At 33.2% G+C, this 72,089-nt stretch overlaps 1 pseudogene; it reads right to left on the reverse strand.

Annotated features, from left to right (window-relative positions):
- Positions 1-480: 480 nt before the first annotated feature.
- Positions 481-22,351, reverse strand: LOC120128335 (annotated as a pseudogene).
- Between the last annotated feature and the right edge of the window lie 49,738 nt (positions 22,352-72,089).

A 72,089-nucleotide genomic window follows, 5' to 3' on the forward strand; every position in this document is an offset into this window, starting at 1 on the left:
ACACCTCATCTATATATATATATATAGTTCCTTTTAACCAAACAAAAGAGATTAGGTTGAGGGCTCCACAACGCTCTCATGTATCACATGTTGAGATGAAGATGCCATGAACCAACATCATCATCTCCCTGTCATTTCCCTTCTCCACTATCATATCCATTCCCCTTTTGGTTCTCTGTCTGTTCCTTCTTTTACACTCTTGTTTCTTTTCCAACTTGCTTTCTCCTTTCATTGCGCATGTGAGCTTCTCTATTATTGTTCCCCACTGCCTTCATCAATAATGTCGTTTCAGTATCAGGATAGTATGAAAGAACTAAAGATCCATGAAAGATTAACATAAAAGGTTAAAAGGAAGACATGAAGAGAAGAAAAGATAATGCACATATATTATATCAAATCATTAAATCCAGAAAAACAGCCAAAAATCTTAAGGGTATATGGGATTATACTCCTTTTTCTACCATAATCCTTGAAGTTTAACTAAGCTTCTCTCTCATTGTCATCCTTTGGTTTGCTGAAGAACTTGAGCTGATGTCATTCCAACAACTTGACTATGTGTAAACCTTTGTAACTGTATCATGCGCGCGTAACACCCGTCCGGATAATTTTTAAGCAAGTGTGAATGGGATCCTTGCTCTGCAACTTTCCCGTCGTCGATCACTGCAATGACATGAGCGTTTCGGATTGTTGACAACCGATGAGCAACCACGATTGTGGTTTTCCCGGAGGAGGCACGTCTAGAGCCTCTTGGACGGATCTCTCGGACTCGGCATCAAGGGCGCTTGTTGCCTCATCGAGCAGCATAAGCTCTGCCTTCCTCAGGAGAGCCCTTGCGATGGCGATTCTTGTTTTTGTCCCCCAGAGAGTTGAACTCCTCTCTCCCGACAAATGTTTTGTAACCGTCGGGCAATGAGGATATGAACTTGTGGGCATTGGCTAGTGTAGCTGCCTCGATGATTTCGGCCTCAGTTGCCGACTCATGTCCATAGGCAATATTTTCATAGATGGTAGAAGCAAAGAGGCATGGCTCCTGTGGTACAATTGCAATGTGTTTCTCAAGGATTTTAGGTTGTATTTCCTAATGTCCTTTCCGTCGATCATAACACGGCCAGATGATGGCTCGTAGAATCGCTGAATAAGTGCAATGACCGAGCTCTTACCACATCCACTCGGACCAACAAGGCAAGAGTTTTTCCAGCACGGGCACGGAGATTAAGGTCACGGAAGATTGGGACATCAGACGTGAGGGATAAGAAAAGTCAACATGCTTTAGTTCAACTTCCCCACGGAGGCGATTCTGGAACTGTGTGGCATCAGGGTCATCAGGCTCTATCTCAGTTTTACGGTCAAGAAGATCAAAGACGGACCGCATGGCTCGACCTCCCTTGATGAAGTCAGGAGCCAAAGTCAATGTTTCAGCCGCACCATTGCAGAGACCATGAGAACCATAAATACTCGGATTGTCTTCGAAAAATCAGAGATTCCATGCTTCAAGCCAGGAAGCATACCAAAGACCAAGGGCATAAGAAGCATATAGTGAAAACTGAGCTACCCCAAATCCGCTTCCTGCAATTTGTCCCTTCCAGAAACAGCGCTTCAACGGAGTTTGAAGGCTTGACGAGAATAGGCCAACAATTTTGTTCTCCGAATTGAAGGCGGCGACAGTTCTTACATTGGCAATAGCCTCTCCAGCTAGTTGTGTAGCCTTGGCATGAGCAGCTTCTAAATCTCCTGAGAAACCTTTCATAAACATTTTCTGTTGAAAATCAAACAAATTCAGTTAATGACTTGACAGGAATTAGTTTAGTATATAATTCAAATAACTTGAAAACTCTCACATAGAACAACAGTTTTAGAACGAACCTGCAAAACTGTTGCTGCTACAACCACAGGGAAGACTGAAATGAGGACAAGGGCAAGGCGCCACTGCAAAACAAAGCCGCAGTGCAAGCGACTAACATCAGAGCCGTGTTCTGCACAATCACTGAAATGCGGTCTCCTATGGCTGATCGGACATTGTTGGCATCAAGAGCCAGCCTTGCGGAAATCCGAGCGCTCTCGTTTTCCTCTTGATCAAACCATGCAATTTCATTTTTCAGCACCGCAGTCAGCATCTCTCTCTCACTCGTTTCGTGAGATTTTCTCCCACAATATCCCAAAAGGAATGCTGTAGTGTGTTGAAGAGAAGGGCAGCTGATGAAAGTCCAATCAATAAATAGCAGTATTTCCCGATTTCTCTTCTCATGTAAGCGTGGTCGGGTTGTAGTACACACTGAGAACAGCACTTAGAACATATGCAAAGAAAGCACTCAGGGATCCGCAGACGACGGAACCTATAGAACCAACCAGAGCATAAACCCATTCAGGAGAATTCATTTTCGCAAGGCGCCAAAAGGAACTTGCTTGCTCCTTGAAGGCAAGCTTTTCCATTCGGTAATTAGGGTGTGAGGCCTCAAGGGAAAGGCTAAAATCAGAAGTAGAAAAGTCAGAAAGCCTCCGTGAATATGGTGATCGGCCATATGATGAGTTCGGGTTATAATTGGTGAGCTTACAGAGTTCCTGGCACTAGAAGGCCTGCAGATGAACCATTATGACAGATCTCAAATTAACAGGTAGGCCTTTAGGTTTTAAAAATGTCTAAACTGTTTTTCATGATATTAACAAACACATGCTACTTGTTGAAACTACCTTGCACTACTTTTTCTAGCATTGTTAAGGGCAGTTTCGTGTGCCGCTTCTTGCATTCGGATGAGCTTGGAATAGGTACCATTTTCTCCTTTGGAAATGAGCTCATCATGTGTTCCAATTTCAGAAACACTCCCCTGCTGGATTACAGCTACAAGATCAGCCTTACGAATAGTGGAAAGGCGATGGGCTATTACGAGAGTTGTCCTTCCAATCATGAAACGATCAAGAGCCTCTTGAACCAGCTTTTCTGACTCAGAGTCTAGTGCACTAGTTGCTTCGTCCAATAGAAGAATTGCCGGGTTCTTCAACATTGCCCTGGCTATAGCAATTCTCTGCTTCTGCCCACCCGAGAGTTGAAGTCCTCTTTCCCCAACCTGCCATTTCCAAATTATTACCACCAATTGGTTTATTCTTTCATGTCAAATTTGTCCATTTTTGTAACTTATTTTGCATTTTGTCCCATGACAGAATATGAAAACAAATAAAGCATGGAAATTTTATCAGCTTGCAGTTCAATTACATTTCTTTCCCAAGCTCACAGTGGCATTCACATTAACTTATACAAAGCATAATTTCACCATCATTTTAGTTTTAATTAAAGGCATCTTAAATAAATAAAGGGTCTTATGCCTATTTAATAATGCACCAAGAAATAAGATATTTGTAATTTTAAACCAATTCTTACTAAATTAGAACATTCAGAAATTATTGGTTTTTGAGGCCTTGTATATTTTATTGTCCTTTACTCTCTGACGGTCGTCTCTCCCCCCCCCCAAGTAATTTGGTCTTATTCCTGCACATGCATTGCTGACTGAACCATGTTCCCTTCTGATAAATGCATGCATAGCCAAAGATTTCCCTTATTTGACTTGAAAAATTGTACAAAATTAAAATACAAGTTGGGTTCTGTTTGTTGACCAAATGGAACAACCATATGGCATTAAAAAATCAAACCAAATAAGGTCCCTATGGTCAAGATCCATGATTAAATGTCACCTTCCTTAGTGCCTACTTTATTCATTCCCTCACCTTCTCCAACTGCCATAAAGTCAACAGCCCAACCGGTATATTTAATTAAACAATTATATAGTTCAGCATTTAATTAGTTTCATCTTATGATCTTATAGTTTTATGAAGTTTCCAACCATTTTAATGTTTGGAGTGCTGCAGACAGTAGATAATCCTGGTGAAGTATACAGCTTCGTAAAAATTATTAGAACCGATATAGAAATGAACCATACGAGATTAGCTAACCTGAGTTTCGAAACCATCAGGAAGCTTTACGATGAACGAATGTGCGTTGGCCACTCTGGCAGCTTCTTCGATCTCGATTTGGTTCGCATCGGGCCTACCCAGAAGAATGTTTTCTTTAATGGTGGTGGCAAAGAGGGCAGGCTCTTGGCTCACAAGTCCGATTTGTTGCCTCAACCATCTCAGCTTAATGTCTTTATGTCATGCCGTCGAGCAAAACTTCTCCTGCAGAAGAACATTAATTACTGAGATTTCAAACCCTACAAACAATATCTGCAAATACGTGTATCCACATGGACTAAATGAACTCCAACAGCATAGAAACATTTACTTCAAGGGGATAGATTCGATGTGTTTGTTAGAGGTTGAAACTTAAATAGTTTAGTAGGCTACCTGAGGTGGGATCGTAGAATCTCTCAATGAGGAGACGACGGTACTTTTACCCGAACCACTGCTTCCCACCAAAGCTATGGTTTTTCCAGCTGGAACTGTTAGGGAGAAATTGTTAAGGATACTTACATCTAGCCTTGATGGGTATGCAAAATCCACATTTTTCAGTTCAACTAAACCGGTAACGGACTCCAACTCCAAACCAGACTCGCTGTTTTATCGATCCCCGGTTTGTGATCAATTATACGGAAGATTTTCGCCGCTGCCACTTTGGCCTTGGCAAATGCAGACATGCTTGGTGCAGACTGGCCCAAACCCCTAATAATTAAAGAGAGATTTTAGGAAATCAAATACTTTACCAACAAAAAAATGTTGAAAACAGAGTACTTACAATCCACCAATCATAACAGCAAACATGGTGGCAATGGCAAGTCCTCCATTGGTGTAATGATGCCTAACCAGGTAACCTCCATACCAAAGAAGAAGAGCAACAACAAAAGACGACAAAGTAAGTCGCCCCCAATCCCATTCCCTTTGCGAATCCGGTTTTGTAACCGAGCTTTGAGCAACCTTCAATGCCGAAGAGTAGGCTTGTAATGCTCTTGACTCACCAACAAAAGCCATAACAACCCGAATTTGAACCACCGTCTGCGATTAGCAATAACCAGATGAGAAAACAGAGGGAAATCTGGGAATAAAATGATGGAAACTCAAATTTTGCACCCTTTTTTTACCTGTTCTACAATATTTCCTCCTTGAGATAAAGCTTCTTGGCTTTTTGCAGACAGCTTGGCTAATGTGGTGGTATGGATTGCTCCAATCACAGCAATGAGAGGAACCACTGCAATGTGACCAAAGCCAATTGCCATACTGCTGTAAAACCCACCACAAAACCAGACACAAAGGTTGCCATGTAGTGGATGAAATTTCCCAACTGCACAAAACAAAGCCAAATTTTTTAATTTTTACAGAAAAGGAATTTTTTTTTAAAATTATATTTCAGTTTCTTCTTTACCTTCTCGCTAATGGCATCCTGCACCATCACTGCATCAGTGTTGATGGCAAACACAACATCAGATGTTCTAACCTCAGTGTCAAAGTATTGAATGTCTTGATTCAAAGCTGCTTCCAAGTATTTGATCCTCATCTTGTTGTTTGTCGCTCTCCAGTCCACATCCAACAAGATATTTCTGCATAAAAAAATCAGGCTTTAAACAACCCAGAATTGTGAACTAAAACCAGAAGAAGATAACTTTTTTTTCAATGAATTTAATGACCTGCCCATGAAGATGCCCAAATTGCAGCGCCCACCACAAGGAAGTAAAATGCATACTGCAAATCAAGAAAAAGAATAGAAGAAACGTTTACTTTTTTAGTGAAAATTCGTTTAGGGAAAAATGGAGTTTTAAAAAGTAATGACCTTTAAAACTTCTTGCATCATCTTGTCCATGTTGTTAGCATTAGAACCAAAAGAATTGACAAGATCGGCAAAGAAACGGAGGAATATAGGCAAAGAACAGCCGTGTACAAGAGCACCAAGTGAGCCAATTCCCATCAACACATAATCCAAACCATCAGCAAATCTAAAGAGTTCACCAAAACCAACTGAAGGAACATCATCTGATTTCTCTCCTTTCCCACCATTACTACTCCCATCTTTCTTCTTCTCCGAAGAAGAAGAAGAAGAAGCTGCAGAGTTTTCCATTTCTCTTCTTCTCTCTCCTGCACTTCCCTGATGAGCTTGAGCTTCAACTTGAGTTTCCTCCGGTTGTGACACAAGTTCAAGGCCTTGCATTTCGGACCATTTCCATTGCTCGATCGTCTTTGTCTCTTCCGAATCTTGTGACATTTGCAAAATAAAATAAAAATATCTAAGTTTTACGAACTAAAGACTCTCTTCATTATCTCTTTTCCCCCAGTATTTATCTGGCTTTTTCAACTCATTGTTTCCCACTATTTAAACTTTTGCTAATCTGTTTGTTCTTTCTCAGTTTTTACACCTATGTTTTGCTGTTGTTTTAAGACATCATATCAACCATTAGCGGTTGAATGGGATTTTTATTTTCAAAAACATGGAAAGTGACAAAACATGCAAAAGAAAGGGATTTCCAACCGAAAACCAGTGTGTGAATACATAGTGATGGGAGTTTGACCAAAACAGCTTCAAAACTGTGGAGAACAAAAAAGAAAGAAACCCAAATACCAATTAACAGTCCATTAATCTCATGACTGTTAAATTTATTTTCTTTAATGAAGAATTGGCTTATTTATCAAGTAGATTTGCTCAAATATGCCTTGTTCTCGAAGTTGAAACCTTTAAATAATCATTTTAACCTTCCTCTTGTGTGATTTGTGTGCCAATCTCCATTAATCTCGCTGTCCTTTCCTAACCATATGTTAAAAAAACACCACCACTCACATTGTTACATATAAAACCAAGCACCGAAACATCTTTTTGTCAATGATTCACACAAAGTAAAATAAAAATATGTATTTTTCAATGAAAAAGGACGATGGAAATACATATTGGTCCATTTTTAACGAAAGCAGAGTTACTTGTAAATGCACAGTTTTTTTTTTTTTTTTGATAAGTAAAGTTTTTATTTATCCAAAAGGAAGCAGCAAGCTATTACAAAGAACATTCAAACGACTAAATCAAATTCCAAGCAAGACACAACCTCCTATTACATTATCCAATATGTTCACATGACTCCTATACATTTTGATTCTAACTGCCTCTCTAACTCTATCAACAATTTCCTCAGCTGGACGGATCACACCTCTAAAAATCCTGTGATCCGCTCCTCTCAGACAAAATAACAAAACTAGTCCAAGCTAGCTTTAGTATTCGAAAAAGGGATTTACCTTTCAAACTCGATACCAGCCAGTGCAAAGCATCATTCCAGCAGTGAAACACCTGAAGCTGGAGTCCACAAGCTCGCAGAATAGTACCCCAAACCTCCTTTGCATAAGAACAGTCCAAGAAGAGATGATTTCGGGATTTCTGGCCAGCAGCACATAGCCCACATGCATCATCAGTCACCACGCCAAATCTGACTAATCTGTCCCTTGTTGGCAACCTATCAAGAATCACCATCCAAGCTATAATGGAAAATTTAGGAATATGAGCAGTGAACCAAATAAGTACATGACAATCAACCTTGTCTCTCTTTTCTCGAACACTATCCCAAATCCAACCACCTTTGAACTGCACCAAATTAGTAGCAGACCAGAACAGTCTTCTAGCTTCATCCCTTAGCTTTATCAATTTCCTGAGAATCCAGCTAAAATGGAGTTTGCAACCAACATTCCAATAATCCATAGTTTTGAAGCAATAACCTTTGATCCATGCAATCCATAAGGACCCCTCATCAGCAAGAATTTTCCTGACAAGCAAAAGGCAGCAAGCCTTGCTCCAATCTGTTAACTTCCTTAGGCCCAAACCACCTTCAGATTTTAAACAAAAAATCTGACTCCAGCTCACTCTAGCCCCTTTTGCTGGAATATCATTTCCCCTCCAAAAAAACCTCATGCAGAGCTTCTCAATGTCAGTAATAACACCTTTGGGCAAGACAAGTTGTCTACTCCAATAGCCAAAGATGCTAAATAAAATAGATTTAACAAGCTGAAGTCTTCCCCCAAAGCTTAGATGCCTGCTAGACCATTTATCAATCATACTCTTAATTTTAACAAGTAAAGCCGAGCAATCCTTACTTATGAGCTTTCGAGTAACCAAAGGCACTCCTAGGTATCTAACAGGCAACTGGCCAATTTTGAAACCATTAGCTAAATGAATCTGCTACAGGCTATTCTCAGGCACCCCACTAGCAAAAAACTCAGATTTCATAGCATTTAATCTTAAACCAGAGAGTTCATAGAAACTGTCGAGAATGCTCACAACCCCAATAACAGAATCAAGAGATCCATGGCAGAACAGGAGTAAATCATCAGCAAAACAAAGGTGGGTAAGATAAATTTTCTTGCATTTTGGATGGAACTTAAAGACACCATCCTTAGCAGCAACATTCAGCAGGATTGAAAGCACATTCATCACAATAACAAAGAGGTATGGAGACAATGGGTCCCCTTGCCTCACTCCTCTTGCTCCCAAAAAATACCCTACCAAACTACCATTTAAAGAAATAGAATACATAGGAGAAGTCATACATGCTTTGATCCATCCACAAAAAATGGAAGGCAAACCCAAAGCTTCAAGAACATTCAGTAAAAAAAACCCCAGCAAACTGAATCAAAAGCTTTTTGGAGATCTATTTTCAAAGAACATCGAGGAGAAAGATTTTTCCTAGAGTAACCTCTAACAATCTCCTGAGCAAGCAAGGTATTTTCAGCAATATTTCGACCCTTTACAAATGCTGATTGGTTATGAGAAATCATACCAGGGAAATAGACTGCCAGTCTAGTGACTAAAATCCTTGTAATTGTTTTGTAAATAACTGAGCAGCAAGAAATAGGCCTAAAGTCCTTAGCCATACAAGCATTCAAGGATTTAGGCACCAAGGTAATTGTGGTGGCATTAAAAGCAGGCAGGAGTGAAGATGTATGAAAGAAATACCTGATAGCAGCCAGAAAATCTTTACAAACAATCTCCCATGCTACCTTGAAAAACCATGGAGTGTAACCATCTGGCCCTGGGCTTTTATCTTTCCCCTGCCTGAAAAGTGCTTCCTTAATCTCCTTATCTGTGATCTCACCAACAAGGAGTGCATCAGCTCCATCAGGCAAGGAGTAGTTCAACAAAGATTTCAGTCATTCCACATAACAGCCCTTCACGAGAGGGTCAGGAGTGCCAATAAGGCCCTTGAAAAAATTAACCAGCTCAGTAGCCATACCATCAAAAGATTCATGAAACGCCCCATTCTCATCTTTAATAATTCTAATAGTATTCCGTTTTTATTTGATTCAACTCTCTGATGAAAGAATTTAGTATTCAAGTCACCTTCTTGCAACCAGTGAGCTTTTGCTTGTTGCCTATAAAACTCAGATTCTGCAGCTTCCAATTCAATTAATTCTGCCTGAACCACTTCTCTTCAGCCACTCTTCTATGATCAACTTGGCCAAGATTGTGAATCTGGATAGATTCCAGTTCAGCCCTCTTACCAGCCACTCTACCAGAGATGTCAGAGAAAAAGCTCTTGTTAAACTCCCTTAACACAGGTTTGAGCCTTTTCATCTTGCAGAACAGAATTTGCATCGTATTTTCAGTACACTGTTCTTGCCAAGAATCCCTTACCACCCTCAAAAAATTTACATTTGCAGTCCAACAATTAAAAAATTTAAAAGGCTTAGGCCTATGGACTTGAGCACTTCTTTGAGACCAAACTATGCCAAGGCAGTGATCTGAGACTCCCTGAGCTTGAAACTCCACAAATGAGTCAGGGAATTCCAGCAACCATTGAGAATTTATAAGTATTCTGTCCAGTTTTCGAGCCAAATAAGAATTTTCTTGCTTATTTGACCAGGTGAACAGGGGGCCAGAATAAGGATGGTCCTACAACTCCAAATCCACCAAGCATCCTTTAAAATCCTCCATGTCAGAACTGCTATACAATCCCAAAATATCAAAATATGAACTTTCTTGAGCATTGGAAACAACATTGAAATCACCCCCAATAAGCCATGTGAGAGAACCAATGTCAGCTTCAAGATTCTTCAAATGCTCCCAAAGACCCCTCCTAGCCAGTCCATTGTTTCTACCATACACAGCAGTAATAACCATGCTATGACCAACTACATCTCCAACAATAGTAAGGGCCTGATCACAACCTTTTAAGAAAGAAAAAGCCAGCCCTTTCCTCCACAACACCCAAAGCCTGCATCCATCAGAAAAATCATAATTAGCAGCAAAATTCCAATCAACACTCAAAGCTTCAAAAACCTTTGAGAAATTTGCACTTCGAACTCTAGTTTCCATAAAACATGTAACATCAACACATAGAGCCTCCAACCTCCTCATGACTCTTCTTAATTTGAGGCTATTATTGATCCCCCTAACATTACAAAAACTAAATATCATTTGTTAGGTATAGGAGGATCTCTACTAGCAACACCACAACTTACCTCAAGGCCATTAGCCCTATCCAAATGCTCTTTCTTTTTTGTCTTTATTTCATTAAGAAGCATAGCAACTCCCAAGGATGTTGTTCTAGTCTTCCTTGGCCCATCAAGAACACCACCTCCAGCAAGAGTTTCCAATTTGCTAGATGAACCAGTATTATCCTTCTTTTTCCCCCTAGCCTTCCTCTTTTGATTTATGGAATCTTGTAGAGAAGGGAAATCTCCACCATAGTTTGTAGCTTTAGGGATGATTTTATCTCCAGCAGCATCAATCTGACCACCACTAATCGAAACTTTCTCGACAGCTTGTAGAGATTGAGCGTGAAGAACAACACTCCCCATTGACTCGGCCTTACTACCATGACTAGCAGGGTCAGTTGGCAGCTCACCAGAACCAACTTGGTCATCTTTCCCATGACTGTCTGCCACTTCCTTATCCACCTGCAGAGAGGGATCAGTAGGCTCTTGAAGAGCAAAAACAGATACTTCCTCAACAACACCTAATTTCAAACTAGTAGCCCTTTGCATCTCACTACTTGATTGAGTCGTCTGAGTGGCAGAGGAAGAGGGAGCCAAAGGCAAGCTAGAATTACCAACCAATCCCTCTTTACTAGCATTACCAAGAGTACTTGAACTCACATTCTTCCTCCAAAAATGAGTTTCCTTTGTTTCCTTGGTTTTCACAGGGGCTTTTAGCACTTCAACACAACTACTTGCTAAATGGCCAAAAGTGTTACACTGCAAGCAAATCTTAGGAAACCAATGAGCATACACCCTATTTTTTGCAATAGAGCCATCCCTTAAAACTACATGGATCACCTCAGGGATCACTGCCCCAGCTTCAACCTCAACACAAACTTTGGTAAATTCGAGTCTCTCCTTTGAAGAAGTAACAATATCCATATACAATGGATTACCCACATCACTAGCTATATAGCTAAGACCTACTCGAGAAAAAAGCTCCAAAGGAAAATTGTATAATTGAACCCAGACAAGCATGCATTTTAGATCAAAATCAAGTTTCCTCAAGCTCGGTTCCCATTTTCTTAACACAAGAGGCTTGTTTTGAATGTGCCAAGGGCCATTCTCAAGCACCCAGTCTCTCAAATCCGAATTAGATAATGAAAAACATATAGGTTGTGCCCAGCCAAGCTTACCTTAACATGAGAAGCTTTCCCCCAAATAATCTCAGCAATACGCTGCATAGAGCCAAAGTTGGGAGCGTCTCCAATGAACTGCCCAACCATAGCACAATCTCATTCAGCAATTCCCTCATCAAATACAGCGACAGGAGGCTTTACAGTCGAAATACCCTCCAGCACTTCAGGCGGAAAGAACTCTAGGGATTGCTCCTTCGTTCCTCGAAAAAGCTTTCTCCAATCAAGCTCGGAAGACAAAGGTTCCATAAAATTCAAGAAGGAATAGAGAAAACAGATCAGTTGCAACCAAAATCAGGAAGAAAACCCAGCAATCAGCAACGAAGAAGACCAAGATCTGAGTGCCCATTAGACCTGCTATCAAGCGCCCAGAGCAGTTCCATCACTAAAATTCAGCTAATTTTATAAAAATGGAGATGTGTGTTTTTTTTATTTTGTTTTATTGTAAAAAAGTAAAAATAAAAATGGTGATGTGTGTTTTTTTTAATGTTAATATGGTTTTATCTTGTGGTGAGACATTAATAGCATCGTTAATTTTTTTAACGGTGGTGACCAAAACATAACATGAAGTATAATTTAAAAAAAATAAATTATTAAAATAAAATTACGAGAACAATTAACTGACTAATATGACTTTATCTTGTGGTGAGACATTAATAGTATCGTTAAATTTTTAACAATGGTGACCAAAACAAAAAAGAAACATAACATGAAGTATAATTTTAAAAAAAAGATAAATGATTAAAATAAAATTACGAGAATAATTAACCGACTAAATACGTAGTTTACCCAATTATTAATGGTGTCAAAATAAATGAGCTCACTCACCAACCGAACCAATCACTTAATTCAAAATAAAGTGAAATGGAAAGGGACTTTAATGGAAGATTAAGTGGTAAACACTAACTGTTAGTATTAATTAAGTGCAATAATAGTATTTTGTCCACTAAGCAAGATTGGATCAATCTTACAAGACACCTCATTAGTTAAGGAGCAAGGAGTAATCTTGAGGCTTAATAAAAATGGGGTTTAAAGAGTTTAGGTATCCTGACCTGACATGCCTACTTCAATTCAGGTTGGAAGGTCAGTAAGCAATAATAAATTCGAGAATTTTGGACTAAATAATTGTTTCCCAAATCTTAAATTTTGTTTTTAACCTCTAGTCCTCTATTAACCTTGGATATAAAACATGAAACCTAGTACAAATTTTCACCCTAAAATATTAATGGTTGTTGAGGAAAGAAATGAGATGGCTTTCTACGGTTCGATCTCTTTTAATTTGGATAAAAAGTTTTACGGGAGTATTTGTGGAAAAAAAGAGAGAACATATAAATTGAAAAAGATGATTAACGATAGAGAGATTCATAAAATGAAAAATAGTCATTTAATCTTATATTATATCAAAATATTATTTTTGGTTGGAAGTTATAAAATTTTATAATTTTAAAATTAGATAAACAAATAATCCTAAAAATTTGACTAAATTTTTAAGGATAAATAAATAAATTCACTAAAACATTCTTGAAAAAAAAAAGTAAAGTAAAATCCCAAGTTGGAGCTTTAACAATAATTTATCAGATCCAACAACTAAGATCTCATCAATTTCCCACCATTAATTCTTGTCCCTAGAGAGAGAGAAAGAGAGGAGAATTTCATTTGCAGAAATGCACATTATACACTTAATATTATATATCAAACTGAAATTCTTTAAAGGAAAAAAAAAGAAAAAAGAATAGGATTCCACCCAGAAAAATAAAAGGAAAAGAAAACCCAGGTCAGGAAATCATTAACAAATCTGGGGATTCCTCTAAATTTTGTTCTTTATAGAAAATGGCAGCAAACGGACCAATATTTTGAGAAAAAAACTACCATTTGTATTCTCGAATTTTAGCCATTTTCATACTCCTCAGTCAGAGTACTTCCACCTGCCAACGTCGCTGTATTATTTGTATTTGTTTTATCAATGACCTGAATTAACTTTCAATTCGGGTTACATATATTAGCTCACATTTCAAAAGGTATTTTTTTAAAAAAATATTTATGACTTATATATTCTAATTAAATCTAAGTCATTTATTTATTTAAATTTAATAACTATAAATTAGTATAGAATTTATTAATTTTATATAATATAAGTGGATTTTAACTTATATATTAGGAGAAATAAGGGTTACTTTTAAAAAATAAAATATAAAGAAGTGTTATTGTAATTATCCCTATATATGGGATATTATAATATTATGTTATGATAGATCAAATTTTTCACCTTGAACCTAATTCAATCTGACCCACCCTTAAAGGAAACACTCGACCCAGACTTATTAACTTGCATTTTCAAAATAATAATTTAATCATATCATATTATATCATATCATATCAAAACTCATTAAATTTAGATAAAATATACATCCCATATATATATATATATATATATATATATATATATATGGGGGAAGAAAAACAGGGGTTATCTCTCTCTTTTCACGCTTGCTGTACTGGGTATTCTCTGCAAATCCTCATTGGCAAGGTTGTGTAGTTTTAGGCCATTTGTCGACTTCTGGTGCAGTGTTAGGGCAGGCCCACCTTCATAAGGGCAGTTCGGTGAACGAATTTAGCTACAGAAGTTGATCTTGCTACACCTAAAGTCATGGGAAACAATTACTGCTTTATTTTTTTCCTTTTGCAGGAAATGCAACAGAGGGAAATTTTGGTCAATCAAAATTAATTAAGATGCTGCTTTAAGAAGTGACCAGAGTCAGAGTTGGAGAAAAAATAACACTCTCCAACTACTCTATACTGATGATTATACGGTCAATTTAGTATTTATTTTTTATAATTAATGAAAATTTGTTTGAATAAAAATAGATAAATTGAATAAATTCAAATCATTAAACTTCGATATGTCAAAAAAATAAACATTATCTCTTCTAGTTTTGAAAATTAAAGTGTCTTTTAATTTGCTAGGGCCATGAACTACCATGATCCATCTATTCGTCTCAACCTTTATGTTATCCCTCTTAATTTTGGTAGTTGGATCTTAATTTATATATAATTTTCTGCTAATATATATACTACAGCTACATGTAATCAATTTCATGTTCTACCTTTCTCTTCTACAGAATAATTAGTTGTCTTTAGAAAAGAAGATAATGCCGTAATTTTAAAAAAAAAGTTATCGACCCAATATAAATTAATCGTCATGATTTCATACTCTTTGGACTCTAGACAATACTATGAATCAACCGTGTATAGTTAAAGATTTATTAATATTGTGTAAAATTCTTTTTATAATTTTAGGATAGTTTGATTGTATGAAATCAAAGTATGAGATTAACTCCTTGTTTATATATGAAGTGAGAGAACCTTATTGATGTTTAAAAATATCTGACTCAATTAATTTAGCACGTTGATTCATCGATCTGAACCCAAAAAATGGGGGTAGTTCTCTAAAATAATTATCCAGCCTTTGATTTTTCACGGGTATTTGGGCCAAGTTTGAGTTGTGTTTTTATTTTAGGTTTTTCAATATTTTTACCTTAAAATTAATTTTAAATTCCTAAATTCTTTCTAGCTTTGTATTATGTCCTTTAAAGTTTTAAATTTAAAAAAAATATTAATTTATCAATGTGGGGTTCGAATGAAAAAATCACAATCGATATTAATATTTTTAATATTTTCTTTGGGAAATAAACTTTAATACATATATCCTTAAAACTAACTTCAAATCACTAATTTTTGTGTATGATTATGTATTATGAGCTTTTAAACTTTATGTATTTTCTATGTGATTATGTATTATGAGCTTTTAAACTTTATGTATTTTCTATGTGATTATGTATTATGAGCTTTTAAACTTTATGTATTTTCTATGTGATTTTTTAAAAAAGTTTTGGATTTGAAAAAATAAAAAATATATACCTGTGACCCAAAAATATGGGTACTCTAGTTTTACGAGTACCCAAACTTAACGGACCGAGACATGGACCAATAAATATATAACTAGGAAAATCGGGTATCCGAAAATACGGGTATTCAATTTTAAATACTCCAAAGAGAGATATTCTTAGGATCTTATGTGATGGGATGAACTTCTAAAATTTTAAAAGAATGTGAATTTATAAAATTTGAAAGGGTGTAAAAATATATTATTAATATAAATACAAAAAAATGGTTGTCTCTTTTTCCCATATGTATGGAGTAAGGGGGAGGTAAGATAGTAGGCTACCCCCAACACCATGTTGAGAGCAGCTTCCGTAAGAGACCTCCGAATTATGAAATGCCCTCCGTGGGACTCAATCCCACGACCTCAAGGTTAAAAACCTTGTGCTCTACCAACTGAGTTGGATATTATATAAGAATAAGCATTAGTTGGGTTGAGTTAGGTTTTTTTATCGATTGTCGTCTACCATCCTTTCTTGGTTCATCCCTGCTTAAGGGCCACAGATACGTTAAGGGATTTATTAAAAATATGCATGGATATTATTAGATAAGAATAAGTATGAGTTGGGTTGAGTTAGGTTTTTCTATCGATCTGACCCGATCTGAAAAATATATAACATCCACCCAAAACTCAACTTGAACCGAGTTTAGGATAATTTCACCCGACCCAAAATCCAACATGCATTTTAAGATAAAACTCAAACCCGACCCGAAGTAAATATATTTATAATTATAATTTTATTTAATAAAATAAAAATCTAATAAAAAATAATATATAGAAGAATATTATTGTAGTTATATTTAAATATATAAATTATAATTATATTATTTTTTTAGGTCACATCAAATTAAATATTTTATCCTAAATTTGAATTCAAGTTAACCTGAACTTATCTCTAAAAACATGACCCAAAGTCATACTAAAAAACCGACCCAATAAATCACTAATAAGAAAAAAAGGAGGACATGTACTGAGATATTAATAGTTAATATACAATTGGCTAATCGTTTCCATTGCAAAGCGTACTTCACTTTGGAAATCTCTGTTACTTTGCTGTGCTGAGGTTATATATTATTGACGGAAGCACCGGTAGATTCGGATGGATAATACCCATGAATCTTTTACAAAACACCTAAGAAATTATTTTTGTTAAATTAAAATTGCACAACAACCATGGGATGTGATCATTTGATAGGGAATATAATAAAATAAAACATGTAAAATTCCAGGAAGTTCGGTAAAATTTAGGTGTAAAGCAGGTGAGTCGGTGGTCAAACTTCCAATAAAAAAATTACTTACAAAAGAATATTATTATTAATAGGAATTATATATCTAAAATATATTCTATTTTCCATTTAAGTACCTATTTTTTTAAATAAACATATAAAATTATATTTTTAATCAAAATATGTACCTAAAATATTTTTATGTCAAAATAGGTACATAAACTATTCAAACGTTTTCATCTGAGTTCTAAAATAGTTGATATGCACCATTAAATAAAGAATATTTTAGGTACTTGGATGAAAAAATCGAATATTTTATGTGCTTATTTTGACTAAAAAATATTTAAGATATATATTTTGACCAAAAAGATAATTTTATGTACTTATTTTGACCGAAAATGCTATAGGTACTTAAATAAAATAGATAATATACTTTATGTATTTATTTGTTATATAAGTCTTATTAATCTCAATGATTTAATTGGCAGGTAATATACAAAAGTAGAGGGGAGAGACTAATATTTAAATAAAAGGGTAAAATACACAAATAGTCACCTGAATATATTATTAAAAGTTACAAAATGATCACTCAGTTATTCATATATTCCAAACTCACCCTTTTTGTTAAAAAATTAACGATCATATGAGTTGGGCGTTAACTTGTTGACCGAGATATGATAAAAGAGTGTTTAATCAAAAATATTTAAACCAACTACCCATAACTTTCACATTTTGGACCGCAAATGTTAACTTTTCAAATGTACAAGGATTAAAAAATCCCCTTTTAGAAAAGATAAACTAAAATAAACTTTTAATACAATATAGGGACTTATTATGGACTTTAACCAAACCCCACTCATATATAACTCTCAAAAGTGAAGCACGTGATTGACACTATACCATCCCATTGTCTTTACTGTGATTGAGTGTGCATAAATCATTGTTAATTATATTATTATGTTAATCTGTTACAAGTTTATTAAATTATACTGATTAATTTTGATATAATACGAATAATAATCATTATTCAATGCCATGTGAAATCAGAGTTGAATAAGCCATAATTAGTTGTGACCTAAAAGTGTTCAAGATCATTGCACCAAAAAAAAAATGTTCAAAGATTAAATTAATCCAAAGACAATGATAAAATTTTTATTTGCTTAAATTTATTTTTTTATTTAAAATATTATATTAATTAATTTTTTAAAAAATATATATTTGATTTGGGTCAAATCCATATGAATGAAATTAGCTATCTCAAAAGTTATTTGACGAACTACAAAATTAATTATTAAAATATAAGTATTTAATTTATATTAAAACATTGTTTTAAGATATTAATAAAATTTATTATTAAATGTAATTATATTCTTTATGACTAAACATGCGATATATTGATAAGAAACATTATTTTAATTTCGATTGATATTAAATTTTGGGTTGAATCTTAAGTAACACCACCTCCTCCTCCTTATGAAAAATACAATTATATTTATTGACAATAACAAATCTGCATCTTGAAATTTTCCTATTTCATAATTTTAATTTTATTAATATAGGATATTACTATCATTTTGTATAGTTTTGAATAAAATTTAAATATTTAAATTCAAATATACGTTTTTTTATAAATAAATTAACTTAATATTTTCAACATTAAGCGATAAATAATTGTCTACTCACATATTTTACTCAATAACTTTTTAGTATAAATATAATAATATTTTTTTATAGAATATAATATGGTTATGGAAAACATTTAAAGTGTGTTTGGGCTATATTTAAAAAATATATATATATATATAATATGATGAATAGACCCCATCGTTATTATATACAATATCTTTCCCTTGTCTTATTAAAATTGCAATACATCTTTATGACTATATAAATCAAAAGAACAACCCATCAGATTTGGGAGTGAAGTTCCAGCAAACTTGATAATATGATGGACCCTCCCAAACCTATTTTCCATAATTACTTTTATTTCACAGGATTAAATACTTTATAATTTCAGATTGAAGAATTAATATACATGGATGTGGGGTGTACTTATATTTATTTTGTTAATATAAAACATTTGATTCTTTAAATTATTACATACCATACTATTTGTTTAATCAAAAAGCTTTCCACGATCTCGAGCAGCGGAAACCAAGTAAAAGAGATGGTAGGGCACTTGCTAGACATGTGATCCAAAAGTTGAACAAATTTATTTATTTAGTAAATATTAGAGTAGAAGCATGAAACTGTGTGAAATCCAAAATATTTGTGGAATGCAGCCTTTGGACTCTCAATTCCAAGCTAAAACTATGAGTGCCCTTTTATTTGATTACATCTACACATTTTGTCACAAAAAGCAAACTAATTTTTGTTGATTTATAAATCAGTTTTATGGTTAATGACAAAATATAGGTTACGATAACTATATGCAATTTATCTTTTCTGGTTTGGCTAAAGAGTCGTAATCAACTACTTTTATAAAGAATGAAGATGATGAACAATGTAAGAGAAAAGAAGAGAAGAGAGAGATAGAACGAATTCAAGAGATCGGGTCACCTATCCACTGTGTTGGAAGTTTTATATACTGATTCTCAATGTACATGAATGTCAGGTTTAATATCATAATTATTATTTGCAAGTCGATAAAGTGAATCGACAATATCATTATATAATAGAGTTTATTGGTTATGAATTTGATTGCGATCAGATCAACTATGCGAAAGATATAAAATTCTAAAAGTTTGGATAAGAGGAAGCTATTTGGAAGAGGTGTAACATAAAATAAACTATTAAAAATGGAGTAGAAACTAATTTCTCCCAAGTGTTTTGGTAAACAAGTCGAAAATGCCATCAAATTTCACATGGGGAAATAGTTGCATTTAATCACTACCCTACAAAATACCTGCCATTTTTATGGGTTCTAATATAATCCTATCTCAATTGAAATCTACTCTATATCACTTTTATATTACTTTTTCTGCTTTAATGGTTAGATTAGATTAGATTAGCACTCATTTCTTTCTTAGTTTGATTACAGCTAGAATTCATATGCAAAAACCAAAATTGCCCATATACTCTTTCAATCTGTAATCACAGTTAATCATGCCATTTGTTTTCAATCTTTCCAATAATCACACTTTTAGTACTAAAATTTGTCACATATTCATTTGAAAACATTTTTTATGGGTTTGGGTCGAATTTTATTTTGTCACCTTAAAAAACAAAATTCGATTTAAACCCGATTTTTTTAAAAGTTCAACTCAATCGGGTCAGGTTCGGGCATAATGAGCACCAGGAAGTGGGAAATCTTTGCAAGATTTGGGTTTGATGGAGAGATTATACCAATTAATGTGTCTACGAATAAACAAACGACAGCCTACATAAATATTAGTATTTATTTTCTCGAAGAAAATTGATTTACCCGTAAAGGAGAACATTTCTACCCAGTTGTCGATTAAAAATCTAAATATGGTTGTGTGGAAAAGGGACAGCAGGGAGGAAAAAAATGGGTGCAGCTTAGAAACTAGACTCCATAAAAAGTCAAAATCCGATAACCCTACTCCTTTCATTTCATGCAAACAAAGCTTGACTTTCTTGGCTCCGATTTCTAAAATTTAATTAGTGCTTGAAAACATCGCTTAATTTCCTATTAGGGTTCATTTAATTTATTTGAATATCGAATATGATTAGGTTTATTTATGGGTCCCAAATAAAGAGCTAACGATTGAAAAACTTTAATCTTTTGCTCAAATTTTGAAAATGAAAGAGGAAGTTACCCCCAAAATCTTATACGACAAGCATAAGAAAAGCTGTATAAATAAAATTCGACATTTTTATCCAAAACGTGGTAGGTTTCTATATGAAATAAAATTTGTGATCATATTAGATCCAAAAAAAATTCGCCCACTTGCAATCCCTAGTTTCAACCGTTACTTTTTGTAGTAAGTTCTAATTTAGTAGGAAAATGCTCGAATAATGGAATAAACTTTTAGAGGCTGTTAATAAAAAGTCTAACTTTTCAAAATAATCAAATAAGGGTCCATCATATTTTTGATATGCTTAAGTAAGGGTTTAATTTTTTAATACGATTAAATAAGGATGGAATTTTAAAATATGTGGTGTTTGGTAAACAATTTTTTTTTTGAAGAGATTTTAGTTTATTTAAGCATAAATAACTGATTGATAGTCAAACCTTTCAATTTTAGTGTTTGGTAAACACCTTTTTGAAATAGCTGATTGTGCAAAATAAGGTGAAAATTAAAACGTTGGAAAATCCAGCGGTTTGGGAGAGTTGATTGCAAAATAAGATTTAAATGACATATTTGACCTTATTATTTCCATAATTACATCATTGCCATAAAACCACACCATGTTTCTTAAATATTTCTATTTGTTTGTACTCGTTTGGATATGTATGTCTTTCTTGAATATTTATGTAATCTAAATTTATTTTCAATGAAATTGTGTAAAATCAATTTTATGCAACGTCTAATGATGAATTAATGAAATTTTATTTTATTATTCTATTTTTTAGTTGTAGATTCTCAAATATATTTTAGTTAAGAAAATATAGCAAAACATGAAAGTATATTTGTTTGTACTTGTTTGGATATGCATGTCTTTCTTGAATATTTATGTAATCTAAATTTATTTTCAATGAAATTGTGTAAAATCAATTTTATGCAACGTCTAATGATGAATTAATGAAATTTTATTTTATTATTCTATTTTTTAGTTGTAGATTCTCAAATATATTTTAGTTAAGAAAATATAGCAAAACATGAAAGTATATTTGTTTGTACTTGTTTGGATATGCATGTCTTTCTTGAATATTTATGTAATCTAAATTTATTTTCAATGAAATTGTGTAAAATCAATTTTATGCAACGTCTAATGATGAATTAATGAAATTTTATTTTATTATTCTATTTTTTAGTTGTAGATTCTCAAATATATTTTAGTTAAAAAAATATAGCAAAACATGAAAATAAAAAAAAATATAAAGTTGATATTTTATACCAAGTTAATAGTATGTATCAATCTCACTAAAGTATTTTATCTGAATAATTTCACCTCAATAAAGACTAAAGTATTGTAAAATATACATGTGCTTAACAATTAAATGTATCATACATTTATTTGTCATTTTACCCATATAAGCTATCAACTATTAGTTAAATTTACCGAACACTTTTTATATAAACAGTTAATCAAATCAATTTCTCAAATCAGCTAATCAAATCAGTTGATCAAACCATTTACTAGAATTAGCTAAAAAAATCAACTATAAGTTATTTACCAAACACCCCAATATGTTCAAATAAGTGTCTAATAGTGATATTTGTAATTCTTAGTCAAAAGTATTTTATCTGAATAATTTTACTCCAATAAAGACTAAAGTATTGTAAAACATACACACACTTAACAATTAAATATATCATACCCTTATTTTTCATTTTACCCATATCAACTATCGGCTATCATTTAAATTTTATCGAACACTTTTGTATAAACAATTAATCAAATTAATTTCTCAAATCAACTAATCAAATCAGTTGACCAAACCAATTACTAGAATCAACTACCAACTACCAACTATAAGTTATTTACAAACACCCCCAATATGTTCAAATAAGTGTCTAATAGTGAAACATGTTGTTGCATACATTAGGCCTTCATTTAAGCAGTTGAAAAGATTGAGCCTTTAGTTGACCATTTTAAAATATTATCTTTATTTGAACAAATTTGAAATTTGTTAAACCATTGTCTGATTGTTTTAAAAGATTAAACCCTACGTAAGCAACTCTCGTAAGATTAGATTCTTCTTTGAGCATTGAAACCATTTTTTAAAAGGTTTTGTATGGTATTAGATAAACAACGCATGCAAAATGATTAACGGCTTGGGTCTCATTAAAAAATCTCCCTAACTCTAAATAAAATAGATGAAAAATGGTGCACCATACCGTTGTCAAGCTTACAATCAACAATAGAACTGAGCATACCACACTACGCACGGCCAACAAAACCAATCAATTCCAAAGAAAGGAAATACAAGCAGCATCAGACAGAGATCAGCCATAATAAATGACCACCCAAATATCTTAAAAGAAATGCTCCACAGAATTCTCAAGGTATCAGACAAGCCACACTACTGAACACCAACACCACCTATGCCATTTAACTCAATCCTAACGCATAAGCCCCCTTGATTCAGCACTGCCACTATATGAACAAAAGAATATAATCTCCCGCTTGCATCAGAAAGCACACTACACGAACCTGCATCTCACACCTCGAAAATTCTTGAGCTTAAATTAATTTATTTAGTATCAATTTTGATGGACCACAATGTAAGATTTTGAAAACTTAGGACTTGTTCTGTGGGTTTTCATTTAGTTCAGGGACTTGAATTGGAATTTACCTATAGACCTTTGACTTTGGAATTGATATTAAGCAGTGTTATTAAAACCGGACCGGACCGGACCGGCCGGTTGAACCGTAAACCGGTGGCCTGTCCGGTCCGATTAACTCCCAAAACCGGATGAGCACAGAACCGGTAGAACCGGCTGAGAACCGGCAAAACCGAAGTGAAACGGCTGAAAACCGACCAAACCGGTGTGAACCGCCGGTTCTCTTTTTTTTCTTTTAAAAAAAATTAAATCAAACGACGTCATTTGTTAAACGAGCCGAGTCGAACTCGAGTACTGTTGAGCTTGACTCGAACTCGAAAACTTTAAAAGTAAGCTAAACTCGACTAAAAAACTCACGAGCTAAAAATTATCAAGTTCAACTTGAACTCGAAATATAATATTGAAACTTGAACACGAAAAGGCTCGAACTCAAAAAAAATTTAAAAGCTCGATTAAAGCTTGAAATTCGAGCTCAATTGAAGCGAAAGAATAGTTCTCTCTGTGCTCACCAAAAGGCTCCATGATTTTGAATGTCAAATTACCTCTAGTATTTATAGAAGTAAGTTGGGATGTTCTTCTATGTTTCTTAGCCATGTGGGATTGTTTTTTTAAAAAAATTAAACCAAGCGACATCGTTTGTTATGATTTTTTTCAGCCCCAAATTAAACCAAACGCCGGTTGAACCGTGAACCGGTGGCCTGTCCGGTCCGATTAACTCCCAAAACCGGATGAGCACAGAACCGGTAAAGAATTGGTAGAACCGGCTGAGAACCGACAAAACTGAAGTGAACCGGCTGAAAACCGACCAAACCGGTGTGAACTGCCGGTTCTCTTTTTTTCTTTTAAAAAAATTAAATCAAACGACGTCATTTGTTAAACGAGCCGAGTCGAACTCGAGTACTGTTGAGCTTGACTCGAACTCGAAAACTTTAAAAGTAAGCTAAACTCGACTAAAAAACTCACGAGCTAAAAATTATCAAGTTAAACTTGAACTCGAAATATAATATTGAAACTTGAACTCGAAAAGGCTCGAACTCAAAAAAAAAATTAAAAGCTCGATTAAACCCTTCACCTTCTTTCTTTTTATTTTCCTCTTATATTGCTTTTCTTTTGGTTTTTTTCTTTTAAATATTTTACTATCGATTAGAGTTGTCTCGAGCATTTTTGAAGCTTTGACCAAAAACTCAAAAATAAATTCCCATAGAACGAAAGCATGTTCCATTACTTTGAATTATTAATTTAATATTTCATTAATAAACCATAGAAGAATAATCAAACGTTGTGAAAGACATTATTTTTCATTGTTTTGTTAAGAAAACACAATTAAAACAACAATAGACATTTGCAAACTTACAAGATTATCACTTGAAAAATCTCATATCTGAGAATTTGAGCAATTTAACTTTGAAAAACCTTTTTTCGGATGTTGCAATGGTTAATGAATGGTTAAAATTATCATATATATGCAAAACATGAAATTCTAAGATTTTTCTCTAATAGTCTAATTGTAAAACAAATTTCTTTTTCGACTGTAAGACCGTAATTATTATAAACTTTCAAGAGTTTTTTAATTAAATAATTAATAGACAAGGGTAGGAGCAACACAACTTGATTTTTTAGTCAAATTATTTCAAAAAATTAGATTTTCTTCTCAATTCCTTGAGACCTTGCTCTTTAGGAAATTAGCAAATTCAAAAACTCAAAACATCTAATGTTCTTCTTCTTGAATATGAACGAATTAATTTGTGTCTATGGTATGAAGAAGAGTTAAAGAATATTTAATAAATTGAAGAATGTATTGATATTGGAGAAGAAAAGTAAAAAACAAATTAATAAATTAAAGAATGTGATTTGGAAAATAGAGAAAAATATGGTTTTATTTATTTGATATTGAATAATTTAATGAGAAAGTTAGAAAAATTAATAAGTTAGGATGCTCTTCTATGTTTCTTAGCCATGTGAGATTGTTTTGTTCTCATATTTTTACTCTTTAGACTTTTGGGATGCTCTTCTATGTTTCTTAGCCATGTGAGATTGTTTTTTTAAAAAATTAAACCAAATGACATCGTTTGTTATGATTTTTTTCAGCCCCAAATTAAACCAAACGCCGGTTGAACCGTGAACCGGTGGCATGTCCGGTCCGATTAACTCCCAAAACCGGATGAGCACAGAACCGGTAAAGAACCGGTAGAACCGACTGAGAACCGACAAAACTGAAGTGAACCGGCTGAAAACCGACCAAACCGGTGTGAACCGCCGGTTCTCTTTTTTTCTTTTAAAAAAAATTAAATCAAACAACGTCATTTGTTAAACGAGCCGAGTCGAACTCGAGTACTGTTGAGCTTGACTCGAACTCGAAAACTTTAAAAGTAAGCTAAACTCGACTAAAAAATTCACGAGCTAAAAGTTATCAAGTTCAACTTGAACTCGAAATATAATATTGAAACTTGAACTCGAAAAGGCTCGAACTCAAAAAAAATTTAAAAGCTCGATTAAAGCCTGAAATTCGAGCTCAATTAAAGCGAAAGAATAGTTCGCTCTGTGCTCACCAAAAGGCTCCATGATTTTGAATGTCAAATTACCTCTAGTATTTATAGAAGTAAGTTGGGATGCTCTTCTATGTTTCTTAGCCATGTGAGATTGTTTTGTTCTCATATTTTTACTCTTTAGACTTTTGGGATGCTCTTCTATGTTTCTTAGCCGTGTGGGATTGTTTTTTTAAAAAAATTAAACCAAACGACATCGTTTGTTATGATTTTTTCAGCCCCTAATTTATTTTTTATTATAGTTATATAATTATATTTATTATTTAATATGTTTTACCTTAAATATTATGCTGTAGTTGATTTGAATCATTTTGTTTCACTTGATTTTATGTTTTTTAACTTATATATGTTATGACTTGTGATATTTTTATACATTTTAATATTATAAACTTAAAAAAGTGTTATATATATATATATATAATATTGCTTTGAATATTACGTAAAATTAAAAAAAAATATTGTTTTATATAAAATCCGGTTGAACCGCGGTTGAACCAGTGAACCAGTACCTTCATCGGTTCAAGGTCCGGTCTGGTTTTAAAAACATTGATATTAAGAGAGAAAAAATAAAAAAAATATTTGTGGGTCAAGTATTGAACCCGTGTTCTTCGGCAAAACAAGACTAAGTCCTTACTAACTAGCCTAGGTTACAAATAATAATGAAAAATGGTGTTAATATCTGATAGATTAATTTAGATGGATTGGGTATCTCTCTCTCTCTCTCTCTTTCACTCTATCTTTCTCTCTCTCTCTCTCTCTCTCCCCCTCTCCCTCTCTCTCTCCCTCGCACTCCCTCGCTCTCTCTCTCTCTCTCTCACTCTCTCTCTCTCTCTCTCCTTCTCCATCGCTCTCACTCTCTCTCTCTCTATCTCTCTCTCTCTCTCACACACACACACACAAAAATCTAAAATCTTGTTTTCACATTCAAAGTCATCATCCCAAAAGTTTCTAGAAAACTCTGTCATCCCTAAACTTGCCACCGTTAATCCACCATCTCCGATCAATGGTGTCAGTCATTACTGCCACCAGCAGCTCTAGAGTCACCTCACGAGCACAACCTCACCCGTTAGTTACTTAAATTTACTTAAATTGGTCGCTAATCGTATTAAAATTACAAAAGATCATACGAAAATCCATCTTCGTTTTCGACTACACCCCACCCCACCAACAGAAGTGTCATCGCATCCCGATCAAACCTCAGCCGCTAAATCATTGTCAATGTTCATCGTTAGATGTAAAATAGTTAAAGTCCGTTTGAAAAACCCATCTCTGTTCTCGATAGTTGCTCGTCGGTAAATGTCACCGCTAGTGCCAGTAAGAGCGTTATCTTGTTCCAACCAAAACCCTGATGACTGTTCATCGAGACTTTCCATCTATCGTCGTGGAAAGCCCTCGAAATCTTCATCGGGAAATAGTTTCTAGCCATTGTTTTTTAACGTTGGGACTGATTTCAACATTCGTTGGGTACACAACCTTCAAAGTCGAGATCATCATGAAATTTCGATCAAAACCAGACTGGGTTTGGCGCTCCACTGTCGCTCGATCTCCGACTGTCGTTGGGTAAGCTTCCAATATCATTTCCATTGTGTTACTTCGCGTTTGGCTGGATTTTTGGTTTGGATTTTGACTGATTTTGTTGAGTGAATAACCGATGACTAATCGAATGCTTTTCCATGATCATTTCCTCGTCGTATGCGCCACTGCATACTGTCCCTATGCAGGGGCAACTTCTCCCATCGAGATTTCCACAACTGGTCTGAGTCAACTCGAACCAGACTGAGTCAACTAGGACCAAATCTATTAAACTTGAATCGGCCTAAGTCAACCTGAACCGGCCTGACCCATTGACTTTGATCGAACCATTGACTTTGACCTTACCATTGACATGTTCAGAGTTGACTTTGACCTTTGACCAACGTTGATTGTTGACTTTTGACCAAAAAATCATCCCCCCAAAAAGTCCTATTTCATGTTTTTCGACGTCCTATTTCAGAATCTGAAGTTTGTTTTGCCAAATTCGAACATGGTAAGCTATTTTTCTAACATTTTATCTTTCAATTCGATCCGTTTTTTCGTTTAAGTTTTGTTTCTGATGTACTATCTTTTACCATGCTTTTGAGATATTATGGGATGTTGAATTCAAGTTCAAAGGCAATAAAATGGAGTTAAATGATCGATCAATCAGGAATTAAGGTAATACATTATTACTTTTTGCATGCTTTACATAACACGTTGATATTGGTTATTGCATGAATGAATATTACTGGTTAATTATGTGTATTTAATTATTGCTAGGCTTGAATTGAATACGATAAGAAGTTAGTAAATTGTATAAGACTCAGAAAACTTGCATAAGAAATTAGAAAATCGATAAGAAATAATTTCAAGTAAAGTGATTAATTGGTAAAGCAGTTAACTGCAGAATCCTTAAATTTTGATTATTCTCTTTAAAAGTTTTAATACTGAATATACCTTAATAATGAATTACAAAAATACCCTTAAGGTTTAAAAAGATCATGGATTGCCTCTGATAGTGGAATTAACCTAAGAACTACTATTTGTTTCGATAGATCTACTGATTTACCTGTTGAATTCTTGATCTTTTTGGAAAATTCCTGACAATCAATTCTTAACCTTTGAGAAGACACAAGACCTAGAATTTCCAATTCCTGAGCAAACACCCAGAGACTAAATTACCGAAAGTGCCCTTTGCGTCTGAATTGTTTGAAATGATTGAATTATATGAAAAGATATAATCGAATAAAAGGACTGAAATACCCTCAAGTATTTAAATGACCTAAATACACTCAGACCTAGAAATAAGTGGGTGCCATTGGATAAATACTAGAAACATAGATAAACCTAAGTGTTATACTAACCCTTTAGATTTGGAGCACGACCCAAGCACATCGGTCATTCTGGATACTATTACAATATATAAATAAAATAAATACCACCGGAATACATGTTCGTCTCTATAGAACTAATATTTTTTATATAACAAATAAGGACAAAATATTTTTGGATTAAATTGAATTTATTCAAAGTTTTCATCAAAATAATTCAAAGTCCAATCAAAACCTTAAAATAAGTATTTTGTGCAGAAGTTTCAAAACTTCTACAAGAGTTTCAAAACTTTCCAAGGCAGTTTCCCAAAAAGTTTCAATACTTTTCAAGAATTTCGAAACTATCTAAAGAGTTTACAAACTTTCCTTAAAGTTTCGATACTTTGGGTCCAACAGTCAAATTTTTTCAATGGCTCTTTCGAAGAGTTTCGAAACTTTATGTGAAAAAAGTCTTCCAATGGCTCCAAACCTTCCCAAATGGAAAGAAACATCTAGTAACCCATTCTAACATATACAAACGAGTTCAAGTCACTTGAAGAAGGTGACCAACACCTATCCAAGTAATCAAACACAAGAGAAAAACTTTTCATTCTTTATTTCTCTTTCTCTTGTAAATATTTGTGTTTTTGTGAGCTTTAATTTGTAAACACCTTCCTTTTAGAGGTTTTATCGTTTACAATTCTTTTCCTCTGTAAAGGGGTTTTTGGTTCCAGTTTAGCCAAGTGAAAAACTAGAGAGTTGTATAAGTTACTCTTGATCGTTGAAAAAGAAAGAACAAATTAGTGGATTTGTTGGAAAATGCTAAGTGAGGTGCTTAGGTAGTGGATGTAGACTTTATTAAGGAAGTTGAAACACTATAAATCATTGTGCAAATTATCTATCATTTCTCTCCTTACTCATTAAATTTTCAGAAAGACAATTCACCCCTTCTTGGCATATTTCGGTTGATCAATTGAGCTTCATAAATCTTAATAATTGGTATCAAAATGGGTAATACATTGAAGGTATAACAACCTTGTGAAGATCCTTGAAGGCTCCTATCAATTTCCTAAAGCAACTGAGAAGATGGTTTTTTCATCTGGTGCTTACTACATCGAAGATTCTCAACCGGTTAACAAGCCACCCTATTTCAATGGAGCAAATTATTCTTATTGGAAGAATAGGATGATGTTATTCATTCAAGCTACAGATATAGATGCTTGAAGCTCTATCTTTCCGGGTCACTTTACTCTAACTAGAGCTATGGCGAAATGGAGTGAAAGAGATAAGAAAGAGTTCCAACTCAATGTTAAGGCCATGCACATTTTGTTTTATGCATTAGGCCCAGATGATTATGGAAGAGTCTCATCTTATTCAAATGACAAGGAGATATGGGTCAAGCTCCAAGTCACTCATGAATGAATTGATGAAGTGAGGGAAACACAAATCGATATTCTTAATCAATGCTACGAGAATTTCAAGATGAAATTGGATAAAGACATCAAAGTTACGAAAGATAGATTTTCCGTGATTGTCAATGATCTCAAGGGATATGGAGAGATTATCCCTATAGAGAAGCACCTTTGAAAGATGGTATATTCTCTTCCAAAATCTTGGCAATCAAAGAAGAGGACGATCACTGAAGTGAAGAACTTAAAAAACTCTATCACTTGATGAACTTATTGGCTCACTTCTCACTCACAAGATTATAAAAAAAGATGAAGAATATGAAGAAGAGAAGAAACAAGAAAAGAAAGAAAAATGTGTTACCTTGAAATCCTCTACTCAAGATGAAAAAACCACAAGTGAAGAAGAGGATGAAAAAGAAGAAATGGCCAAGTACTTTAAGAAATTCAAATGATTCATGACAACCAAAGAAGACAAGAAGCATGAATCGAACAAGAAGAGAGATCCCCCAATGTGCTTTGAGCGTTAAAGGACAGGACATGTCAAGTATGAATGTCCTCTGCTAACGAAGAAGGGATAAAAAAAAAGGCATTTGTGGTGGCTTGGAGTGATGAAGAAGACTCCGATGATGAAGTATCCAACCTATGTCTCATGACCATTCAAGAAGATTCAATGGTAACTTCCAACTCTTTTGATTCAAATTCTTATTCATTTAAATAGTTACAAGATGCCTATGATGAGTTGTATTTGGAATTTGAGATCATGAATTCTAAATATAAGATATTAGTTTCAAAATTTAAAGTTGAAAAATATTTGATTTTGGAAGTAAAATTTGATTTAGAAAAACAAAATGAAACTTTGAAAAATGATTTAGAGCTTTCAAAAATCAAAATTAATGATTTAGAAAAAGAAAATCTTGATTTGAAAGTTAAGCTTGAAAGCTTAACAAAAGAAAAAAATTAATTTCTAAAATAACTCATTATGTTTAAAAATGGAAAAAAGTTCACATTGCCATTTCCATGGTCATTTGGAACATTCTTGTCCTTTAAAAAAAGGAAAACATTTTAAAATTAGACAAGTATGGGTTCATAAGGGAACAAGGGGCATTGAAACTAACGTTTAAGGATCCAAAGCAGTTTGGATACCAAAATCCACATAAATGTCTCTTGTAGGTATGTGAGAGCAATGGTGATGAAACTGAAGATATTCAAATGCTCTAGACACACTTGAAAAGGAATGAGTAACCTCTAAGCTTAATGTTTTTGTTTTGATTAATTGGTTGCCTATTTGTTGTATGCATGCATGACTTTTGAACTTAAATGATTTTGTGCTGATTTTCTATCTCATGTATGTTAAAAAGTGTTGTGATGAACATTTTCTAAAGTTTTAATGATTTTTTCATAATTGTTTGTTCATCATAATGAATTTTGGTCAAAATTGATTTTAATGCTTTGTTTCTATAAATTTTAATTTTTGACCTTAATTTAAATGTTTGTGCATGTGATTCATTGCAAATGATATTTCTCTAACAATTGATATCAAATTTTCAAATGAATAACATTTTCTGGATAGCTTTATGCACATGCAATTAAATACAACAATTGGTATTGTATAATGTATATTAGACTTGGATATATTGAATTTCATGTGATACTAACTTGTTTATTTGTCTTTGTTGAAATTCAATATTCTTTGAAGTGTCTAAGTTTTTGAGCTATTTTTTTTAATGCATTTGTGGAGGGGGAGCTTTTGATTTTTCAAATGGTTTTAATGTTAAAATTTCTACTTACTCTCCATTGTTATTTTGCACCTTAAAGTTTGAATTATTTTTGATATAACAAAAAGGGGGAGAAGTATATGTCTGAAAAATTCAATTTCAAGAATGAAAAAGGGGAATCTTTAATATTTTTCAAATATTGATCTTTTTTATTAAATGTTTTTCAAAGGGGGAGCTTTTTCAAAAACCATTTTTCAAAGGTTTTGTTATATCAAAAATGGGGATATTGTAGAACTAATACTTTGATATAACAAATAAGGGTAAAATATTTTTGGACTAAATTGAATTTATTCAAAGTTTTCATCAAAATAATTCAAAGTCCAATCAAAACCTTAAAATGAGTATTTTGACAAGAAGTTTCGAAACTTCTACAAGAGTTTCAAAACTTTTCAAGACAGATTCCTAAAAAGTTTCGATACTTTTCAAGAGTTTCGAAACTATCTCAAGAGTTTCGAAACTATCTCAAGAGTTTCAAAACTTTCCTTAAAGTTTCGATACTTTGGCTCCAACGGTCAAATTTTTCCAACGGCTTTTTCGAAGAGTTTCAAAACTTTCCCAGAGTTTCAAAACTTTATGTGCAAAAAGTCTTCAAACGGCTCCAAATCTTCCCAAACGGCTAGAAACGACTAGTAATTCATTCCAACGTATAAAAACAAGTTCAAGACACTTGAAGAAGGTGACCAACACCTATCCAAGCAATCAAACACAAGAGAAAAACTTTTCATTCTTTATTTCTCTTTCTTTTGTAAATATTTTTGTTTTTATGAGCTTTAATTTGTAAACACCTTTTTTTAGAGGTTTTGTTGTTTACAATTCTTTCATTTGTAAAGGGGTATTTTGTTCTATTTTAGCCAAGTGAAAAACTAGAGAGTTGTAAGTATTACTCTTGATCCTTGAAAAAGAAAGAACAAATTAGTGGATTTGTTGAAAAATCCTAAGTGAGGAGCTTAGGTAGTGGATGTCGGCTTCATTGAGGAAGTTGAACCACTATAAATCATTGTGCAAATTGTCTATCATTTCTCTCTTTACTCCCTAAATTTTTAAAAGTCCAATTCACCCCTCTTGGCATATTTCGATTGATCGATCAAGATTCATAAATCTTAACAGTCTCCTTAAGACCTGTTCAATGATGATTCTGAAAGTGATCGGTTCAACTAGTGCAATCAATATTAAGAAGTGAATATTTATTGAGTATATCGATCAAAATGATTAGCAAGTATCACAGTGTTAGGATCTGTTTAGTTCGATTTGACTTGAAATCTTGAGAATATGATGTAAATTCAGAATGCTGCAAATTATCGTTTTACCCTTATTGGGTTAATTTACTAAGAATTCTTCCAAAATCAAAATGTCTAAAATGCCCTTGGGGCTTGAATAATGGAATCATTCCCAATATATTTGAATCTTAAATTATTCTGATGTAAAGGTTTCTGAATACATTTCTGATGCACGTGAATCATAAATGGTGCTGAAGCATCAATTTCTAAACGTTTGATTAAATCTGTTAGTAATCGAAACCTTTTAATAAGGACCTCATTCTTAAAATTCGATCAATTTAAATAAGTTTCATGTTTTTCAATCCTGCTAAATACCAAGAGCCTCTATAAAATAACTGAATCCTCTAGTGTATTCCTTGTATGCTATATGATTATTTTATCTGTTTTGAATTATGGTTGTTTTATCTGTTTGGATATATGAATGGATTATCTAATTGAAATCTTGATTCTTATTTACTAATTGCAAACTATATGATTATTTTATCTGTTTTGCCTGATACATGTTCTTTGGTTACTAACTTTAGTAATAAATATAAATATATCTAACTTATGGCTTCTATACCCAATGTGTATAAGGTAAGTCCTTATGGATACAATTCTTGGGAATTGCATTTCAGTGTAAGGGTGGGCGATATTATTGTGATTTTAAAAATCTATTTTACTAAAATAAACTACCACTGTTTTAAAATTATTTGTACACCGTTCTTCGATACTATTAGAACCCACTAGATTCCCTAACATTTTCTCCTGAATCTATCTCTAAATGTTTTCATCGGACAGTAAGCTTCCCAATTGTTACCTGGAAACTATTTATTGATTTTTTCAACTCATCGCTAGAACCTATAGATGTCTGGTTTATTAAGGAAATTTCATGATTTACCATATATCTGCTTGACCTTTAGCATCATCTGGTAGTTCTATATTATTGAGATTTACCAAAGCTTTCTTGAAATCAACTTCGAAAACAAAACGCCTCGATTGTCCTTCTGTTCAAATCTTCAATAACTTCACTTGCGATGAGAGCTTACCAGTAGTAAAAGCGAATTAACAATCACTCACGACTTCGTTGATACATCCCGCCAATCTTCTTGATAGGACCTTGGCCAAGATTTTATACAAACCACCCACAAGCGATATGGGTCGATAATCATCAATACCTTCTAGATTTTTAATCTTCGGAATTAACGCAATAAACGACTGATTAATGGATTTATCTTTCAGCTTTCCATTAATTTTTTTGAAAAGAACTCAAATTATTTCTGTTTTAATGATGGACCAAAATTTCTTATAAAGTCCAAGTTAAATCTTTCCGGGCCAGGAGCCCACGATCCATCTATCGATTTTATTCTGCCCAAACTTCATTTTCCGAGAAGGAGCCTCAAGTGCATTCTTCGTGGATGGATTCAGTTTTTTGAGTTGAGCCCCGAACCTCTTAACCGAGATAGTATTAACCTCGTTATAACAATCACGATGCAGATTTTCAAATGCCAAGAAAATTTGTTTCGAGTCTACTCTCCCGTCTCCCAACCTTATGGACGATATAGAATTTTATCTACCTCTGATAGCTGCAAAAAGATGGAAAAATTTGGTGTTCCTATCACCATTCTTAAACCATTTCAGCCTTGTTTTTTTGTAACCACTCCCTTTCTTCTCTTCTATACTTCGCTCAGTTTAATATTGAGTGCAAATATAATGGTCGCCTTGCTCTAGATATAAATTAAATTTAAAAATTGAAATGTTTGCTAAAAAAAATTACTTGGGCTATAAATAAATTTTAGGTTTATAATTTCTAAATAATTTTGAGAAGAAGAAGGTTAGTTGAAAATGAAATCAGTCCATAACAAAGGTAGAAAAGAGGATAAAGAAACACACTTTGTATACAGCTGTGGTGACAAGTTTAGGTTGAATGACAAATCACTTTACCATAGTGCACATTGATGCTTTCTTTTTCTTTTCCTTGCAAAAGATGGCATCTGATCTGAGAAAAAAAAAGTTGTTCTGTCCAGAAGCTGCTTATGAAAATTCTGATTCTTTGGTTTGTAAATAAGGGAGGGAATATTTCATACTTCTCCTTGCACTTCAAGCTTTTGAGTTGCTTCTCTTCAATGGCTGCAATTTTTTTTATATAAAATTATAGTCTAAGACAGAAACACGATTTTATGTTATGAGACAAGTTTATAATATTTTAGAAAGAAATGAATTTACAAAATTTTATGAAATAAAAATATATTAACAATAAAAATACGTAAAATATTTAAAATATATAAGATTTTTTTAAGAGGACGACTATTCTTTGATCGATCATTCAATATAGCTAAAACAGGATCTTCTTAGTGGGATACATTAATAATTAGCACTTCCAATAATTCAAAATCTAAACCATAATTATTGTCCAACTATCTCCTCTATAATTCGATTCGAATAAATGAATCGATTTGTCTTTAATGCCTAAAAGTTGATCATATCATATGCAATACAATCCAGCTCAACCAATACATAAAATCATTATTGTACGGCATAATATTTTTGTTTAATTCTATAATGATTCAACGCATGAGTGAACACTTGATTGAGTCGAGTAAAATTTTTTTGAGTTAATTAAGTTGAGTCATATTTTATAACTCAAACTTATTTGATTTTTTTAATCAAGTTGAGTTGTTCCAGTTTCTATTAAAATTTAATTGTAAACATTTATAATATTATAATACTATTGATTCTATATTAAACGGTTTTCTATAACTATATAAGATATAAATATATATATTTGTTCATATTTTTTCATATGCGATATACATATATATTGTTGAGTTGAAAGACTCAATTGGAACTTGAAAACCAATCAACTAATTACTAAAATTTTTGATCTATTCAAATTCTATTTTATAACTCAAACTTTAACTAAAATTTTATCAAGTTGAATTTATTAAATTACGATTCAAGTCAAGTCAAGGTTTTTTTTTTTTTGAATTGATTCTAATTTTACACGTCCCTAAAAGCTAACTGGTGCTTATTGATTAATTATTATTTTAATTTATATTTGAATTTAATATATTATTTTTATAATACATATATATGTTAAGTAATGCATTATGGATGGGATGGGGTGAAGTTGGAACCAATTAGGAAATCTCTTTGAAAAGTCGTGTGATTATTTAAAACTGGTATCCTTAAAGCAAACCAACAAAAAGTTAAATTAATTAAATGTTATAATGAATAATTGAAAAAACAAACCATTTCATAATATTTAATAAGTAGTAGTGGCTTCCACAAAAACTTAAGATGGTTGAAGCAACCATATTTAAAGGGATTGAAAACGTTCATCTCACATGCTTTAACGTGTTAAATCAATCTTTGCAAATCTTAATTGATTACTTTTGGGATATATTTCAATTTTTGTAGAGCACTTATTTTGTTGAGAAGTTTCTTACGTAACAGCCAACTGTACATCAGTACATGCAAATATTTTTGCTTTTCTTCTTCCTACTAATACAGCCTGTTTTAACCTATATAATACACAGGGCATGTGTTTTTTCAGAAAGACTTGTTAGGGTAAACAACACTAGTGGTTCCTCATGTTTTTGGCCTGTTTGATTTTGGTACTGAACCATTAACTCTTGTTGTTTTATTGATGTGACACGTTAGTAAAAATGATTAAATTTTAAATTGATCCGTGAATTTTATATAGAATATTAGTTCAATCATCATAGGTTGCTATCATCGGTCACTGTCAACCGCTGTAAATTTTAACACAAGGAAAGCTCAGTTAGACCTTTACTTGCCCTTTCCGTGTTGTTCATAATTCTCTGGTGGATAACCAACCAAACAAAGTGTTTCACACGTTGAGGGTCGTCATACTTCCAGGCAATATTTGCTTATTTTCAATAATATTTTATATAGAATATCGCAACATGATGAGTATTTTAAATCAATAATATTTGCTTGTTAAATCTTTGATCTTATGAATTTATTGTTGTTGATTTAATTGTGTTATGCTTATTTTCGTACAAGATCTTACTTTCCAGAATTAACAGTGAAAAGGGCGCATTCTGCATTTTATTTTATTATTTGGTCTCGACTAGAGACATGGTCACGACTCTGGGCATGTCACGGTCTAACGTGATAGTTTTTAGAAGGTCCAATCATCAGTAGTTTTCTAGAAGATCTAGTCAGCACCTTCTGGAAGATAGAGGGGCAGAGATATCTTAGGAGATTTATTTTCAATTTTAAAGTTTGAATTTGAAAAAACATTTGGAATTATCTTTAGGAATATTTTTCTTTTAATTTATATGTTTATCTCTAGGATTTTAGAGGCTATAAATACCTTATTGGGATAAGTCAAAACACACAATTCATATTTCACTCTTCTTCTTATTTCTAGTTTTATAAAGTTTTTTTTTATTTTCAAGTTTTTATTTTTATTTTATTTTAAGTTTTATTTTTAAACATGCTAAGTATGACTTTTGTCATGCTTAGCTAATTTTCTCATAAGCCAAGGGCTAAAACTCAATTCCAACGTGAGAATTGAAAAGTACTGTATAACTTCGTAATATCTCTCTCAATCTCTGCGCTTATTTCCAAAATCAAAACAGTTTCAAAATCAAAGATTGACTTGGGTCAAGATATTGTTGCGATTAAATGCGTGGGAGGAAATATCGGCTTATTGAAAGCACATTTGGCTTTATGGGAACATACTTGGCGAGATTGCCTTGCTAAGAGGGAATTAATATCGAAATTAGTAGTTATTAAAACAACAATACGAGTCGGTCTTAACGAACTTAAACGGTTATTGATCTACGATAATTGATGTTGATCAGATCAATTTCTGAAGTTGGAATCAAATATTACCTTGCTAAGAGGGAATTGATATCGAAATTAGTAGTTATTGAAACAACAATACGAGTCGGTCTTAGCGAACTTAAACGGTTATTGATCTACGATAATTTATGTTGATCAGATCAATTTCTGAAGTTAGAATCAAATATTACCTTGAGTATTCTGTATACAAAGTAGAGTCACGAGGATTGCCCTTGTAGACAAAGTAACCGACGTGAATCCCAAAGGAAAAATCTAATTCGATGATCCGAAGGAAATTGAGTCAAAGCGAGGCTTGGGGCTATTTTTACCATATTTATTATCAACTTTACATTCTCTTTTTTCTTTATTTTTACTTTAAATTATTTTTTCTTATTTAATCCTTTTTATCAAAACCCCTTTTATCTACTGCATATTGCCTGGTCAAGGCAATTCAAATAGAAATTCGGGAATTTTCTAAGTCCCTGTGGATAGACCCTTACTTCTCTTTACTACGTATTTCTTTCTTATATATTATTGAGAAGAAGGAATTTATTTTGACATCAAAACAACAATTGTTAAATTAGCGCCGTTGCCGAGGACTTTGATGAAGTTACAAATTTTTGTTTGCTTTTGATTTATGACCAGGACAAACCCGAATGAATTAGTGGAGTACGATCTAAAAATTGAAGCCAGAGCTCGCAAGCACAGATGCTTCAGGAAAGAAAGAGTCAACAATTAAATCCAGAATTGAATTCAGAATCAAGTTCAAGCGAATCCGTTAATACATAACCAAACCCGATGGCTGATCCTACTATCAGAGAGTTAGTTTCAACTCTTACTGAACACTAGCCTTTGTGCATTGATTTTCCCCAAGGTGAAACTCCATACCAGTTAAAAACTGGCCTTATTCATCTCATCTCTACCTTCCGTGGATTACCAAATGATAATCCGCATAAATATCTCACAGAATTTCACATGGTATGCTCTAGCATGAGACCATAGGGAGTAACTGAGGCCCAAATCAAACTTAGAGCTTCTCATTTTTCTTAGCATATTCGGCTAATGAATAGTTATATTATTTACCTCCAAATTCTATTACTACATGGGCTCAAATGACTCGCCTTTTTCTTGACAGGTTTTCCCTGCGGCGAAAATAAGCTAGTTACGAAAAAGAATACTTGGAATCAAACAACTTGATGGAGAGTCACTCTATGACTAATGGGGAGAGATTTAAAAAGTTATGTGCTAGTTGCCCACAACATGGGTTAACCGAACAAACACTTATTTAATATTTTTATGAAGGATTAACTTCCCTGGAAATGAAGATGATCGATGCTGCCAGTGGAGGAGCTTTAGTGAACATGACTCCTATTGAGGCTAAATATTTAATTTCCATAATGGCTGCAAATTCCCAACAGTTACACCCAACTAATGAACCTCCTCGAAGGGTTCATGAGATAAGTTCATATTCCTTATAAATTAATATAGATAAAATAACTGAAGTAGTTAACTCTCTTGTTGCAAGAAAGATAATACCCAACAGATTATGTGGAATATGTGCATTACCTAATCATCCAACAGATAACTGTCTACTAATTCAAGATGGCATAGTGGCTCAAGTTAATGCAGTAGGGAACTTTCCAGGACCTCCCCAGAGGGCTTATATATTCCTTACAACAATACTTATAACCCAGGATGGAGGGATCACCCAAATTTCAGTTACGCTCAAAACTCATGGTCAAATCAAGCTTATCAACCAAGTCAACCTCCACCACCCCAATAGCCACAGAAGTCATCATTAAAATCAATCTTTGAAAAATTAGCTATTTCCTAGGAAAAGTTCTAGATTCGTACTGAAACCCACTTCCGAGAAATGGACAAACAGAAAATCTAACTAGCTCATACCGTAGGACGCTTGGAATCATAAGGTAAACTTCCGTCTCAAACCGAGGTAAATCCAAGGGAGAATATCAGGTCCATCACTCTTCAGAGTGGTACAGTGGTCGCGCCACATGTTCTACAAGATGAAGTAATCCAAAAAGGAAATAAGACTGTTGGCTTATGATCCAGAAGAAGAGCAACAAAGTACAAATAGAGCCAACACCATCTTCCTATAAAGTTCCACCACCTTTTTCATCGAGGTTAATAAAAAGGGATAAACAAGCTAAGGAAAAGGAAATACTCGACGTATTTCAGAAGGTGGAAATCAATATACATCTCCTTAAGGTTATCCGAAAGGTTCCAATATATGCCTGGTTTTTGAAGGACCTTTGTACAACAAAGAGGAAGCTTTCTGGGATCGAGAAGGTAAATTTGGGAGAACATATCTCAACTGTTTTCCAACGAAAGATGGCACCAAAACTGAAAGACCAAGGTATGTACGTAATACCCTGTAAAATTGGTAAAGTTGGGATAAAACGAGCCATGTGTGATCTTGACACCTTTATTAATGTGATGCCTCTCTCTGTTTATAATATGATCACTAACGAGCCCTTGAAGGATAAAAAAATATCAATTTAGCTTGCCGGCAGATATGTCATTTACCCAGAAGGACTCTTGGAAAATGTGCTGGTGGAGGTAAACGACTTAATATTTCCCGCTGACTTTAATATAATTGATATGGAGAATGATTGCACCAACACTTCTTTCGATATTCTATTGGGGCGTCATTTCCTAAGTACTACACACACAAAGATTAATGTAAGAAGTGGGATTTTGACCATGGAGTTTGATGGTGAGATCGTTAAATTTAATGTGTATAAGGTAATGAGATATCCTGACAAAGTGAAGAGTATAAATTCTGTTGATATAATTGATCCTCTGGCTAATGAATATTTAAGGACTAATTTTTTTTATCTATGCAGGGAATTAGAAGATCATGATGAGGAAATCAAGAAGTTGGAAAAAATATTTTCAGTTTGTGCCGATTTAAAATTGATTTCTTCTAAGCCTAAGGTTATGCCTTCTGTTTTATAGGCGCTTGAAGTTGAACTGAAACCATTGCCAGGTCACTTGAAGTACGCTTTCATCGGAGCAAATGGCACTTTGCCAGTGATCATATCAAAAGGATTGTCTAAGGAAGAAGAAAGAGATTTAATAACGATTTTGCGTGCATACAAGGAGGCTATAGGATATACCATCACCGATATAAAAGGATTAAGTTCATCCACATATATGCATAAAATTAAAACCAAATAAGGCACAAAACCAACATGCGAATTCCAACGTCGATTAAATCCACCAATGATGAAAGTGGTAAAAAGGACATACAAAAACTCATTGATGCAGATATTATATATCCAATTTCAGATAGTAAATGGGTAAGTCCGATACATTTAGTTCCTAAAAAAAGGAGTTAATGTGATAAAAAATTATGAAGGAGAATTAATACCGACACGAGTTTAGAATTGATGGAGGGTCTGCATCAATTACAGGAAGTTGAATTCATTAACCCCAAAAGATCATTATTCTCTTCCATTTATAGATCAAATAATAGAAAAATTAGCTGATAAGACTCCCTAATGTTGTCTTGATGGCTTTTCAGGTTTTTCCAAATTCCAGTGGCGCCAGAAAATTAAGTAAAGATGACATTCACATGCCCCTTCGGCACATTTACTTACCGACGGGTGTCGTTCGAACTTTGCAATGCACCTGTCACATTCTAAAGGTGTATGATTAGTATTTTTTCCTGATTATATTAAGAAAGATAGTGAAGTCTTCATGGATGGATTCACTATTTACGATAATTCATTTAATGAATGTCTATTAAACTTAACAAATGTGCTTCGGCGGTGCCTAGATTTAACCTTATTTTGAATTATGAAAAAATGTCATTTTATGGTTGATAAGGGCATTTTATGGTTGATAAGGGCTTAAGTTTATGCCATATTATTTCTTCAAAAGGAATTGTGGTAGAAAAAAGCGAAAATCGATATAGTACATTCACTTCCATGCCCTACTACTGTGAGGGAAATCCACTCTTTTCTTGGTCATGTAGGATTTTACCGCATGTTCATCAAAATATTTTCCAAGGTGACACAACCATTATGTGAATTGTTGCAAAAAGATAAAAACTTTGATTTCGATCAAGAATGCAGAGAATCATTTGATGTTTTAAAGGAAAAGTTGGTTTCGGCACCCATAGTCTAACTGCCAAATTGGTACTTCCCCTTTGAAGTCATATGTGATTATTTCTTCAAAAGGAATTTTGGTAGAAAAATTGAAAATCGATATAGTACATTCACTTCCATGCCCTACAACTGTGAGGGAAATCCACTCTTTTCTTGGTCATGTAGGATTTTACCGCAGGTTAATCAAAATATTTTCCAAGGTGACACAACCATTATACGAATTGTTGCAAAAAGATAAAAACTTTGATTTCGATCAAGAATGCAGAGAATTATTTGATGTTTTAAAGGAAAAGTTGGTTTCGGCACCCATAGTCCAACCGCTTAATTGGTACTTCCCCTTTGAAGTCATATGTGATGCTTCGAATGGAAGTGTTGGAGCTTTACTCAGACAAAAGATCAGAAAAGAACCTTACGTTATCGCCTATATGTCATGCACCTTAGATTCTGCACAACGCAATTATTCAACAACAGAAAAAGAATTATTCGCTATCATTTTTGCATTATATAAATTTAGATCGTATCTTCTTGGCACTAAAGTTGTTATATTATCTTATCATGCAGCCTTGAAGTATTTTCTTAGCAAAATAGAGGCGAAACCACGACTAATCTGTTGGATCTTACTCCTCCAAGAATTTGATTTGGAAATCAAGGATAAAAAAGGGTGTGAGAATTTGGTGGCCAATCACTTAAGCTGTCTTCCAATCACTACAAATGATCATCCAATTCGTGAGGAATTCCCGGAGAAAAGCCTAATGATGGTGCAGAAATCAATGCCTTGTTTCACAGATATAGTTAATTACTTAGCTACATGTAAATTACCTTTTGATTTGGCGAAAGCCCAAGTAAACCATGTTAAAAGAGAATCTCATTTTTTCATTTGGGATGATCCGTATTTTTGACAGCATTGTTCAGACTAGGTAATCCGACGATGTGTTGCTGAAAGTGAGGTAAACTCCATTGTAAAATTTTTTCATTCTTATTCATGTTGTGGCCATTTCAGACCAAAGCGGACTGCTCATAAAATTCTTGAATGTGGGTTCCTTTTTCCTTATATTTTTCGTGATGCATACTTGTTTTGCAAATCATGTGATAAATGCCAACGTGCAAGTAATTTGACCCGAAGAAACGAAATACCCCATAATTCTATTCACATATGTGAAATTTTTATGTTTGGGGACTCAATTATATGGGCCTTTTCATTTCTTCCTTTGGAAATTGTTATATAATTCTTGCTATTGACATGTTTTGAAGTGGGTAGAAGCCAAAGCCACTCAAAACAATGATGCCAAAACTACTGTTCAGTTTCTAAAAAATTGTATTTTTTTCAGGTTTGGCACACCAATAGCAATAATAAGCGACTGCGACACACACTTCATCAATATAGTAATTAATCCTCTTATGAAAAAACATGGAGTGACTCATAGAATTGCGACGGCTTATCATCCGCAAACGAATAGACAAGCAGAAATATCAAACCGAGAAGTCAAGATTAATTCTTGAAAAAATAGTCAAGCCAAATCGCAAGGATTGAAGCTTAAAATTAGTTGATACCTTATGGGCTTATCGAACTGCATATAAAGGACCTATCGGAATGTCTCCATATCGCCTTGTATTCAGTAAACTTCTATCAAAATAGAGTGGACCTTACACGATAACTGAAAATTTTTCTCTTGGCACAATCGAACTTGAAGATAATTCGGGCAGTGGCTTTAATGCAATGGACACCGATTAAAACTGTATTATGTGAATAGTCATGCTTGCTTAATTGAAGAGCTCGACTTGGAAAACCTGTAGTCTGAACCAGGTCATTGAGCTAACGACGTTAAACAAAAGTGCTTTGTGGGAGGTAACCTATTGTTTTTAATTTCGTTGCATTTTTATTTTATTTTATTTTGGTTAAGCAAATCTAATTTAATTATTTCTTTTATTTTTTAGGAACCAAATGTTTTCAATCAAGTATACATGAGGAAGATATTCGACATTTTCATTTGAACAGTGACAAATTCGGACCCCAAGAGCAATAGCCATCGTGCAGAAAAATGGAAAATTTGTTCCAGTATCGTGCACATCGTTTCATTAAAAACGGCGCACATTAGCATTCACGTGGGCTCCCCAACTATTCCATATCGGCACTTTTAGAATTTAAAACCATTTTTCTTTTCTTATTTTAAAACACCTACACTACTTATACTTTATTTTAATTACCCAACCAATTTCACTCAAATTAAAATACCCCACCCCACGTGACCTTCAATTTAAACCTAATTCCTTTATCTTCCCAAATCAGTTATCTTTCCACCCCAAAAATCGTCCGATGTTTCTTTCTATCCGCTGCGCTCCTTGTCATCGGTCATATCGCGTCGTACCATTCGTGCCACCATCCTTGTACCAGTCCGCTGTTGTTCGCAATAGTTCGCACGAGGAACTAACAATACCATAAGGTCGCACCCACCGCCTCTCTCTGCCTTAGACCGAGTACTGTTCGTCGTCCCTCTCCACCATGCTCACCATCTCCGTCTTTCCAGTCTATGCCAAATGTGGCTACTTCTTTCTCTTATCTACGATAGTCAACCTTCCCCTCGTGTTCTATGCATTGAGCGACATCCGACAATACTGATGAGATAAACTCTGATCCTATTTTAATTCAACCATTACTATTGTACCATCCAGTTTATGGTTTTATAGAAGACTTAGATACCAATTTTCCACAGAAGACACCCCCTGACCATGCTTCTAGTTCATGGCATCAACTCGAGCAGCCAACTTTTCTGTCCCAATGCCTCCCGCCACTGCCGTGGTCGACAATAAATCCGGGGAGTTCTTTATTTTTTTCTCTCGTACTTTAATTTTACATTTTGAGACAAAACGATTTAAGTGAGGGGGAGTAGAGTCTAGGTTGAATTTCTCTTTGCTTATCTCTATATTTTGATGTTAGTATGTGTTGATTGGATTTGTGGAAAGTTCAATTGAATTTTTTTGTCCTGTTGAATATTTTTGTTTAGGTTAAAATATTATTGATAGCGGATAACATGAATTGATATCAAGTTGGATTTATTGTGATATTCCATGATTTTGCTGGTTGAAATGTGCTTAGCTCAATGCATGAAAACAATTTGGTTAGATTTGAGCCTTTATGAGCATCTCATTTTGCTCTTATTTTTGTTGGATTGAGTATGTCGAATTTGACATTGGTATTCTAGAACCTGCATTTTAAATACTGTCGAGATTACACACGAACATGATGCTTAAAAATGATTTGGGCACCTTAGGATTAACCATTCTGTTTTCCCCACTAAAATTGCCTACCCATGCATTTTCCCTTAGTTAACCACTCTTGAGCCTATTTTCATTCTTTGTTTTCACCATATTCATAAACCTGAGCCTTTTTATTTTATCCCTCTTTTCTACCCTTTCAGGAAAAGTGAACAATTTATCTGGTGTATGCTCCATGAACAGAAGAATTTTTTTTGTATGGTGTGATGTGAAAGAGAGAGAGAGAAAATGTTATTCTTTCATTTTTTGAAGAAAAGAGAAAAAAGAAAAGGAAAAAAACAACAGTTCGGAAAGGAAAAAAGAGAAAAAAAATAGAAAGAGACATGAGAAAAAAATGGAAAAACAAAGTAACAACACAAGTGCGGAATAATCAAATTCAATTCGAAAGGAAAGGTGTTTTTTGATGGTATTGTGTCTTTTATCTTGGCTGTACTTATTCGATTGATGGAGTATTGCTTATTATTTGTAGTTCCTTGTCTTGAAGTTTTAGCCATATATTTAGCCTTATTCCCACCTTTACCTAAGCCCCGTTACAACCAATAAAAGACCCTTTGATTTATGCATATTGTTCTTATTAGTAGTGGAGATTTGATTTACTTGCAAGCTTATGGTAATGTCATGTTTGTTCTGACATTGAGAGTTTCTATACCCCAAACACATTGAGTGATTTGAGTAAATCCTGGTAAAGTGTTGAGTTATGGGCATTGAGATTGATTAATGAATGCATGTTACAATTGTATTTAGCTTGTTTCAATTGGTGATGTTCAATTGATCGGTGTTTTGATTTGGATGATTATTGTGGTCTCTACATTGCTTCCTTGAATGTAAGACTTGACAAAGAAAGATAAATGTAATTTTTGGCTGATTTGATTATATCATACTTGAGGACAAGCATACATGATTATATCATACTTGAGGACAAGCATGAGATAAGTGAGGGGGAATTTGATGAGTGTTTTAAATCGATAATATTTGCTTGTTAAATCTTCGATCTTATGGATTTATTGCTGCTGATTTGGTTGTGTTATGCTTATTTTTTTGCATGATCTTACTTTCCAAAATTAGCAGTAAAAAGAGCGCATTATGTATTTTTTATTATTTGGTCACGACTAGAGACATGGGCACGACTCTGGGCATGCCACGATTTGACGTGGTAGTTTCTAAAAGGTCCAGTCAGCAGCAATTTTCTAGAAGATATAGTTAGCACATTCTAGAAGGTGGACAAACAGAGATATCTTAGGAGATTTATTTTTAATTTTGAATTTTGAATTATCATTAGTATTATTTTTCTTTTAATTTATATGTTTATCTCTAGGATTTTAAAGGTTATAAATACTCTCTTGAGGTAAGCCAAAACACACAACTAAGATTTCACTCTTCTTCTTATTTCCAATTTTATAAAGTTATTTTTTCTTTTCAAGTTTTCATTTTTATTTTATTTTAAGTTTTATTTTTAAACATGCTAAGTATGACTTTTGTCATGCTTAGCTAATTTTCTCATAAACCGAGGGCTAAAGCGATGACTTAATTCCAACGTGAGAATTGAAAAGCACTTGTATAACTTCAGAATATCTCTCTCAATCTCTGCGCTTATTTCCAAAATCAAAGATTGACTTGGGTCAAGATATTGTTGCGATAAAATATGTGGGAGGAAGGATCGACTTATTGAAAGCACATTCGACTTCCTGGGAACATAATTGGCGAGATTGCCTTGCTAAGAGGGAATTGAGATCGAAATTAGTAGTTATTGAAACAATAATCCGAGTCGGTCTTAACGAACTTAAACGGTTATTGATCTACGACAATTGATGTTGATCAAATCAATTTCTGAAGCCGAAGTTAAAGATTGGCTTAGGTATTCGGTATACAAAGTAGAGTCACGAGGATTACCCTTGTAGACAAAGTAACCGACATGAATCCCGAAGGAAAAATCTAATTCGACGATCTGAAGAAAATTGAGTCAAAGCGAGGCTTGAAGTTTCTTTTACCATATTTATTATCAACTTTACATTCTCTATTTTCTTTATTTTTACTTTAAATTACTTTTTCTTATTAAATCATTTTTATCAATCCCTTTTATCTACTGTATATCGTCAGGTCAAGGCAATTTAAATAAAAATTTGAGAATTTTCTAAGTCCCTGTAGATCGACCCTTACTTCTCTTTACTACGTATTTATTTTTATATATTATTGAGAAATAGGAATTTATTTTTCACATTAAAACGACAGTTGTCACAACATTTATTAGATGTATTCCATAAAGGGCTCTCCAAATGTTGATATGTCGATTTAACGGTACAAGCGTCGGTTAGATCACATCGCCAAGATCATCACATGGGGGAGGCGTAACAAGAACCATTGAAATGTTTCTCCATCAAGAGTATGTTCAACCAACTGGGTATTCCAATCACCATCATCATCGGTATAACCTCGAACATAGGCATAAGCTTGTAATTCTTGATGTTGAGTTAAAAAGTAATGAGCAGTCGTTTGCCCGGGATCCATGCGTCCTCCTAGAAAAGGGTACTTCGAACATTACCTACGGACCAATGAACATTATCAAATATAATATGCCAAACATGTGATAATGATTTCCAAATAAAAGAGCCATTTTTGGGCTCAATATAGGCCGGTAAACTTTCTTAAAGCTTGTAATTGGACCGATTAATCTTCACCCATAAAGCATCCAGATGCATGATGAAGTTATAGGTCAACTTGACCAAGAATGTTTCATTTTGGGTACGGAGAGAGCGAATTCCAAGACCCCATGAGTTAATGTAGAGTTTGGTTCGTTGAAATGTTTATGAGGGAATTGGAATCTGTGAAGGAATTGAAATCTGTCAAAAATTAGAATCTGTGAAGGAATTGAAATCTATCAAGAATTGGAATCCAATTCCATATTCTGTTTGGTTGGCAGGAAATGGAATTGGAATCCAATTCCATATTATGTTTGGTTCGCAGACATGTTAGATGAATTTGATTTCAGTAATGTAAAATGACAAAATTGCCCTTCTTGTTTTTTTGCTTTATTTTAGTTTGTTTTATAACTTACATGTAGTAATATATTATAAAAAATTAAAAAATATTAAAATTTTATTTTATTGATTGATTATTCATTTCAATAAATTATAAAAATCATGCTAATAAACATCATAAGTTAAAATCATCGCAATCAAAAAATGTTAATAAGTTATCATAAGATAGATCAATATTTTGATACATTCCAATCGGAGTATGTTAATTAGTTACCAAAATATATACCAAAATCTATTTTTATTCAATATATGAATTAGAAACCCGTCCCGATACGACACAAAATAATAAAAAAGTTATTTTTATTCAATAAAAACATTGACTTAATTGAAAAAAATTATGTATAGAGGGGTATTATTGTAATTATTCCTAAATATATAAGGTAAAATTATATATTTTTTTCGGGTCGGTCCGTTTTTTTTCACCCTAAACCCGAACCCGACCCGACCCGAATATCACACTTAAAAAAACCCGACTCGACCCGAATATCACACTTAAAAAAAACCCGACCCGACCTGAACAAAATAAAGTTTCACCCGAACCAAATATATGAATTAGAAATCCGACCCGACCCGACTCGAAATAATAAAAAAATATTTTTATTCAATAAAAACAGTGACTTAATTGAAAAAAATATATATAGAGGGGTATTATTGTAATTATTCCTAAATATATAAGGTATAATTATATATATATTTTCGGGTCGGGTATTTTTCACCCTAAACCCGAACTCGACCCGACCAAAATAAAGTTTCACCGACCGACCCGAATATATGAATTAGAAACCCGACCCGACCCGAAATAATAAAAAAATATTTTTATTCAATATATAAATAAGTTACCAAAAGATTAATGATGGTAGTATGGTCAAATTTCAATTCCCTCCAACAAGGGAATTGAATTCCATCCATTCTTGGATGGAATTCACTTTCTCTCATTTGTTGGAAAGTTGAAGCCATGAGGGATTCAAATTTCCTTGGAAAACTTGAACCAAACATGGAAAAGTGGTAGAATTAGATTCCAATTCCCCCAAATTCCAAAGGATTCCATCCAACCAAACGCCACCTAAGGGTTGACAACAGTTTTTCCAACTAACTAGAGCAGAATTAGGCCTCTCAGATACATCGACGTGCAATACTCTCAATTTAGTTGCACACGCCTTTAAGAATAGTGACCGTTTGTATAAAGTAATTTGGGATGGACAAAGGCGTAGCTTTGGCAAGTGTAACACAGTTTGCCATCGAAAGCTTGGAAGCCACCCAACTACTGAGTTTGTTCCGAACCTTATCAATGACAAATTGGAATGTACTTTTGGTGACTCTACTATGGAAAAAGATTGTCCTCAAGTACTTACCCGAGTCATTGGTACGTTGGAAGCCAAGCTCATTACAAATGTTATTAACCAGATTATCATCCGTATTAGTCGAAAAGAAGACCTTGGTTTTTCTAAAGTTCACCTTATGACCTGAGAACTTGCTGAATTGATCAAGAACGCCATCAGAAAGTCTAGCTTGGTTATTGAGGATTTACAAAGGAGAATAAGATCTTCAGTGAAAAAAAGATTCAAAAGAGAAGGGCCCCCCTCAAGAAAGATCCATCGGTTCCCAATTATCCAGCTCCATGGCATTCTGAATACTATGAGCCAAACACTCCATGCAAAGAACGAAGAGTAGGGCGAAAGGGGATAACCCTGACGAATACCCTGAGAAGTTTTAAATTCCTCATATAAGGATCCGTTCCAGAGAATTTGATTAGTATATTAGGTAATCGCCCTTATAATGATACAATGGATGTTAGAAGGATAACCCATATCCTTGAGAGAGTCTGAAATGAAGGTCTACTTAACCCGGTCGTAGTATTTTTCAAGATAACTTTAACTGCCATCAAATGAGTTTTACATTTCTTCATCTTCATCGTGAATGATCTCTTGAGCCATAATGATATTATCAGTTATGTTCTGACCCTATGAAGCTGGTTGATTGGGAGTTATAATCTTGGGAAGGTCTCGGATTGTCCACTTTGGGAATAAGAACCAAGAGAGTCTTATTAAGATATGAATCAATAGGGTTCCTTCAAAAAACCTTTAACCCAGGAGCAAATCGAGGGTCTGACAATGTTCCACTGATTTTGGAAGAAGAGAGCGTGTAAGTCACCCTTACCAAGGGATTTACGGTGATGCATATCGAACATGGCAGTCTTTATCTCATCATCCAAAACCACAACATTGAGCATATTATAGTCCCTTTGCCAGTGAACTAAACTTTGGATATTATTGAACTCAAGATGCTTGACCACAACTTGCATCACAAGTTGGGAATCGATTTTTGGACGAACTCTTGCATAGCCTCTTGTAAGGATGATCTAACATTTGTGTTTGCCTTTAGCTTAAATCCTTTGTTGCGTATGACAGGGGGCTGCACGACCCTTAATAATTTTCGATGGGTGACATGGTTTTCACTTTTGTTAGCAGCTTGCCCACTGTCATGACTTACCATGTTGAAAGACACTACCATGTGTGTTGAGGGATTCAGACGTGATCACATGGGAACCTTGGACACCTAGGGAATTATCGAACATGGGACTAGTGTTAGAAATAAAACTGGCACCGTTTACCTCAATTACTTCGCCAGTTTTAGCGAGATCCATTTGTAAATGAAATTATGAGGGACGTCATTAGGAATAAACGTTCTGCTTGGGATTTTCCACAAGGGTTTTGTCTTCCGTATTGGATGAAATTCACCACAATGGATGCGTATTGGATGGGATAATGTCACATGTTGGTCCTGCCACTTAGACAAAGAGGCCTTTGTAGAATGGGGCCCTTCTTTGGTATAGCTGGGGGACTCTGTTGGGATCACTGGTACCCAATGACGAAATAGAAAAATTATTCGACAATATCACTAGCGATCTTAAGTACGAAAACTCAAATCCGGGGGAAAGAGATACGTGAATACCTTGGGGTCATTAAGTAACGGAAAATCCGGCAAGATAGTCGATAACAATTTGAATCCTTAGCCTCCATGAAAACATCGGGCCTTTAATCAGTTTATTCGATTGAAAATAAATTTTCTTATCTCAAAAATGAAACAGTTGCTAAGCCATCATATTCCTTATATTATTGTTGCCCTATCCTTAGGGTTTCACGATGGGGTCATTAAGTAACGGAAAATCCGGCAAGATAGTCGATAACAATTTGAATCCTTAGCCTCCATGAAAACATCTCGGCCTTTAATCAGTTTATTCGATTGAAAATAAATTTTCTTATCTCAAAAACTGAACAGTTGCTAAGCCATCATATTCCTTATATATTATTGTTGCCCTAATCCTTAGGGTTTTCACGAATTATTATTAAAAGAAATAATTACATGAATTATAATCTTTTAATATTCATTCAACATATGGGATAATTAAAATCACACATATATATCATATATATTAATCTCAATTACACATTTTTAATTCAATTACAATGAAATTGTACATGTACAACTTATTGTAATTTTCTATCTCAACCCTTGGGTGTGACCCTGTAGGTTCCTGTAACATTAGTAGTAATTATTAAAACTATTCTAATAGTTAATATTACAAACAATGAGTGACGTCTAACAATGTATCATTGTCATCTAAGTTACAAGAAGTCATGATTCGACATAACCTCTTCGTGACTAACTTCATTATGTTTTATATCATTTGTCCTTTATATCTAGAATAGGCACAAGTCCTGGAATAGTCAGACTTGTATAGACCATCTAATGTTTCTTGATATCTAGAGTGAACTATAATAAATGAACAATCTGTGATATCTCATATCAATTTGTTCAAGCATTACTATGCATTTCTAGTCTCGCTCAATCAAGTGACCTGTGATATGTTTCTTATTACGTAAGAAGGACGAATCCTATCTTGATCACTCATACCCATTACATATATTGTGATATGTCCAACATCAATCTTTGTAGTGCAACCAGTTACGGAACATGTTTAACTTGTCAAAATACATTACTATATATGTTGTGATAGTGATGATCTCAAGTACAAGGATCATACATATCGTCATCACCATGAGAAATGTTGTGTCTGTTACATAATAATCCAAGACATGCTCATAGTGGGTCAATCCAATATGTCATTCTCTAACAACATGTTCATGCATCGATTCTGACATCTCTATGTCAATGACAACTCATTGTCTTTAATCAACACATGTTAGCCTTAAACGTATTATTATTATCCATAATACTTGACTAAAGACCTTTCATAATAATTATATTATTATATGGACATTATTATCTTTTAGTTTATTTAATACACATAAATATAACAAAAAAAAAAAAAATTAACGGCAATGCCTTTATTAAATAAATACGGTAAAGAAAATATGTCAATACAATCATCACATGATTGGTCTTTAAGCATACTTTAAGAATCTCCTACTAGCATTAAGACCAATCACTCACATATCTAATACCAAGTGACTCAGTGTGACGATCATGCTTCTGCTGTGCCAGAGGCTTCGTCAAGGGATTGGCAATGTTGTCATCTATGTGTGCTCTACATATCGATACACCTCATCGATCTGATCTCTCGAATGAGATGGAAGCGCCTAAGAATATGTTTGGATCATTGTAGAATCAATTATTGTGTCTTTCTTTGTACTCTTCCAGCTAACAGCACCTCCACTAAGACAAAGCACAAAACCCGATTGTGATCATAAATCATCATTGTCAGTTCGAAAGCTAGCATCTATATAACCTTCTACACTGAGCACTCTTTCAGCTTCATATACAAGAAATGTATACTTAGTTCTTCTCAAGTAATTGAGGATATTTTTAGCTGCAACCCAATGACCTTCACCAGGATTCTCTTAATACCAACTCGTCATGCTTAAAGCAGTCAATACGTCTGGACGAGTACATATCATGCCATACATGATAGAACAAATAGTCGAAGTATAAGAAATCTTATTCACCCGTTCTCTCTCTTGTGGAGTTAAAGGACATTTCCTTCGAGAGCAACACACCATGCCTCATAGGTAGAAATCCTTTCTTGGATTCTTCCATACCAAACCATTTTAGCACTTTCTATGTATGTACTCTGACTTAGACCTAGGAGTCGTCTTGTTCTATCTTTATAGATCTTAACTCCTAAGATATAATTTGCCTCATCCAAATCTTTCATAGAAAAATAACTACTTAACCAAGTCTTAACTACTATAAAATGTATATTTCCTATATGAGTATGTCATCTATATACAAGATAGGAATGAAACAATACTCCTACTAGTCTTCTTGTAAACACAAGGCTTATCTTCATTTTTAATAAAACCAAACTTTTTAATTGCATCACTAAAACAAAAATTCTAGTTTCGAAAAGCTTGCTTTAGTCCATAAATAGACCTCCGTAGCTTAAAAACATTTCCAACATTTTCTAGAGCGACAAAAACTTCTGGTTGTATCATATACACATCATCTTCAAGTTTTCTATTAAGGAAAGTGGTAATGATGTCCATTTTCTAGATTTCGTAATCATGGAATACAACTATTGCAAGCAAGATTCGAATAGATTTAAACATAGTAACAAGGAGACAATTTCGTCATAGTCTATACCGTGAATTTGTCAAAAACCTTTAGCGACCAATCTCCCCTTGTATGTTTGTACATTACCATCCATGTTGGTGTTCTTGTTGAAAACCCATTTACACCCTATAGGATTGACCCCTTCAGGCAGTTAAACCAAAGTCTATACTTGGTTTACACATGGAATCCATCTCAGACCTCATGGCTTTAATCTATTTCTTAGAGTCTGGGATTGACACCACTTCTTGATAAGTCCTAGGCTTATCTTGATCAATAAGGAGAATGTCTCCATGTGTGGTAACGAGAAATCCATATCTCTCAGGTACATGTCATTCTCTTTTTTACCTTCGCAGTGGTTGTGTTTCTAAATATGTTGATTGTTCCTCGATAACTTGTTGAACCTGTTCAACCTCTGGTTCATTGATATGTTATTTATGTTCAATATTTCTACTATTCCCTTTCTTTGAGATAAATTCTCTTTCAAGAAAGACTCACGTTCGAGCAATAAACACTTTATTCTCGTAAGGGTTGAAGAAATAATACCATTTAGTTTTTTAGGATATCCAACAAAGATACACTTTTGAGATTTAGGTTTGAGCTTTGTAGACATGATATTTGACATAAGCTTCGCAGCCCCAAATCTTCATAAAAGACATACTAGGACGCTTCCCATTCCATATCTCATATAGTGTCTTTTGAACCGATTTAGATGAAACACAATTTAGTGTAAAATGAGTTGTTTCAAGTGTATGTCCCTAGAAAGAAGTCGAAAGACCACTATGACTCATTATTGATCGAACCATGTCTAACAATGTTTGATTCCTTCTCTTGGAAACTCCATTCCACTGTTGTGTACCAGGTGGTGTAAGCTATGAGACAATCCTACACTATTTCAAGAGTTCATCAAATTCGGTGCTCAAGTATTCACTGCCTCGATATGATCAAAGTGTCTTAATACTCTTGTGCTATTGATTATGCTCTTCATTTTTAAATTCCTTGAACTTTTCAAGGGATTCAGATTTATGGCGCATAAGGTAAATGTACCCATACCAACTGAAGTCATCAATGAATGTAATGAAGTATTAGAACCCACCTCTGGCTTGCATATTCGTTGACCCACATATATCACTATATAATAACCCTAATAAATCACTTTCTCGCTCATCTTTACTATTAAAAGAAGCCTTATTCATTTTTCCTAACAAGAAGGATTCACATACATCAAATTGTTAGAAAACAAATGAATCTAAGAATCCATCTTTATGGATCTTTGATATGCTTTTCTCACTTATGTGGCCTAAAAGAAAGTGCCAAAGATAGGTTTGATTTGAGTCATTGTCTTTGATTTTTTGTATTTATGTTATAAATGATATTATCTTGATCCAAAATATAAAGACCATTAACTAATTGTGTCGATCCATGGAAAATATTAACAAGATAAAAAGAACAACAATTATTCTTTATAATTATCTCAAAACCAATCTTGTCCAAACAAGAAATAGAAATATTTTTTTAGTCAAACTAGGCACAAAATAGCAATTCTCTAAATTTAAATCAAGTCCATTAGGAAAAGATAAAACATATGTCCCTATAGCTAATGCAACAACTCTTGCTTCATTTCTCATTTGTAGGTCCATGTCTCCTTTAGCCATATTCATTCTTTTTTGTAGTTGTTAGGATTTTTGAAGCTAAAGTTGACAACCAAAAATGTGCCAAGAGGGGGTGAATTGACTTTTTGATAATTTTAGGGAGTAAGGAAATTTAAAGGGATAAAAAAATGATGTACAAGGATTTATAGTGGTTTGACTTTCTAAACCAAAGTCTACATCCACTACCTAAGCTCCTCACTTAGGATTTTCCAACAAATCCACTAATTCGTTCTTTTTTTTTCAAGGACAAAGAGATAACCTTTACAAATTCCCTAGCTTTTAAAATGCTTAGCTAGAACCAAAACCCCTTTACAAAAGGAAAAAGATGTAAACAAAGAAACATCTAAAAAAAAGAAGGTGTTTACAAATTAAAGCTCACTAAAAACACTAATATTTACAAGAGAAAGGAAAATAAGAATGAAAAAGTTCTTCTCTTGTGTTTGATTTCTTGGATAGGTGTTCTAACCCTTCTTCAAGTTTCTTGAACTTGTATTTATATTTTGGAATGAGTTTGTGGTCGTTTCTAGAGTTGTGAGTGATTTGGAGCCATTGGGGATATTTTCTCTACAAAATAAAACTGCCTAGGACAGGGAGTATCGATACTCTTTAATGAATATTGAAACTTCCTTTAATATTTTTAAATAAAACTAGCTGTTACTAGCCGTTGGGCCTGACGATATCGATACCATGACCATGGTATCGATACTACTATGCAAAGTAGTATCGATACTCCTTTGGGTATTGGTATCTATTTTGCATTCTGGAATTTGAGCAAGCTAGTAATATCGATACTACCTTGAGAGTATCTATACTTCTCTTACCTTTGGTATCAGTACCACGTGAACAATATCGATATTGTTCATGCAGTATTGATATTGTAAGAACAATATTGGTACTTAGTACTTGAAAAACTGTTTTGTGCTCAAATTCTAAGTTAATGGACTTTGAATTATTTTTGAAAACTTTGAACAAATTCAATCAAGTCCAAAAATATTTTGCCTTAATTTGTTATATCAAAATATTATAAAACATATTTCAACAATCTCCCCCTTTTTGATATAACAAAACATTTGAAAAATTGTTTTTAGCAAAACTCCCCCTTAATAAAACGTTTAATGAAAAAATAGACATATTTTGGAAAATGTTAAAAGTTCCCCATTTTTCATTGAGAAATTGAAAATTTCAAACCATATTTCTCCCCCTTTTTGTTATATAAAAAAAATTCAACTTTAAAGTTCAAAATTAACAATGGAGAGTACGTGGTAAATTTTAGTATAAAATCATTTGAAAAATCAAAGCTCCCCCTCAAAAATAGCATTCAAAACAAAAATTTGACAAATTTGACTTTAAAAGTATGACACTTAAAAAAATTGAATTTCAACAAAGATGAACAAATATGTTAGTAGAACAAGAAATTCAATATATCCAAGTCTAATAAACTTTATGCAATACCAATTGTTATATTTAAGTGCATGTTCATAAAACTATCCGAAAATATTATGCATTTGAAAAATTGATATAAGTTGTTAGAGAGATATCATTTGCAATAAATCACATGCATAAACATTTAAATTAAGGTAAAAAATTAAATTTTTTTGAAAAATCAAAGCATTTGAAAAATTGATATCAATTGTTAAAGAGATATCATTTGCATTTAAAACCAATTTTGACCAAAATTCATTATTATGAACTGAAAATTATGAAAAATCATTAAAACTTTAAAATGCTCATCATAACATATTTTCAACATACATGAGATCAAAAATATAGAATTATTTAAAATCAAAGCTCATGCATGCGTAAACTTAAATAAGCAACCAAATAATAAAAAACAAAAACATTAAGCTTAGAGATTACCTATTCTTTTTTCAAGTGTGGCTAGAGCATTTGCATATCTTTATTTTCATCACCATTGCTCCTACACACATACAAGAGACATTTAAGTAGATTTTGGTATCCAAATTGCTTTGGATCATTGGATGTTAGTTTCAATGCCCCTTTTTCCTTTTGGAACCAATACTTGTCTAATTTTAAAAGATTTTCTTTTCTTTTTAGGAAAAATATGTTCCATATGACCATGAAAATGGCAATGTGAGCATTTTGCCATTTTAAAAATAGATGGTTTGTTTTTCAAAATGATTTATTTTTCTTTTGTTAAACATTCAAGCTTAACTTTCAAATCAATTTTTTTTCCAAATCTTCAATTTTGGTTTTTAAAAACTCAAAATCATTTTTCAAATTTCATTTTGCTTTTCAAAATCAAAATTTTCTTTCAAAAGAGAATCATTTTCATCCTTGAATTTTGAAATCAATTTCTTATATTTGGAATTCATGGTCTCAAATTCCAAATACAATTCATCATAGGCAACTTGTAACACATTAAACGAATAAGAATTTATTTCTCTAGAGTTTTAAGTTACCATTGAATCTTCATTGATGGTCATAAGGCATAGATTGGTTACTTCATCTTCATCATTGGAGTTATCTTCATCACTCCAAACTGCCACAAATGCCTTCTTCTTACTTGATCCCTTCTTCTTTAGGATGAGACAATCATATTTGACATGCCCCATTCTTTGACATTCGAAGCACACTGGAAGACCCTTATTTTTGCTTGATTCATACTTCACTTGTTTGGATGTCATGAATCACTTGAATCTTTTGAAGAGCTTGGCCATCTCTTCTTCTTCATCATCATCATCTTCATCCACCTCTTCATTTGTATCTTGATTGCTCTCATTGATGGATTTGAAGGCAATGCCTATCTCATTCTTCTTGTTCTTCTCTTCTTCATCATCTTCTTCTTCCTTTACCATAAACTCATGAGTGAGAAGAGAACTGATAAGCTCATCAAGAGTGAGTGAATTGAGGTTCTTAGCTTTGATAATCGTCGTCTTCTTCGATTGCCAAGACTTTGGAAGAGAGTATATCATCTTCCTCATTAGCTTCTCATTAGGGATCACTTTTCTAAATCTCTTGAGATTTGACAATTACGAAAATCTGTTCATCATAGCTTTGATGTCTTCATCCAGTTTCATCTTTAAATTCTCATAGCTATGGTTGAGAATACTGATTTTGGTTTCCCTTACTTCGTTGGTTCTTTAATGAGTGACTTGGAGCTTGTCCCAAATCTCCTTGGCATTTTAACAAGATGAGACTCTTCCATATTCATCCGGGCCTAATGCACAAAAGATGATATGCACAACCTTATCATTGAGTTGGAACTTCTTCTTTTCTCCATCACTACAATCATCCATCTCACCAGTTGGAATGAAGTATCCTCTCATGATAGAGCTCCAAGCTCCTAGATCGTTGGCTTGAATGAAGAACATCATCCTATTATTCAAATATGCATAATTTGCTCCATTGAAATAAGGTGGCTTGTTGACCGGTTGAGAGTCTACAACGTAGTAAGGCTGGAGGTCGAAGCCATCTTCTTGTTGGTTGTGTAGAAAATCGGTAGAACTTCTTCAAGGATCATCTCAAGGATGTGAAGTATTCTAAAGATTCAAGCTCTAATACCAATTGTTAGGATTTTCGAATCCCAAATTGAAAACCAAAAATGTGCCAAGAGGGGGTGAATTGGATTTTTGATAATTTTAGGGAGTAAGAATATTTAGAGGGATATAAAAATGACGCACAAGGATTTATAGTGGTTCACCTTTCTCAACCAAAGTCTACATCCACTACCTAAGCTCCTCACATAGGACTTTCCAACAAATCCTCTAATTTGTTATTTCTTTATCAAGGACAAAGAGATAACCTTTACAAACTCCATAGCTTTTCAAAGGCTTAGCTAGAACCAAAACCCTTTTACAAAAGGAAAAAAGATGTAAACAAAGAAACCTCAAAAAAGAAAGGTGTTTACAAATTTAAGCTCACTAAAAACACTAATATTTACAAGAGAAAGAAAAATAAGAATAAAAAAGCTATTCTCTTGTGTTTGATTCTTGAATAGGTGTTTTAATCCTTTTTCAAGTGTCTTGAACTTGTATTTATATGTTGGAATGAGTTTATGGTTGTTCCTAGCCGTTGGGAGTGATTTGGAACCATTGGGGATGTTTTCTCTGTAAAATAAAACTGCCCAGGACAGAGAGTATCAATACTCTTTAATGAGTATCGGTACTTCCTTTAATATTTTTAAATAAAACTAGTCATTACTAGCCATTGGGCCCGACGGTATCGATATTGTGTGTAACAACCCCAACCGTACCCGATCTGGATACGAGTCTGAGATGTCACATTGACTTTGAAAACAATATTCTTACAAAATATCATAATTTTTGGACTTATATTAAGAAAATACAATAATATACTGCTGAATTATATTTCGTTATATAAATTTAAGGAAAGAAACGTTTTTATAAATAATACTATACTATATGAATAATACTGATATTGTGCAAATAGTACCGTGAACAATAATGAACAATACCATGAACAGTACCATGAACAGTACTGATGCTAAAAAAATTCCAGAATGCTACAGGGGTATCGATACCCTGCTATAGTGTTCTGATACCCTGTTACAGTAATTTCGGACAAACATATATAAACTCATAAAAATTTAAACTTTCATCACTATAAAGTTATCATTTACATATATACGTTTAAAACATTACATAATTCAATCATATGATTTTACAAAACCGATTAGAACATATAATATTCAAACCTTTATTTACATGCCAACCACAATCAGTATTACAAAATACAAATTATTCATTTCTTTTCTGAACTGATCTTTAGAAAGGAGAAACCAACATGTCTTGCTTAACTTTTATCAATCTTTCTCTTCTCGGAACCTACGTGTGAAATAATTACACGCTAAGTCGTTGACTTAGTGAGGCATATAAAACATATAATAGAAATCATAGAACATTTCACATAACAGAATGCATACATGTAGATATACCATCATTATCAACATCAACATCATTATCATTATCCCATTTATCATATTATCTTATACTTATCATTTCTGTGTATCATATAACTCATATATAATTTCACAAAGAAACACATATAACATCATATAATCCCTGTGAAACATTTAATATCATCAAAAGCATATACATAACATATACTGTATTTGTTATTATCTCTTTATTAGCCCATGTACACATGTCAGTCATTGTAAACAATAATAACAATATATTATATAATAATGCAAACACTTTTGATATCTTTTATAGGCCCATGTACATTATTGAGAACTCAAGGTATGTGAGTACACTGAGGTTGTGCACACATATGCTGTCACTACGGCTCGTATAAATGTCCTGAAGGACCTATCCACATGTTCCTAAGAACATAGGTAAACTATCTATATGTCCCGAAGAACATAGGTAATCCTGTCCATATGTCCCGAAAGACATAGGTAATCCTCGACTCTTGGCATGCCAACTATACCCCTAGCTCTCATATCACATAACATGGGCACTATCATCATGATTCATATCATTACTCTTATGATCACATATTTCTTTTCTTCTGTCACATACCACATGTATGTGTAACCATATATCTCATATCATATAGCATGTATCATATATTGCATATTCATGTAGATCATGTCATATATAATAACATATACCCGTTTTCATGTATTCATGCACACATAAGAATCACATAGTCACGTAGTTCAATTACAAGTAGATCATTTCCATATAATTCACATGTCACATGTACCTTTTCTCATATATCTCATATAATCATATATATCTTATTTCATACATATATCATATATGCATACCTTCACTTATCTCATATCTCATAATTTATGTTCAGTCCTCTTATGTTCACATGATATATAATGCATACAAATAATATTCACATATGCCTTTACTCATGAATTCATACATCATACAAATCATATCATTCACATGCTTATATTTATGACTTCATATACTATAATTATAGGAAATAGACTTATCATAAGTCCATTTTCCATATAATTCTATATCAAAATAAAATGCAATCACCTATATCTCCTTTTCTTTCCCTCAATCAATCCTACTTATCAATTGTTCCAAAACTCGTTTAAGCTTTGAATCTACATAAATATAATTTTCAAGACACTTATCAGAAGCCTAAACCTCATACTTCTATGCTATTAACTTAAACGAATTTAATGAATCAATGTTTAATTTTTCCTTTAGGGGGGTATCGATACACTTCTTAAGGTATCGATACCCTTATTGCATTTTGTGATTTTTCGTTCAAGAGGGTATAGGTACCTATTGAATGGGTATCGATACTCTTTACCCCATAAATTACATTTTAAGCATGAAAATTCACTATTTTCAGCTTCAACACTTCATGTTTCCTCCCCTTTCATGTTCTTAACTTACATATACATGCTTAAACTCATTTATATCCATTTATCTCATCTTTAACCTTAATATCCTCTCCTCTTTATGAACTTCAACAATCATACCCAATTTTTAACATATTTTAAATCCAATTCTAATACTCCATATTCCATAATTAGGTTGATGACAAGTCAAATCCAATTTTCAATTCTTATTATAAACTCTATTTCAAGATTTCACTCAAGAACTCCAAATTTTTAATCTTCCCTAACTCCTTTATCTTTTGATTTTAAGATAACTTAAGCTTTCCTTAAGCTTAGTTATCATCTAATGATCAAAACCCAAACTTTAAATCAATAAATAATCAGACAACTCACCTTTGCTTGGCTTGATCTTGAGCACTCGGGGGAAGAAGAAAGCAAGAAGAAGAAGAGAGTTTCCAAATAACTCTCTCTTCCCCCCCCACGTGATTCATTCTTATCAAGGGGAAAATATCTTTCTTATCAAATGACCATTTTGCCCTTTAATTCTTTTAATAATTACTAATAACCCTTCAGGAATTATTTTCAAATAAGTCATCGAACTATTCAATTATTCTACTTTAATCACTTAATTCTGAAGTCTTACAATTTAGTTACTAACCCAATATTAAGGATGTTACATTGTGACCATTGTATCAATACTACTATGTAAAGTAGTATCGATACTCCTTTGGGTATCGATACATATTTTGCATTCTAGAATTTGAGCAAGATGATAGTATCGATACCACCTTGAGAGTATCGATACTTCTCTTACCTTTGGTATCGGTACCACATTAACAATATCGGTACTGTTCATGCAATATTGATATTGTAAGAACATTATCAGTACTTAGTACTTGAAAAATTGTTTTGTGCTCAAATTCCAAGTTAATGGAATTTGAATTATTTTTGAAATCTTTGAACAAATTCAATCAAGTCCAAAAACATTTTTCCCTTAATTTTTTATATCAAAATATTATAAAACATGGTTCAACATTAGCTCCTATACAAAAGTACAAATATAAGAGCCACAACCGATATCTAATACCAAAGAAGTAGATGTTGAAAAATTAATTTCAATAACATAAATACCTGAAACAAATGTTATGTTTGCTTTTGCCTTTTTGACCTCTTTAAGGTAAACAAAGCAGTTTCTTTTCCAGTATCAGGTATTGTTGTAGTGGAAACTGAAATCACCATTTTTTGTTATTATTATTATTATTATTATTGTTATTATTATTATTATTATTATATGTTATTATATTCTTAAATTAAAAAATTTACAAAAATACAAAAAAAGTCAAAAAGCAGGGACATCCCATGAAATCCAATTGCCCTGCTACCTGCACTAGCGCCTGACACGTCGGTCGCCTGCCATTACCGTCAGCGTCAGCGTCAGCGTCTGACCTGTCGGTCACCTGTACCAAGTTCCCATCAGCAGCCTACAATAAAAAATTTAATTGGTTTATAAAAAACCCCAACAACATATTTGTAAGGGGGCTCTTGTAAAAAAATCACATTTGTAGAAAATGGCTCTCCCGATTCAATTTCAAAGAGGCACCACATCTTCATTTCTAGCATCTATTTTTCTTCAATTTTTTTATTTTCATTCCATTCAAAAACTAACCAAAAAATAAAAAGAAATCAAACACCTTTTTTCATCCTCATATCCATTCGAACCAAGCAAAAACAAGTGCAAATGAACAAAAAAAATTGAAGAGAAAGAGAAGGGGACTTTACTTCTCGGTCGGAGGCTTCATCTACATTAGAGAGGTATGTTTGCCGATCCAACCATTGAGAAGGGAGATAAGACACCAATAAACCACATACTAAATATCATCTCGATCCAACGCTGGCCGAAGGTGGATTAGAGCCTTGAAAGTTAAAGGGGTTTGGCTTATTTCACGACGGAGGAGGTCGAATCTCGTGAAACAGACTATAGATCCATGCTCCCAGTGACAATACAAAGCTCCCTTGAAATTTTGGTGGCCAACGGCCACCGGTAAAGGAGCGGTGGCCGGCAGGTTGCGCGCAACCACCAGGCAATCCCAGCTAGAGAGAATGCAGAAAAACGAGAGTGAGGAGAGAGAGTTATGTGCAAAATGAAAAAAAAACAACAAATCATCCAATTTATAGGCGTTACAAAGCAGTGCAATTTTGGTACCTAGCTAAACGTTGTCGTTTTGACCCCTCATTCGATGCCCTATGTTTTGGGAACCGGGGGGCTAATTACGAACGCAACTCCCTTGGTTTCCCCCGTGTTCATTTTGGTTACCTTTTTTTATTTATTATTTCATTTTATTATTCTAATTTTTTTCCTTATTCAGCTATTTTCCACTTTTATTTTCTAATACTAATTTTTGGTTTAATTTCTTTCAAGTCCCTCTACATTACCTGCATTTTTGCATTAAGGTCCCTGTTTTAATTATTTAATTTCACGTTGAATTTTTATATTTATTTCAATTTAGTCATATGTTTTATTTAATTAATTAATTGTTAATTAACCCCTAAATATCCTATAAATTTACAATTTAGTCCCTAATTTCAAATTGATTTATTTTAATTGTAATTTTATCCATGAGTTGTTATGCTTTTTAGTTTAGTCCCTTGACTAGTTGCATTTTCAATTTTTGCCCTATATGATTATATTTTTCATACTTAGGTCCCTAGAGTTTCTATTTTTACATATAGGCCCTAAACGTTAAAATTTTACATTTAGGTCCTTAGAATTTAGTTTTTTATAGTTTAGTCCCTAGACTTTAGAGTTCTTAAATTTTAGTCCTTAAACTTTTAATTACAATTTTTAATTAACATAATTGATTAGGATAATAATTCATCTTATTCCTTTACTTAGGGGATGATTCGATTTGAGTTTTCGTAAGAAAATGCTCGATTTCTCATTTGATTCAATAATTGGTTGATAAAATTAGCTAGAGTTAATATTAGAGACTCATTTTAGGTTTAGTCCTCAAGATTCTTTAATTACATAATTTGAAAAATTTAGGTAGGAAATCCCTTAAATACTCATATATTAAAATTAGGCTTTTAAATCGATTGTTTGATTACATTTAAAAGAAACCTAACGTAATTTTCACTTATTAGGGAGTCAATGGTATATCTCTCGCAAGTATGCTTAGGATGTGACTACTGGTGATTCCCGAAGTAGGTCGACATCCTTTTCAAGATGCATCATAATTTCTTAAAATTAAGGCAATGTCCGATTATTGAGCATAATAGTTGATCTCTCGTATTCATGCTAGGGGCGCACACTGTTGGCTTAAATAAATGAACATCCATTTCAACTGTGTATCCATAGTGAATTTTTGATAAAATAAAATTTGAACTCAAGATTTCCAATTCTTTAAATATAGGGTAATCAACTAGGTACCAATTTTTGGGCATTATGGGGGTGTTAATCCTTCCCTACGTGTAACCGGATTTCGAACTTGATTTCTAGTTTTTATAGACCCCAAACTTGATATTTTTATAAAATAAAAATGTTTTATTTAAATTACCCAATTTTATGGTGTTTCAATCTCACCTTAAATGGTTGGTGTGACTCCTCACACTTCAAAATATTTTCAAAGAAAAACCCAAGCCGTACTAGTTTTTTTCCCACCCAGGCGAAAAACAGTGACAATAGAAACATTTTCCTTCTTTGCTTACTCCGTCATTGAGTTTTAATATAACATTTCCTTTGGGATTTTCCTTGCCATTACCCTTAAGCTTTTTCGTTGTCTTATTCTTTCGCTTTCCTTTGTCCTTGCGGACCATCAGAATGGGCTTAGGTCCAACCTTTTTCATGTTACTGTCATTAGTTCATAACATGCCAGTTAACTGTGACAAAGTCTTGTTAATTTCATTCCTATTGAAATTAAGGACAAATTTATTGAAGCTATCAATCAACGATTGTACGATGACATCAATAGTCAATTCATCCTTGAGTGAAATCCTAGATTCCCCAGTGTTTGGATATAACCTATAATCATGATGACTTGAGCTCCTACTGGAGATCCCTCGTTCATTTTGCATTAGAGGTCTCATACCTCTCTTGAAGTGCTTGCCCTCATATAATTCCTTGAGGTTTTGAATTATCTCATATGTAACCATATCTTCATGTTGCTTCTGAAGATTAGGAGTCATGGTGGCAACATTAGACATCCTACGTCTAACTCGTCGTCCAAGTGTTTCTTATACTTGTGTTTTTCAGCATTGGCAGTAGTAGTTATCGGTTCACTAGGAGCGGGCTCATCAATGACATATTCATTCATTTCCTATTTGAGAACAATTCTCAAGTTATGGAACCGGTCAAGAAAGTTTAAGCCATTCAACTTATCATTCTCAAGGATCGATTACAATGATAGTGTGTTGTTTTCCATTAAATCTACAACAATGGAAATATATATAGTAAGTAAATTTACTGAATTTAAAATTTATAGATAGATCTTTATTAATAAATTATTCCCACTATTTTATTCAAAATTTCGGGAAAAAATTCTTGAAAGTCTTCTAGTTAGTGAGGATCCATATTTCACCCTTTTCGTAAATCAACTTTGGATTTTCTTTTAGGAGAATGGTTATTTAGGTAAGTAACACCTTACTAATTACATCTCATATATTTTCTCAATTTGGTGAACAAATTTTGGTCAAATCATCTTATGATTTATCCAAATAATTAACTGCTAGGTTTCTAATCCCATTAAAATAACCTAGCTAAGTTATTACCAATATTTCAACCAGTGAATATCACTGACTTATTCTTCATATTTAACCAAGATAGACTCATGTGACATTGCTTTGGAAAAACCCACATAATATCAATCGAAGTCTTAATGCAGGTAAATATTGGATGGTTAAATCAACTTAGATTATGTAAAGGGATTTTTATAATTATCTCATCAATGTTTATTTTAATATTAGGCCCTTATTAATCTCATGAATTTATTAGCATACTAACATATCATTCATCGCATCATATACATGATAGATATAAAGTAGTAAATAAGATGCAATGGTTATAGCCCAAATACATACAAGGTGGCTCATCCCAAGCCAATGGGAGAACCATAAATCTTAAAGATAAAGACTGTTTCTCAAGCATCTTCTCGCTTTAGTCGGTTCATTCTTCTGCTCATTTGAATCTTCACATGATTATAACTTTATAAACATGTTTTACATATGAGGTAGCAAGATGAGAAGAGAAATACAATAGAAGTATAGAAAAGAACAACACGCATGCCATATTTAAAATCTAGATATATTGTAATAAAATTCCCCTAACATTTGATAGTAATGTCACTTTGGTTTGTATCCTTTTTTTTGAAACATATTCATCCTCAACGTTTTATGTTGGGTCAAATAACCCCCTCATTAGATGAAAATCGTTAATCAACTAATGATCAATGAATGAAAATGATGTGACAAGCTTACATGACATCACATGTTGACATGGCAGTGCCACATGTATAAAGGTGATGATGTGGTAAATGCCACGTCAGCATAAAAATAAAAATATTTAAAAATAATTTTTTTTATATATTTTTATTTAATAATTATCAACCAATGAGATGATGCCATGTGTCATCATCTCATTAGGTTAACTATGATTTTTAAAATGCATTAAGTGAGCATCAAACCCAGGTTACTGGGATAAAAACCCCAACACCTTACCACCAAGCTAAATCTCAAATATTATATTATTTTACAAGAATTAATATTTATAATAGACAATGATTTACTCACACATTTCATCAAACATCTTCTTTATCACTTCTTAAAAAAAAAGTATGTAGAAGAAAACAATTGAGTTGGTGGCTGCCATTTCCATTTTTAATAGAAGTAGTTGGGTTTCCCCACTCTCCCCTATAAAACAACGTTAAAACTCCTCTATCTCTCTCTAACTTAAAAACTTCATTTTTCTTCTTCTTCAAAGCTCTGTTGATGGTTTCCTTAGCCTTCTATCTTTTAATTTCACCCATTATTCTATTCTCTTCCATATTTGTCTCATGTATGATCTTCAAAATGAAATCCTTTTTCTTTTCTGGTGTCTAAAAAAATAGTTGTTCTTTTGCTTTCTTGCAGATGTTGCTTTCAGACAGGATTAACTCTGATTGTTTCGCTAACAACTTATCATCACTCAAAAAAGTTATCGAGTTGTTGAAACCTTGGAGAATAAATAAAGTGTAGCTCTATGAAAAAAATCCATGTCTCGCTCGTAAAATCTAAGCTAGATTCCACCATTAAAATATATTCCCCTTAGCCTTCAGTGCCTTGCAAAAACTCTTACCCTTCTTCAATCGGTTATTTCAAGTAGGAATTCTTCGAGATAAATAATTTGGGTAGTGAAGAATGCCACATCATCTTTGATAATTTAGGTAAACTATTTTTCTTCTACTCTTCGTTAGTTTAGAAGGAGAGACATAAGAAGATGGAGGGAAATAAGAGGATTGTGTTGAAAATTACAGGGAAGAAGTGATGAAGAAGAAGCTGGATAAAATATGTAAGAGAAGTAATATGTATGATAAATATTAATTTTTGTTGAAACGAATAAGATTTGAGATCCAGATCAGTTGGTAGAGCACAAGGTTCTTAACCTTGAGGTTGTGGGATCGAGTCCCACGGTGGGCAATTCATAATTTGGAGGTCTCCCATGGAAGCTGCTCTCAACTTGGCGTTGGGGGCAGCCTACTATCCTACCTCCCACTTACCCCATTACATATGGGAATAAGGGTAAAATAATATTTAGCTTGATGGTAATGTGTTGGGTTTTTAGCCCATTAAACTGAGTTCGACACCCACTTGAAGCATTTTACTATTCTATCATCTCATTGGTTGATAATTATTAAATAAAAAGTGACATAAAAATTAGTTTTTAAAAAATATTTTTGTTTTGTATATGTGGCACTACCACGTCAGCATGTGATGTCATGTAAGCTTGCAACACCATCTTCATGCGTTGACCATTAGTTGACTAACGATTTTCATCTAACGAGGTGGTCATTTGACCCAAATGAAATGCTGGAGATGAATATGTTCCAAAAAAAGGATACATGCCAAAATGACATTATTGTCAAACGTTAGGGTTATTTTGTTGCATTATGCCTAAAATTTAAAACCATTACAAATAAAGGGATATAACTATTCATGTTAAATACCGTGCATATCAAACATATTATACATATGTCATTACTAATTTATTGATAATTATCGATATAGGCCTACAACCTTTGTTGCCAACGAAGGGATCAAGGGCCTTTTTGAAAAACAATACTCATTTTTCTATGGAAAAACCTCACGATTTGATAACATTTATAAAACAAATCGTGTTTTTGGGATTTTTGAAACCTGAAGAGTTTTCATGCTGGAATAACCATTGTTCCTCTGTCGGAAGTGATATTCTATCACAACCCCACGTTCGTCACATTAACAATTAATATACATATATCAAATCTTACATCAACAAAGACATGATTAACATTTAACCACCGATTGTAAAAAAACTTATTTAATCGGATTAATATATTAATCGCACCAGGAATCAATTTCTTATGTCACACAAAGATTGCATACTCGTCGAAAACAGTAAACTCAAACCATGCATCTTATACAAACGCAACAATAAAGTATTTAAACAGAATCCACATCGTACAAGTGGCTTTGAAACCACTGTTGAGATCATCGGTACACTCCATGGTGCAATAGAAAAATTATCCAAAAATCTCACCAATGATCCAAGTACGAAAACTCGAATCCGGGAGGAAGAGATGCATGAGTTAACTTGAGTTCCTTGTGTTAGAGTATGCCCAAAGACCAATCATATGATGATTGTAATAATACATTTATTTACCGATTTTTTGAATAAAGGCGTTGCCAATATTATTTTCAGTTATATGTATGTGTTTAACATAAACTGAGAGATAATAAAGTCCATATAATAACATTATTAAAAGATCCATAGTCAAGTATTATTATGGGCATAGACAATAATAATACGCTTAAGACTAACATGTTATTGATTGATGACAATGAGTTTTCATTGACATAGAGATGTCAGAATTGATACATGATTATATTCTTAGAGAACAATATATTGGATTGACCCATCATGAGCATATGTCTTGGATTATTATGTAACAGTCATAACATTGCTCATGGTGATGACTATATGTATGATCCTCAGACTTGAGATCAATGTCATCCCAATATATATTGTTGTATGTTTTGATACAGTTAAACATGCTCCGTAACTGGTTGCACTATGAAGACTGTTATTGAATATATCTCGATATATGTAGTGGGGTGTATATGGTTAAGATAGGATTTGTCCTGACTACATAATAGGAAATATATCACATGAGACTAGAAATGCATGGCCATGCTCGAATAAGTTGATATGGGATATCACAAATTATTCGTTAATTATAGTCTACTCTAGATATCAAGAAACAATAGATGGACTATACAAGTGTGACTATTCTAAGACTTGTGCCTATTCTAGATATAAAGGACAAAAGGATGTAATACATAAAATAGTTAATCACGAAGATGATATGTCGAATCTTAATTTCTTGTAACTTAGGTGACAATGATATATTGCTAGATGTCACTCACTGTATGTAATATTAGAATTGTTCTAATAATTACTACTAACGTTACAAGAACCTACAGGATCACACCCTAGGATTGAAATGAGCAAAGATGTACAATTTGTTGTATGTTACTAAAATATATCTAGAGTTAAGATACATATATTTGATATACATATGATTTTAATTATCCTGAATATAGTAAGTAAGCATTAAAAGAATGTAATTTAGATTACAACTCTTTTAATTGATATATAATTTGGAATAATTAAATAGTTTTTAAATAAACATTAAAGATTGTAATTCAGATTATAAGTCATTAATGTATATTTAATTTGAATTAATTAAATAATATTTTATTTATTAATTTGAAATAACTTTAAAAACCCTAAGATGTTAGGGTAATTCATATATTTAAAGGGGGTAAGGTCTAGCAGTCGTTTTTACTTCAACCATTTTTCTCAAAACCGATTTTGGGAAAAGAAAATTTTGCTCTCAATTGGGTGAACTAAGTAGAGGCCGAGACGTGTTTTCATGGAGGCTTACGATTCGAACCGTTCGTGATCACCACTTCCCGCTGCTGTTTTTGCTATTTTCAAGGAACCCATTGTAAGTATTCGAATCATTTCCTCCCGATTTCGGTTTTACGTACTTGGATCGCTGGTGAGATCGTCAAGTTTTGTTTCCGTTGCGCCATCGGGTGCGCCGACGGTCCCAACACCTTGAATAACAGCAAAATCGGTAGAATAGTCACGAACAATTCGAATCCTTAGCCTCCACAAAAATGTCTCGATCTAAGTTCACCCGATTGAGAGAAAATTTTCTTTTCTCAAAAATTATTTTGAGAAATTTAAGTAAAGGGATAAAACGACTGTTAGGCCATCATATTCCTTATATACTATTGTTGCCCTAACCCCTAGGGTTTTCACGAATTATTTATTAAAAAAATAATTACATTAATTATAATCTTTTAATATTCATTCAACATACGAAATAAATCACACATATATATACTACTCTCTTTCTTTTTGAGTAAATTATATCCACTATATAAATATACATACAATATGGTTGTTTGCATATAGGTTTAGTCACATGGTTTATTTGATTAGGTACTTTTTCAATATGGTTGTCTGCATATAGGTTTAGTCACATGGTTTATTTGATTAGGTACTTTTTCAATATGGTTGTCTGCAGATAGGTTTAGTCACATGGTTTATTTGATTCGCAAGATAACCTCATAAAGTATTATTCTAATCAACCATATACTTAATTTAAAGATAGTATTTTATTATTTTAAAATACTAAGAGAAGAGTGGTTTTAATAGAATTAGATATCTTATCTCAATATTTTGAAATAATTTGATACTCTATCTATTGGAACCATAATAATAATAATTGTGCTTAAAATTAACCAAGATAAAGAAAAGAAATAGAATTTTTTTTATTTAAACTTAGCGACGAAAAATCATTTAAGAGATATTAAAGGCTTTGGCTAGACATTTTTAAATAATTAAACATTCTTTATCTTTTCTAAATGGATTAGTAATTAAAATAAATTTGTTAAATTTCTCTTTTTCTCATTTTTGAGTAAATGCTTATTTTGAAATTCTTTAGAATAAAAGAGATATTCTTTTTGTTTCGGTTGGTAAGAGAGATGATCGTCTCAATGTTCGTTGGGAGGATCTCTCTCTTTGATTGGAAATAGTAGAATATTGTCTTTTCTTCTAATAGCCCTTG

The sequence above is a fragment of the Hibiscus syriacus genome, unplaced genomic scaffold (genome assembly GCF_006381635.1).
Source record: "Hibiscus syriacus cultivar Baekdansim isolate YM2019G1 unplaced genomic scaffold, ASM638163v2 tig00001587_pilon, whole genome shotgun sequence".
NCBI lineage: Eukaryota > Viridiplantae > Streptophyta > Magnoliopsida > Malvales > Malvaceae > Hibiscus > Hibiscus syriacus.